The sequence below is a fragment of the Salvelinus fontinalis genome, chromosome 6, assembly GCF_029448725.1.
Source record: "Salvelinus fontinalis isolate EN_2023a chromosome 6, ASM2944872v1, whole genome shotgun sequence".
Lineage (NCBI taxonomy): Eukaryota > Metazoa > Chordata > Actinopteri > Salmoniformes > Salmonidae > Salvelinus > Salvelinus fontinalis.
Window position 1 is genome coordinate 32,695,117 of NC_074670.1, and position 72,089 is coordinate 32,767,205.

A 72,089-nucleotide genomic window follows, 5' to 3' on the forward strand; every position below is an offset into this window, starting at 1 on the left:
AAAGCCACGGCCCTTGCAAAGCAAGGGGCAACACTACTTAAGTCTCAGAGCAAGTGACGTAACTGATTGAAATGCTACTAGCGCGCACCCGCTAACTAGCTAGCCATTTCACATCCGTTACACTCACCCCCCTTTCAACCTCCTCCTTTTTCCGCAGCAACCAGTGATCCGGGTCAACAGCATCAATGTAACAGTATAACTTTAAACCGTCCCCTCGCCCCGACACGGGCGCGAACCAGGGACCCTCTGCACACATCGACAACAGTCACCCACGAAGCAGCGTTACCCATCGCTCCACAAAAGCCACGGCCCTTGCAAAGCAAGGGGCAACACTACTTAAGTCTCAGAGCAAGTGACGTAACTGATTGAAATGCTACTAGCGCGCACCCGCTAACTAGCTAGCCATTTCACATCCGTTACACTAGCAGGGTCTTGTAGATGACCTGGAGCCAATGGGTTTGGCGACGAGTGTGAAGCGAGGGCCAGCCAACGAGAGCGTACAGGTCGCAGTGGTGGGTAGTATATGGGGCTTTGGTGACAAAACGGATGGCACTGTGATAGACTGCATCCAATTTATTGAGTAGGGTTTTGGAGGCTATTTTGTAAATGACATCACCGAAGTCGAGGATTGGTAGGATGGTCAGTTTTACAAGGGTATGTTTGGCAGCATGAGTGAAGGATGCTTTGTTGCGGAATAGGAAGCCGATTCTAGATTTAACTTTGGATTGGAGATGCTTGATGTGAGTCTGGAAGGAGAGTTTACAGTCTAACCAGAGACCTAGGTATTTGTAGTTGTCCACATATTCTAAGTCAGAGCCGTCCAGAGTAGTGATGTTGGACAGGCGGGCAGGTGCAGGCAGCGATCGGTTGAAGAGCATGCATTTAGTTTTACTTGTATTTAAGAGCAATTGGAGGCCACGGAAGGAGAGTTGTATGGCATTGAAGCTCGCCTGGAGGGTTGTTAACACAGTTTAAACCTGTGGTTTACCGTTTATTGAAAAAGTATGATTTTAGCAAACAAAGAAAGTCACGCAACTACAGAGGACAAACTTAGGTACAAGGTGGGCGTTTCATAATATATATATTTTTAAGTATTGACCTTGAGCGAATCGATGTAGTCTCAACTACATTCCACAAAGCCTGGTCTCGGCTCCACTCAGTTGGTGAAATTCATCAGAAAATTTCTTCACCATGGATTGGAGTTTAGTCCGCTAATTTACCTAGCCAGCTAACTAGCAAATGTTTAAAGGGCTAAATTATCACACTAACGCGTTATAAAATTACATATGGTTAAACTTTAAGCTCTCCTGGTTGTGGAACAATGTCATTGTTGTATTTTACACACTACATCGTTACTCACGCCAATGTAAAACATGATCTCAGTAGTGTGCCATTATGAAGTTAAACTTTGGCTTTACTGCTAACTGACGTTCTTACGACTCACCGCCTGCAACAGGCAAGTTTCCCTGTTAGCATTGAAGTCAACACAAGCGCGCTCGTGCTTAAAGCATGCGCAGTGTAGTTTATTGAAATACTTTCTGTACTGTATTTTTCTGCCCTCTGCTGGTGATTTTGTAGGCTTTACACAGACGGTTTTCACTTTTTATTTGATTTATTTAACCTTTATTTAACCAGGTAGGCTAGTTGAGAACAAGTTCTCATTTGCAACTGCGACCTGGCCAAGATAAAGCAAAGCAGTTCGACACATACAACAACACAGAGTTACACATGGAATAAACAAACATACAATCAATAATACAGTAGAAAAATCGATATACAGCATGTGCAAATGAGGTAGGATAAGAGAGGTAAGGCAATAAATAGGCCATGGTGGTGAAGTAATTACAGTATAGCAATTAAACACTGGAATGGTAGGGTGTGCATAAGATGAATGTGCAAGTAGAGATACTGGGGTGCAAAGGAGCAAGATAAATAAATACATACAGTATGGGGATGAGGTAGATTGGATGGGCTATTTACAGATGAGCTATGTACAGGTGCAGTGGTCTGTGAGCTGCTCTGACAGCTGGTTCTTAAAGCTAGTGAGGGAGGTAAAGAGTCTCCAGCTTCAGAGATTTTTGCAGTACGTTCCAGTCATTGGCAGCAGAGAACTGGAAGGAGAGGCGGCCAAAGGAAGAATTGGCTTTGGGGGTGACCAGTGAGATATACCTGCTGGAGCACGTGCTACTTTATATTTTGATTGAATGTAGATTCATTCCACAGATGGAAAACAATACTGGAATTACTGGAATAACATTGATTGTACAATTTTACTATGAATCAAAGAGATACATCCATCGTGAATCCCCCCCCCCCCCAGTCAAAACAAAAATAAAACAGTCAAACTATACATTTCCAGCCAAAATAACTCCAGGTGAAAGGTCACAAAACAAACCTGTGCATTAGCAGAGATACTGTATACAATGACGAGACGCTCTTGTCTCCGCACTAACTGTCGCGAAGGCAGACGGTCTGCTTATCGGTCTCATTGTTGACCCTGTTTAAATTAAGTCCGGTCTGCTTATCGCTGTATTACTGCGGGGACAGATTTTGACGGGAATGGACCTCTCGCTTCGTTTCTTCCTCTCTGGCACTAGTCTACTTGGTCAGCTGACTGCAAAACATCTGACAAGGATAGAACCAGTCTCGACAGATTGACACCCTGGTTATCCAATTATTATTCGCATCCTATGTACATCGTCCAATTATATTCAGAGGTGGTTCAAGTGCAGGGTTTTCGGGGGAAAGGGAAACATAGGGGACCCGAAGATCTAAAGGATAAGGGAGAATATTACAACACACTCTGGATTTGCAAGTAACATTGGCATAATTGATGCATTTAAACTGTATTTTAAATTGTATCGGCGGTGTGGAAGGATCTATCGGTAAAAGCAGGACTGCGTAAAACTAATAGGGTGAGGGGGGATTGGGGAAGCGAGAGTTGTTGGGTCAAAATGTCGATTCAGTACGAAGTGGAACCGTTGGCAGACAGCTATGGGGTTGCGGACTCGTTTCCCAAAGATTTTGGCTATGGAGAAGAGGAGGCCGACATCGAGGATAGCCCGACTCCATCTGACAGCAAACCTAGAATTCTGTTAATGGGTTTGCGAAGAAGTGGCAAGTCGTCAATACAGAAGGTAGGAAGCGATGTCGGCGGACATGATTCAACTGTCTTTACATAACGCCTTATTTTAGTTCAATCAGCAACTATAGCTATCATCACCAGTTATTGAGATAGCTTGCTAACATTGCTACAACTTCTAAACATTCCTGAGGTTAATATAGTAACATGCATCCATTCTGAACGCCAGACTTTACTTATATGTGAAAGACCAGTTGTCATCCTGGTCTGAATAGCACGTTACTGCTACATGACATGCAAGTAAACACTTTAGTATAGCTAGCATCTACAGAGATGTTCTGGTTTAAAAACTCCGTGGTGTTGCATTCTTTCTTCTAGGCAGTGGTGTAAAGTACTTAAGTAAAACTAATTTGTTTCTAAATACGTTTTTTTTGTGGTATCTGTAGTTTACTATTTATATTCTGGAGAACTTTTACCTTACTACATTCCTAAAGAAAATAATGTACTTTTTACTCCATACATTTCCCCTGACACCCAGAAGTACTCGTTACATTTTGCATGGCTAGCAGGACAGGAAAATGGTCCAATTTAAAGGTACTTATCAAGAGAACATTCTTGGTCATCCCTATTGCCTCTGATCTGGCGGACTCACTAAACACACATTCTTCATTTGTAAATGTTGTCTGAGTGTTGGCGTGTGCCCCTGGCTATCCGTAAATTAAAAATTGGGGCCGTCTGGTTTGTTTAATATAGGGAATTTGAAATTATTTATACTTTTACTTATTTTAGCAATTACATTTACTTTTGATACGTAAGTATATTTAAAACCAAATACTTTTAGACTTTTACTCAAGTAGTATTTTACTGGGTGACTTTCACTTTTAACGTTACCTTTATAGAAAATTACTCAAGTATCTTTTACTTTTACTCAAGTATGAAAATTGTGTACTTGTTCCACCACTGTTTCTAGGGAGGTTCAGCCAACTATTTCAATTGATGTTAGCCAGTGAGCTAGCTAGTTGGTTCAGCTAACGAGTGCAAATAATATACAATTAATTCAAACGTATGTATGTAAAATAAACCTTTGCTAGGTTACTTGTTAATCATTTATCAGGTGAAAACATGTTTCTTGCTCGGCACTCGTGTGTGTGCGCGCGCGGTGTGATCACTTGTAAGGATTGGGCACGTGACTGTCTAAAATCTATTTTCTGGCGTTCCAAATCTTGTCAGACACTTGCAATCAGCATTATATTGCTAAACAACCTCACTCATGACAGCAGAGCTACAGCCACACGCCATATATTTTACAAGTCATATCATCACTTATATGGTTCAATAAGTATGCTCTTTCCAGGAAAATGCAATTTATTCTAGATGCACCATAAAACTTTACTCATTAGAATAAACATTTCCCATTCCTGTTTGTCAGTTTTAGATGTAGTTTTGTAGCAGACTTTTTGGCGTTCTTTTTAAGATGTTGGGGGCAATGCCTTCCCCCATTTGATACATGGAGGAAGAAATCATGTAACTTGAAATTAATCTGAAAGTATTTCTGCTTCACTAGTAGAAGATACAAGACTTACAACGGGTAATGTATTAAAGAGACTTTCTGGTACTTTTGCATACTTTTTAGCCAGTAGTTCTGAAAGTAGCCCACATGTGGTGGCAAATTGAGGTAAAACAGTAATTCTTCTCATATATTATGCATGTATGAACTACACATTGAAACATCCAGCCCAAGGCGAGAGGTTTTAAAATAAAATAAAATACTTCTAGTCTCCAAAGTACCAGAGCATGTCTTTTAAGGGCGCCAAACTATTTAGTTACATGGTTTATTTGTGTTCTTCTCATATATTTTCATTCATAGGCAATGGTTGTGCAGAGCTATACTGTTGTTGAAGGCCCATCTAAATCCATGACCCTAAATACTAAGCCGCAGAGTACGTTCTTCCCTTAATAAGCCTCTTGTTAGTTCCAAAACATGTGATTTGGCTTTTTCCTCTGGTAGTAGTGACCCCAGTTACTACAAACTCTCAAAATGGAGTCTCTCTTTGGTATTTTGAGAAGGAAGCAGTAGGTGTGATCATTTTGTCTTAACAGCACTATGTCTAATTTCCTGTTTCAGGTGGTATTCCACAAAATGTCTCCTAACGAGACGTTGTTCCTGGAGAGCACCAACAAGATCTACAAGGACGACATCTCCAGTAGCTCGTTTGTCAACTTCCAGATCTGGGACTTCCCGGGTCAAGTGGACTTCTTCGACCCCACCTTTGACTACGAGATGATCTTCAGAGGCACGGGTGCTTTGATATTCGTCATTGACGCACAGGTGAAAAGATTGAGTGGAAAAGTGTATTAAAAACACAATGGTTGACTGACTTACTGACACCATAATTGATAAATGCCTGATCTCAGAGATAGAGATAGAAGAAAGGGAAAAAGCCCTTCAGACCACAGCATTTTAACAGAATACTCATGTCATGGGTAATGTCTGAACCTGTTCTATGGTCTTTAAATTAAATGTATTCAAACTGACTAAACTGTATAGTTTATACATTTAATTTGTGTTTATAGAGAAGTGGATGATATAAGTGTGGGCCAGACTACTTCTACTCTGCAGCACAGGATAAGCTTCTCATGTTGAAACGTTAAATGACCCAACGCTTCAAAGACAATTGATTGTCACAGACGTTTTCCGAAGACAGTGCACATTGTTATCCTAACTGCTGGAACAAAGTGATCTTAACCATGATCTAAATCAAAGCTAATTTAATCACGGAGGCCACCGTTTATCTCAATTTAATGATCACATTGAAAGGAGTTACCAGTGTCACTACGTTTTCTATTTTTCTGGTTTGTGTTTAGTAGAGCAGGCAAAGAAAAATGGTTTCAAACATTTTAATGGAATACGAAATTGAGCGTTTCTCATTGGACGTGTCCAGGTAGTCCCTTCCTGTTTCACGCCATTTTCTTCTGTTTTGTGCCTAATGAACTAGGGGTGTGAACTTTAAAATGTTTAAATGAAATTGGCATCTTTAACGTTAACACGGAACCCAAACCCGGCTGCGCGCGTGCGCTATCGTGCATACATTTATTTTGTCCCCCTACACCAAACGTGATCACGACAACCAGGTTAAAATATCAAAACAAACTCTGAACCAATGTCATTAATTTGGGGACAGGTCGAAAAGCATTAAACATGTATGGCAATTTAGCTAGTTAGCTTGCACTTGCTAGCTAATTTGTCCTTTTTAGCTAGCTTGCTGTTGCTAGCTAATTTGTCCTGGGATATAAACTTTGAGTTGTTAATTTACCTGATATGCACAAGGTCCTCTACTCCGACAATTAATCCACTCATAAAACGGCCAACCGAATCGTTTCTAGTCATCTCTCCTCCTTCCAGCCTTTTTCATCTTTGAACTTATATAGTGATCGGCATCTACACTTTCATAGCATTACCACGACCACCGGCAAAACAGTTTGTCTTTCAATCACCCACGTGGGTATTACCAATGAGGAGATGGCACGTGGGTAGCTGCGTCTATAAACCAATGAGGAGATGGGAGAGGCAGGACTTTCAGCGCGATCTGTGTCAAATAGAAATGAGTTCTATTTTAGCCCTTGGCATGGCAGACGCTCATTGGCGCAATAATTGAATAACATGGATTTCAAAATGTATTTCGCGATGCTCGTGCACGTGACATGTCCGGTCTGGTCAGCATGTAAGAAAAATCCCTAACCGGAAATCAATGTGTTTTTTTTTTTTTTTTTACTTAGATGCACAAAGTAACAGGATAGTAGGCCAGTTTCTGCAACAACTAGGAGGGTTGAAACGCGATGATCAACTTCTCTGCTGTTTTGGTGCCCTTGCTACCTCGCTGTGAACAGCGTGATGCGAACCTGTGCACATGTGCATATACTGTGTGTGACTGTGAGAGCGAACTGGTGCATCTGGCTCAATATCATAGCCTTTTCATTGATGATAGGCCCTGCTTTACTGAATTTGTGAGACATTGCGAGATACAGCATTCCATTGTGAGAGATCGGTCAAGTGCTCAGTTCTGTCTGTCTGGTGGCCGACCTGCCTATATTGTGCCCTTCTCTCCGTCCCTCTCTAGCACGCTATGAAAGATGGAAGTGTTTGTATTTTCGGAAGTACGGCATCTAATCAGCTTCCTCCGTTCCTAAAACATGAATCTTAGGAGTGGATTCGTAGCTGAATCGAATCTTGACACTCAGAAATGGGAGTCGACACTGGGAGTTGACGTGGAAGGAATCAAGGAATAAATTATTTTAGAATCAACTATCCACCACTACGTCATCACATTAACAGTTCTTAAAAAAGGCAAGGGACAGCAATGAAGTCCTGTATGGCAACACTTTGAGAAGGAAATGCAAACTTTGCATGGTGGAATTGAGGTACAGTTTAAATTGCATTAATGGACCACCCCAAAAATTTTTTTTTTTTGCAGTTTAAACATTAATAAAAATTGTCCATTTGTCACATTCCTATAACCCGCAACAGGACACAGTGTCCACATTGCTGGTGTTTTTTCTCAACCTTAATAAGGTTGTTAATCCACCCTAAACCACTGTTATTTAATAGGAATTGGTCTTAAATAACTATGTTTTGTGAACAAATGTTTCATTTTGTCATTTATAAGGTTGGTAGCAATGTGAAAATTGTTGTGCAAATCTGTTGCAGCTCTAGTCAACTACAAAACCCACAATGCAATACTCTCTCTGGGCAGGCTGGCTAGCTTGCTGGCTAGCTAGCAAACATAGCTACACATAATAATACCAAAGTCAATATCAGCATGTGAAGTAGCTAGCTGTAAAATTGCCTAAAACAGCACTATCAATTTAGGTGTCTCTCACAGTTCGCCTCTCCACAAAGTGAGTACAGAGTACGTTGCTATAGCAATATCGGCCCTTTCCCACGTTTCCAACAGACACACAGGGCGCATTGCAATATAGTAGTTGAAGGGGAAACTGAGTTGAATAAATTTGATTCACTGTTTAGATTGAGAAAATCTTAAGCGAAAAACAGTATATACTTTGTCATGATGATTTTTAAATGGATGTATGTGTTCTAGACAAGTATGCCCATACCATCTATTGGCTGATTTGGTGATCTTTAGTGCAGGTAGGCCTAATTGTTATAATAGCGTTATGAAATGTCATAATGTGTTATCCCATATCTCCAGTGACGAGAACCATGTAGCTATGACGCGTTCCTACAAGATATCCTGATTTCAGACGGACCACTTAGAAGTTAAATCACGAGGGAAATTGTTATTTTACTCACTGATAGAACATATGCTATCACCAAATTGACAGGAGTTTCATGATTTTTCTTTCTGTGGGTGGATTATCCCGTTAATGTTGTCAATTATCTTTGAGGTATAACTAGGTTGTGACTACTTAATGTGTCCTAGGTGTTGTATGTCCAACAAACCTACTGTATCCTTTTGCCAGTTTATTAAGATTTTTCCAGCTGAGTTAAATTTAGGAAGTGTTTGTACAAGCCACTGTACTGAGGCAGAGTGGCACTCCATATCTCACTAGTGTTCAGTATCTCTCAGTGCAGATGCAGAATTCGCAGGGAAATAAATTGGCCAGCTTGCTCAACACATCCAATGTTGTCACTCATTTTTGCAGTGGGACTTTGAGATTTTGCAATCTGAAGTATTATGATGGTTATGTTGAAATCTTCAATTGCTTTAATCCAAAAAGTATCCTAATTCCGCCAGGAATTCTGGCTAACTCTCCCCACCACTGGGATTGTAGCAAGTAGAATATATGGGCATAGGGAATTGCATTATGCATGTTGGATAGTATGGATGTGGAAATGTGCATGCAGGCAGCAAAATGCATGTAGTCTACTTTTTAGGCACACTTGTACACTATTTTTGTTTTAAGCCACCTTTTCTATGTCTCTCGGTCTGTCTGTCTCTGTTTGTGCGCGTGTTCTTCTTTCTGCCCAGGATGACTATGTGGAGGCATTGGGCAGACTCCACCTCACCGTGTCGCGGGCCTACAGGGTCAACCCTGAGATTAACTTTGAGGTGTTCATCCACAAAGTGGACGGCCTCTCCGACGACCACAAGATCGAGACCCAGAGGGACATCCACCAGAGAGCCAACGACGACCTGGCAGACGCCAGCTTAGAGAAGCTTCACCTCAGGTAGATCCACAGACACTCGCCCTCAAAGGGATAGTTCAGAAAATCTAACCATCCCTTTAATCCTCTCCTTTTGAGTTTACAGTATGCCAAGGGAAAAGCATTGAAAGCCTACAGAAAGAGCAGCTACATTAAACTAATTAGCCTTCTCAGCTTATTACCTTGCTTTTGTTGGTTAGTATTCTATTGTAGGCCTAATTCTCTTTTTCTGCTCTTCAACCCAGCAATGACCTCATGGGAGTTCAGTTGCTGTGCATTTGACTAAAATGTTAGCAGTTTTAGCATTAGTCAGCCATCTTTATTTCACAACATAAGCTAGTCATCTGTGCTGCCAAGTAATTTCTTGTGGCCTCTTGTCACTTTGATTATTTTCTAAATAGCATGATTGGTTTTGGAATATGGCTGAAATCTGAGTGAATCAGATCACACCTGCGATTCCACTGATGTTGATACAGTGAAAATAGATTCAGGTAGTTTTGTGTTAGTGTTGTTAGCCTAGCTGTTATAACTCTCTCACTTTGCATAAGGAATGTTGTCCAGTTTATTTAGGCTTGTAAGATTGGGTTCCCAGAAATGGCTTGCCTTACACAACACATGGATGAAAATATTTGCCGCGGTGTGGGGCAAAACACGTGCCTTGTTTTGGTCCAACATTTGACTGTGAGTGGGGTAGTAACACATTCATGACAAGCACACTTGTCAGTGTGTGGTCCTGGATCATAGGGTTTGCTTGTATATTTCCAGCGCATGGTTGTCATACTCCGAGCATTACTGTCAGATTCCACCCCGGCCTCTTAATGAACAAACACCACAGCAAGTGTGCATGGTGCAAACTGTCTATGTTAAAGGATCAGTAGGATTATATGTAGCCTATATTTCATGTACCGTTATGCTTATACTGCCTTCAATGTTTGCTATTTTCTCTTTTGAAATTGAAACTATAGCGTCAAATTTGAATTCTGCTGAAACGGTTGTTTTCGATGGGGATATCATCACATGCCCTGATGATAATTTCCCAGATATTGGCCTAGGTCCTTTATACATTAATGATACTGAGCCTAGAGAGTCGTTTTATGAAAAGACAAACCGGTTCAAACACGCTCTGCAGATTTTCAGTACTAGGTTTTTCAATCGGCTGTGTGCTTTTCCTTTCTTGAGATGTCGGCCTATTTTATGAAAGGTGAGGTTGCTGTTGGTGCACGCCAGACAGTTGGATCAAGGGTGGATTTATAGTGAAGCTGGGAGGAGGGCTGTCATGAGTTGAGTTGAGTTGAGTTGTGTTCTGTTTTCTGCACTGCGAAGACATCTCTGTGCGAAGTCTTTGGATCTGTTGGTTAGAGCTGCGGTCTCTAAAGTTTCCCAATTTTCTATTTGGAACAATGAAGTTACCATCACTACTGTTATTTATAGAATTCTTTAAATTGTTCCGCTACCTTAATGCTTTTGTAATACGTTGCTAATATTTTCAATTCTACAGTTGGACTGTCCCAAAATGTAGCATCATGGTCATTATTAAGTGATAGCTTATCTTTGTGTGTGTTTAAAGCTGAGAAATGCTTTCAGTTTCTAATGTTCCCTACTGTTTTGTGATAGGATCCAGTCTCGCTTTGTGTTTTTACTTGAACTACAGCGCACGAGGAACTAAGTTGTCAAATCAGTCCTAACCTGTGCAAACCTATAGCTAACTCCCTTTTCGTTTCTATATCTTTCAGTTTCTATTTGACAAGTATCTATGACCACTCAATATTCGAGGCCTTCAGTAAAGTGGTCCAGAAGCTTATCCCACAGCTGCCAACACTGGAAAACCTTCTAAACATCTTTATATCCGTAAGTACCAAACTCCCTCTTGATTTAGTTCTCGCTGTTTGATTTGAAGTTTTTTTGCTTTTCTTTCATTTGTTTTACCTGGGTTGTGTTCATTAGTGTACACCATAACAAAAATTAATTTCAACAGAAAACGGAAAGTGATGTTTCTCATTGGACGAGTTCAGCTAGTCCCTCCCTGCTAGTTGGCTGTACCTGCACCAAAACTCCAGTATTTTTCATAGCTTGTTCTCCATCTTCTTTTTAAATAGGGAGACAAATGTTTTCAGCACTTTTATTTCTATGTCTGATCAAAACTTGTTTCCTCATGGCTCCCTCTTGTCCCTCTGCAGCAATATGTGTGGAACATCGAATCACAATAAAATCCCATTGTTGAATCGCAGTACATATAGAATCGTGAGAATTGCAATACATATCGTATCGGCACTAAAGTATTGTGATAATATTGTATCATGAGTAGGGCTGTTGTGGTGATCGTATTACCGCCACACCGGCAGTCATGAGTCCTGACCACAGTCAAATTCCACGTGACCGTTGAGTCACGGTAATCTCCTCTTATGCACTGTGGACATGCATTGGTACGTAGTATCCAACTGGCTAACGACGATCAGGTCCTATTGGCCTGGTACTCCGGGCTCTGTTGACCCTCTAACCACTCTGATATCAATGCAAATGCCATCGGAAATCACATCAAACACTTTTCATCAAAACAGTATCATGCTTTTAAAACGCACCTCACTGTAATTGATCAATTTTGAAGGAAGAAGTTCAACAGCAGGTTGAAACTGAGTGGAAAACATGGTCATTGTAGATGTTGTTCAAAGCCTTAACACCATGAAATGGACAGCGCTTTCCACGGTGACGATTAATTCAAAGCACCCACACTATATATGAACCCGAAAACCCCCATAAATAACATGTTTGCCGCTATACAATACATAGCCTACCGCATATTATGCACTGCAAAAAACATCAAGAGAAAAAACAAAACAAATTTAAGATGTCTTTGGTACATAATTGGTATAGCCTATACTCTAGTAATCACCGTTGAGTGTGGGCTGTATTATTATGCATACTGGATGGACTGGTTATCTTATGCTGCGCTCCAAACTGCTGTTGAGTCTGGGAGAGAACATATAGGTCTAGGCTATGCTGTTGGTTCGTTGATTATGCAGGGCGGCTTACAGAGTTCGCCTACAATTTATAGTGCATTTGTATAGCCTAGTAATAGGGAATTGTTTTTATATTTTCCAAATCAATAGGCTGACACTACCTTAAGGTACAGAATATCTCACCACTGTGCGTTTCCATCTCCTCCCCTCTCTCTCCTTCATTCCTTTCTCCAGGTGCAGAGAGAGAGTGACTGTCAGCTTAATGAAATATGTTTTGAAAACATCATACTATCGATGTTCCCGAACAGATTTCACTTGGGTTTCCCAAATGAAGCACTGGGTAGCTGCAGTAACAAGGTTGGAGAGCCCATGGCATACAGAGGCTGCATGCTCCTCCAACAGTGGTTGATGCGGTGTGTAATAACCAGAGTAGCCTACCCGGCATCATTTAAAAAACAAACTGGCGGGAAAGCGGCCTCCGTTCGTTATTCTCCTGTTCCTGCCCATTTGATAATGGGACATCATGCAGCTCATATATACATTTTGATTTCTAAGGTTTGTATACATTCAGAACTAAAGTTGCCGAATAACGGAATCTAGCATATAAGACCTGTTCCAAATGATCACTTCTTTACACTCACCATAGCCACTTAATATGCGTACTCACTTTTCTGTTTCATTCAGCTAAGTTCAATTATGTTCTTTTTAGTATTAAATTAAATAATGGCTGGGGACTTATAAGCATATCTTGTCTGCTAAATGAACAAGCCTACTGCCTATGGCATGGCACATAGCCAGATAACATACAGTAGGCCAACTCACATTCTGTTCTTCTGAAATACATTTTCTTCATATCGTAATGTTTCTTTAGACCTGCCTAAAATAAATAATGGATGTATTGTGAGGGTGTATATTCAATAGATTTATTAGACTTTTTAAAATGTAGATATTCCGAAGGCGCTCATCAGCGGCTTGTATGTGTGGAGGCCTGGAGATGCTAAACGGGTTTCTGTTAATTAACGATCAATTACCGTGAGACCGGACGTCTTTTGCATGACAATAACCGTCTGACAAAATTTCATGGACGCCACAGCCCTAACCCCTATTCCCCTCATCTCCCTTTTCCCCTTGTGCTATCCTCAGAACTCCGGCATAGAGAAGGCCTTTCTGTTTGACGTGGTCAGTAAGATCTACATCGCCACAGACAGCAGTCCGGTGGACATGCAGTCTTATGAGCTGTGTTGTGACATGATCGACGTGGTTATAGATGTCTCCTGCATCTATGGGTAAGTCCCCTAGAAGTGAATTCAGTTATGTCAGATATGTATAGTTTACAGCTGTGTGCGTGCGTGTGTTTGTGGTCATTTTTGTGACAACACTTTACTCCAAGCCGAATAGTATAAAATCATACTTTTACTCCTTGTTATAAGCGTGTATGAGGCGTTTAATGTCTTATTATAAAGTTTGATATGTTAGGTCTCTGTATCGAACACATTTTCAATTTGAATAAGTTCCTTACGTTGACTGTTCTATTTTGTGTGTGTTATTCCAGTCTGAAGGAGGACGGCAGTGGTAGTGCCTACGACAAGGAGTCCATGGCCATCATCAAGCTGAACAACACCACAGTCCTCTACCTGAAAGAGGTCACCAAGTTCCTGGCGTTGGTCTGCATCCTCCGAGAGGAGAGCTTTGAGCGCAAAGGCAAGCCACCCACCCCATCACTTCCTCATTACTGCGTGAAGCAGTCTCTCGATCAAGTGCGACTTCACGCCCACAAGCGCAACATTCAGACAGATGTCAATGGAAGAGTGGCACAGTCTTATTTAAGGAAGTAATCTTGAGTCTCTTGAATTTCAAGCTTCACAGGCGGTAGCATGCATATAAGTGGTTTGTTTTTCTTTGCCACTGTTTTTGTAAATGTTCTTCACACAGGGCGTTATTGGTTTATCTTGTTAGGGTGATCCTTTATTCACGTCTTATTCTTTGTTTCCACCATACATGACTTATGGAGTAATCGACTGAGTGATGTTCAAAGTCTGTAAGATCACAGAAGTGAAAATATATTCATACCCTTCTCTCATTGACACGTATCTCTCCCCAGGCTTGATAGACTACAACTTCCACTGTTTCCGGAAGGCCATCCACGAGGTGTTTGAGGTGGGCGTTTCCACACCGTGGACGGGCTCCCAAGCGGCCGGCACGCCCTGCAACAAGGCTGTGACACTCAACGGCACACCCCGGAGCACTGTCTAAACACACATAGGCAGACGGCGAGAGGATAGGAATGGACAAAAAGAAAGATGGGGAGGGATCGTGCGGAAAAGACTAATGGATTGGGGTTTTCAGTAAACCAATCATAACTCTCGCACCCAGATCCTAAAAATCACAGGAAGAGGACTATCACAGGAAGAGGACTAGAGGTAAAAATTCAAATGAAGAGTCAGGGCTGAACCCGAAGCTCAGAGGCCAAGGAGGACTGCGAGCTTACAAAGCTAGGATGGAAGGGAAACTAAGTGCAGAGATACTAGGAACATTCGTACATTTCGTGTGAATGCAAGGCATTGTTTTCCGCTGTTCGGCACTCTTTGCCACGAGTAAAAACAGTCCAACAGGACTGGTATACGTAAGCAAAAGCCTATTTGGCATTTGGGAACTTTCAGTGAGATAGGCCTCACGTGCTGCAAGTCCCAAGAGACCTGAGGAAGCTTGGTAATATCGTTATCTGTTTTAGCTGCTGGTTCATCCATGTGAAGAAGTACTTAAAAAAAAAAAATGTAAACGTTGATGTAACCCTCGATAAGGATAAGAAACTGCGAAGGCTGTAACGGGGATAAGTATAGTTGTGTAACCCTGTGCAGACGTCTGGGTCGAAATGCTTGGTGTTTATCCAAAACGCACATGGTAACACTTTCTCAAGGCCTTATTTAGATAGAAAGCTTGCAACAGGCAAACTCAATCGCTACTCACTCGCCTGTATGCTGCCCAAGACTTTGCTTCTGGTTTCATTCATTCTGAAGAAAACAGGGTTCCTCAGACTGCAAAAGGGATTGTAGTGTCCACTTTTTCTTCTGTTGTGTGTGTCTGGAAAAGAGGATAGTTGGTGATTTATGGATTCATGACTGCCCCATGTTGATTTGCCAGTGCCGGCCCTATGCTCAAAGTTGCTGTAGTGTCATACTGTATAATGCTATGCCATGTAGGAAAACTGAGCTAAAAAATAAACCTGTTACCAGCGGTTTGATCAGTGATGCTTATAGATTCTGAAACAACATTATAGATTCTAACTACAATTTGTTGCAGTTGGAAATCTGATTCATTAGAATCTTGCACAGACAAAACATTCTAAATATAGTCTTCTGGAAATAACCCATTGCATTGGCTTATTCTCTTCGTTTGGCTATGAAAGAATGTATGCAGTACAAGCACATTCTAGATATATCTATCTCCCTTATGCATAAAGTACTCAGTTTAGCCATATTTTCTGACACTCAATCGTAATACTGCCCCGCATGGATGCTTGCCATAGACCAAATGCTACTAACAGCCAATCAACTATGCCAATCTTCAACTAATGTGTGCAACTCATACATTTATGACATCACAGGTTCTTTGAGCATGACCCTTCTCTTTACTGAAGCAGGTGGAGTCCGATGCCATTAGGAATGAGCTAATCTGGTCCCAGATCTGTTTGTGCTGTCTTGCCAAGGCGTGACAATGAATAAAAGAGTTGGCAAGACGGCACAAACAGATCGCGGACCAGCCTAACTAGGAAAGGTCTCTGATGGGACCTATACATTCTGGTTGTGTGGCATCAATCGACATATCATTTAATGATGGTTATGATCATGAGAAACAGAATGGTGGCAATGAAACGCCGGTCACCACTTCAAACCCTGCCTTGCGTGACTAGTTGTTTCATTCACTCATCCCCCGTCCCCCATCGCATAGGGGCGGCAGGTAGCCTAGTGGTTAGAGCGTTGGACTAGTAACAGAAAGGTTGCAAGATCGAATCCACGAGCTGACGAGGTAAAAATCTGTTGTTCTTCCCCTGAACAAGGCAGTTAACCCACTGTTCCTAGGCCGTCATTGAAAATAAGAATTTCTTCTTATTTGACATGCCTAGTTAAATAAAGGTCAAATTAAACTTTTATTTAATTTTTTTTTACCGTGCCATCTGGCGCAGATAGGACAGCAACCACGGCTTTCCACTTCTGGCACTTCTTTGGAAATCTTCTCCACTGTGCTTTAGCTCTGCTGATGTTGTTCAGCATTTCGGTGTCTATTAGGTTTGTCTCAGAGCCACAAGGAGTTGGGCCATTGCTTGTCTCTCTTGAGGAGGTTGGCGTTTACTGCATTAGGCCAACAGATGTGTTCTTCGCAGACAAGTTGTGTGTAAGGTGAATCGTTTGTTCAGGTCCAGTTCAGTCACTTTCCAGCACTCTGTAGCACACAGCACAACACTGGTGGATTTAGAAGTTGGTCTTTGTGCTGTTATCTATCATCTTGACTTACAAACTTGTTGGAACTTTGTGAAGGTTTCACTTTAGCCGAGGGTTCTGCTCAAGGACTTTGTCAGTTTTATCACAGCAATCCACACAAAAAAACAAACGCAGCATGAAACCGATATGAAAACCCATTCCAAGCATGTATGCAATAATGTGTCGTCAAGCTAAATTATTCTCACCATAACATTGCTCATTGTATTTCACTGTGGGTAAGGGAGACCAGGTCTAACAATGAAAATGAATCCTGGGAAAAAATGACCAAATTGCATTATTCTGCCCTGATTGCAAGAAAGGTGTTTTTTTTGCCTGTGTTTGTTTTGTTCATTTGATTTTTGCAAATAGTAGACATTTGGGACTATAGTAAATCCACTGTTGTCAGTTCTGCCAAAGGTTTTATCATTCACCTGAAATAAACACTTGCACATCAAAAGCAAATGTTTCTGGTTTTACTTGATGTTTTAGGACATTAGGTATTTGGCAGACTAGGGCACAATGATGTATCGTATGAAATCTGGTATCTGGCACAGTATCATAGGCTCATGTGCTGGCTTGCCAAATCTGCAGGCTCTTTTGACACACCTGGAAATGAACACTAGATGGTGGCAAATGACTGTTCTCATTTTTTCATTGTGTATTGCTATTCAGTTTGCCAAACTACCTGAATAATTTCACTATGCATTTCAGTGATGACTACATTGGCCATGATAGACTCGATGCAAATGTTTTTAACCTTAGCCACAACCACAGGGATCGAACCAGAAACACTTGGAGGTCAGATATCCAGGCAGAGATGACTGAGAGCGGTCTCAACTGGTTTACTGTGAAAGAACTTGCTCCGAACCGAGAGAGATGGAGAACAATGGCCTGCGTCAATGGCCTGTGCTGAAGGTAAAGTATACAAATCCGACAACCACGTTTTTCAAAAAAACAACATAACTTGACTAAAAACATCTGTATTTGATGTATATATTTTCCATTTATAATAACAGGCTAAATACATTGGCCTATATTTTCAACAATGCTATTATTTGAAAACTTAGCCCAAAAAATGGCAAATTTTGTTGAGTTTGCTGTGGTTCAACATTGTGTGGTCTTTTAAAAAAAAAAAAAAATGTACCAAACCATAAACCCCCACTGGTTTACTGTGCAAAATATCAGTTGAATGGCTCCGCTATGAAAGTGCCTTGCCAGTTAAAATAATCCTCACAGCCACTGATAACCCATTATGTGCAGAGGTAGGCAAGGCAACTAAACACCACTTCCCCACAATTTAGATGCAATAAAACACTGACAGCTTTTTTTATCCACTTCATTAAGCCTCTAATTTCTTATAAAAATCCTGCATTAATCTTGACGACGGCTTCCCCGCGGTTCTTTAAACTCTACTCCAACCTTCCCGTGTTGGTTTGATGGCTCCTCGAATAGGCTCTAATTTAAGATAAATAATGCATTCCCACTGTAGCAACCATGCCAAGGAATCTACAAAATGACTGTGACATACTAAAGTCATAAATGAACAATCAAAGTATAAGGTCTCTCAAACCCTACATCCCAAACCGAGTACACCATTCTGCCACCTCTGGTCTCTTGGCCATCTCACCCCTACGGAAGGGCAGCTCCTGCTCAGCCCAGTCAGTGCTCTTTTCTGTCCTGGCACCCCAATGGTGGAACCAGCTTTTCCCTTAAGGTAGGACAGCAGAGTCCCTGCCCATCTTCCCGAAAACATCTGAAACCCTCCGTCTTCAACGCGTGTCCGAAATAATCCCACAGTGCCCCCTGACTTTGCTGATAGTAGGTACATTTTTCCTCAATACATTAGCTATGACTGAGGTATGTGGTTGTCCCACCTAGCTATTTTAAGATGAATGCATTAACCCTAAGTCACTCTGGATAAGAGGGTCTGCTAAATGACTATAATGGTAAATGTCTCAAATTGTAGACAAATCCCATTCTCTGATAGGTCGCCTGCCAGCCTAATGTTATGTGAATACTAAACGTATTGCTCTGCAGTTTTAAGATGTTTTTATTTTTTTCACAAGTTGAAATAGGTTTGACCTTTTTAGGTATGGTGCGAATAAGGACTTGAGGTCCTGGCTTACTATGCTAAAGTTGAAGTCAATGTTTTTGGGCTCTACTGCCAACATTGGCCATAGACCTAAAGTCATTGTGATGTGATGATGGTACACTATATACAGTGCATTCAGAAAGTATTCAGACCCCTTGATGTTTTCCACATTTTATACCAAAATGGATGATTTTTTCTCCCCTCATCAATCTACAGACAATACCCCACAATGACAAAGCAAAAACAGGTTTTTAGAAATTGTAGCAAATGTATTACAAATAAAACAACTTATATCACATTTACATAGTATTCAGATCCTTTACTCAGTACTTTGTTGAAGTGCCTTTGGAAACAATTACAGCCTCGAGTCTTCTTGGGTATGACGCTACAAGCTTGGCACACCTGTATTTGGGGAGTTTCTCCCATTCTTCTCTGCAGATCCTCTCAAGGTCAGTCAGGTTGGATAGCATCGCTGCACAGCTATTTTCAGGTCTCCAGATATGTTCGATTAGGTTCAAGCCGGGCTCTGGCTGGGCCACTCAAGGACATTCAGAGACTTGTACTGAAGCCACTGCTATGTTGTCTTGGCTGTGTGCTTAAGGTCGTTGTCCTGTTGGAAGGTGAACCTTCACCCCAGTCTGAGGTCCTGGGGCAGATTTTCATCAAGGATCTCTCTGTACTTTTCTGTTCCTTTTACCCCTCAATCCTGACTGGTCTCCCAGTCCCTGCCGCTGAAAAACATCCCCACAGCATGATGCTGCCACCACAATCCTCCACTGTAGGGATGGTGCCAGGTTTCCTCCAAACTTGGCATTCAGGCCAAAGACTTTAATCTTGGTTCCATCAGACCAGAGCATCTTATTTCTCATGGTCTGAGATTCCTTTCGGTGCCTTTTGTCAAACTCCAAGTGGGCTGTTGTGCCATTTACTGAGGAGTGGCTTCCGTCTAGCCACTCTACCATAAAGGTCTGATTGGTGGAGTGCTGCAGAGATGGTTGTTCTTCTGGAAGTTTCTCCCATCTCCACAGAGGAACTCTGGCTCTCTGTCAGAGTTACTAACAGCTTCTTGGTCACCTCCCTTAATTTTTTTTATTTATTTCACCTTTATTTAACCAGGTAGGCTAGTTGAGAACAAGTTCTCATTTACAACTGCGACCTGGCCAAGATAAAGCAAAGCAGTTCGACACATACAACAATACAGAGTTACACATGGACTAAACAAACATACAGTCTATATACAGTGTGTGCAAATGAGGTAAGGCAATAAATAGGCCATGGTGGTGAAATAATTACAATATACCAATTAAACACTGGAGTGATAGATGTGCAGAAGATGAATGTGCAAGTTGAGATACTGGGGTGCAAAGGAGCAAATAAATAAATAAATACAGTATGGGATGAGGTAGTTGGATGGGCTATTTACAGATGGGCTATGTACAGGTGCAGTGATCTGTGAGTTGCTCCGACAGCTGGTGCTTAAAGCTAGTGAGGGAGATATGAGTCTCCAGCGTCAGTGGTTTTTGCAGTTCTTTCCGGTCATTGGCAGCAGAGAACTGGAAGGAAAGGCGACCAAAGGAAGAATTGGCTTTGGGGGTGACCATTGAGATATACCTGCTGGAGCGCGTGCTACGGGTGGGTGCTGCTATGGTGACCAGTGAGCTGAGATAAGGTGGGGCTTTACCTAGCAGGGTCTTGTAGATGACCTGGAGCCAGTGGGTTTGGCGATGAGTATGAAGCGAGGGCCAGCCAGCGAGAGCGTACAGGTCGCAGTGGTGGGTAGTATATGGGGCTTTGGTGACAAAACGGATGGCACTGTGATAGACTGCATCCAATTTGTTGAGTAGAGTGTTGGAGACTATTTTGTAAATGACATCGCCGAAGTTGAGGATCGGTAGGATAGTCAGTTTTACGAGGGTATGTTTGGCAGCATGAGTGAAGGATGCTTTGTTGCAAAATAGGAAGCCGATTCTAGATTTAATTTTGGATTGGAGATGTTCAATGTGAGTCTGGAAGGAGAGTGTGCAGTCTAGCCAGACACCAAGGTATTTGTAGTTGTCCACATATTCTAGTCAGAACCGTCCAGAGTAGTGACGCTAGATGGGCGGTCAGGTGCGGCAGCGATCGGTTGAGGAGCATGCATTTAGTTTTACTTGCATTTAAGAGCAGTTGGAGGCCACAGAAGGAGAGTTGTAATGGCATTGAAGCTCGTCTGGAGGTTTGTTAACACAGTGTCCAAAGAAGGGCCAGAAGTATACAGAATGGTGTCACCTGCGTAGAGGTGGATCAGAGATTCACCAGCAGCAAGAGCGACATCATTGATGTATACAGAGAAGAGAGTCGGCCCGAGAATTGAACCCTGTGGCACCCCCATAGAGAACTGTTTGGCCAGGTGGACAGCTCTAGGAAGAGTTTTGGTGGTTCCAAACTTCTTCCATTTAAAAATTATGGAGGCCACTGTGTTCTTGGGGACCTTCAATGCTGCAGAAATGTTTTGGTACCCTTCCCCAGATCTGTGCCTCAACAAAATCCTGTCTCATAGCTCTACGGACAATTCCTTCAACATCATGGCTTGGTTTTTGATCTGACATGCACTGTCTACTGTGGGACCTTATATAGACAGGTGTGTGTGCTTTCCCAAATCATGTCCAATCAATTTAATTTACCACAGGTTGACTCCAATCAAATAGTAGAAACATCTCAAGGATGATCAATGGAAACAGGATGCACCTGAGCTCAATTTGAAGTCTCATAGCAAAAATTCTGAATACTTATGTAAATATGGTATTTCTGTTATTTATTTATTTTATAAATTTGCTAAACATTCTAAAAACCTTTTTTCGCTTTGTCATCATGGTGTGTTGTGTGTAGATTGAGGATTTAAAAAAAAATCAATTTTAGAATAAGGCTGTAACGTAACAATGTGGAAAGTCAAGGGGTCTGAATACTTTCCGAATGCACTGTAAGTACATAGGCCTATGTTGACACCAGCTAAGCCCTCCAGTCTGTAAGCAAAACCAAATATAGTAATGAAAGGCACAGCAACAGATCTTTATTATGACAAACCTTTACTGTCCAACATAATGTGGATTATATTAAAGTCAATCACATTTAAAAACTTTTCAGGCAGACTGACATGACTGCCATACACATTGACACGTTTCATACTCCAGAATCCCTGTAGCACTTCCTTTCGGTCTCTGGATGGCACTAGTGTCTACGTTTTGAATCTTCCTGAGTCACTAATATTCTGTCCTCACCCACACTCTTTCTCACAGTGGTGGGCAACACGCAAATCAAATGTTAACATCGCAGACTTGCACAATGAGAGAGGGGGAGAGCAGCTTGATGTACAGCTGTAATTTGGCACTATAGCAGCTCCTGAAATTGCCTTGCTTTATCAAAACCGACGCTTGTCTTCTCCTCGCCATCTAATAAGAAAACTCACCCAATAATGAAATTAAACCAGCAGAACATACTTTTGCCTGTCTGTGATGTCACACTCTCGGCTCCATTACGTTGCGAGCGCATGCACGTCTAGTTGAACCTTTATTTTATTTGCGTGCGCAGTCATTATAGCGACGAGACAGTCAGTGAAACCCTTAATAAAGCTCTAACTCCCGTCAACTATCTTTTTGATCTGTGTGTTAGTATTAGACGTGATGAGGAGGAAATGAAGTCGACTCGGGTAGGCATGTTGGAATTTGTGACAAATGTGAAGGTGGTTAATTGATTTCTTTCTATTTGTCAGGCAATACATCATCACCGTGTGTACTGTCGTACTTTCACGCAAATTAGGATTAATTCATTAGGATTGTATGGTTTTCAAATCAAGAGTCACTTTTTGTATTAGATCAGCCTTATATCAGAGTAATTACGATTCAATAACATTATGTAACAAATTAGTAAGTATATGGAATAACATTTGTACTCATTTGAAAGTAGAAGTTGGCTTGGTACACGATTCCTCTGTCTCCTATATAGATACCCTGAAATGATGCCACTGCAACTGTGTTGTCATGTTCAATAGCCTTGAAACATGTGTCTCAGTGAGGGGGCAGGAGCACCTATATCTGGGCCCTGACTGTCAAACCCCCTTGCCTTATTTCCTCTCCCCTCCCACCCTCTGACCCTGCACTGGAGGGGGGAGAAGAGGGGGGAGAAGGGGGGAGAAGAGGAGAGACGGAGAGAAAGAAAGAGGGAGGTAGAGGCAGCCGTCTCCTGTATTTCCGTGGCTGGTCGGCCACTAGACCATGTAGTGCAGGGCCAGTCAGACAACAGCCAGCTAATGGGCAGTAGCAGAGCAGCCACAGTGACAAAAGGAGCAGTGACAGATGCCATTATCTCAGCCTCATGCAGATACAACTGGATGCAGACACAGGCCTGGAGACAGACAGACAGGCAGCCCTGTGTGTGTGTGGAGGGGGTAAAGTGGTGTGCGTTTGTGTGTGTGGAGGGTGTGTGGAGGGGATATGGGATTGTGTGTGTGTGTGTGTGTGTGCAAAGTTAATGAAACACGCTAGAGAAGCACTGGATTATCAGTGGGACTAGACTTGCCTGTTCCCACTGGTCTGAGCACCTCCATACTCCTCCAAGTGTGTGTGTGACTGACTGTGAGTGTGTGCTTGAGTATGCATGACCAGTGTAGTTACTGCTAGACATTTGGATCACTCACCCAGTTCTCGCTCAGTATTCAGAAGGATCATGAAAACCATATTGCATGCTGTCCGCGTTTCATCTGGTGTTGGGTTTATAACATATGCAGTTTCCACTTCACCAAGGATGTTCTGGTCATTTGGAGAACCAAAATGGGTCCGTACGGGGGGGAATGTGGCAGCATATTTAACAGGCTTGGCAGAGGGAGAGAGTCGTTAGGCAGCGTTTTTTGGGGTGTAACAAATTTGTGCTAGCTCTGCTCAGTGTGGTGTGGTGACATGGGACAGTGATATAGACTGTGGAGATGGATGTTGACAGGGGAATGTCAGCCCTCCAGCCATTTTCTAGACTGAGACTGAACACTGGGTTGGAGTTTCCGGACCTTAGCCAGAGAGAGGGAAAGATGGAGGGAGGGCGGGAGGGCGAGAAAGGGAAAGAGGGGGAGAGAGCGACAGACACAGTCAGTGATGGAGGAGTGAAGGTCTCTCTGCAGTGATACATTTCCTCCCATCGTCTTTGAATCTCCACAGGTGAATGATAAATCCAGTTAGTTGTGAGGAAACAGATCTTCGCTTGAGGACTCTCATTACGGTTACTTCACTATTTCAGCCTCAACCACCACCGAGGCTTACACACACACACACACACACACACACACACACACACACACACACACACACACACACACACACAGCCTCTACCCCCCCCCCCCCCCCCCCCCCCCCCCCCCCGCTGAGTGTCTGACACCGTTGCTGCCAGACTAATCAGGGCACTACTGTACCCCCTCCAGCCCTGCGTTCTAAACTCTCTCTCTGTCTCTCTTTTTAATCAGTGTGACTGGAAGCAGACCTTTGGTGTGACGTCATGCCTTGCCTAGATGACAATGATCGGCATCATTGGAGATGTACGTGTCTGTGTGTTTTTGTGTTTCATTAAAGGAGGACAAACAGGATCACGTCAGACTTACGCACCTGCTTTCTATTGTGGAACCTTCTGTTGGGAATACTGGTGACTAAAGCCAAGGTGAAAAATGAGGGGCAACTCTATGTTCTCCCTCTCTCTCACACACACACACACAAAAATACAGAAAAAACATGTTCAAACCCCGATTTTAAGAAGACAATATCTATTAAAGGATTCGGTGCAGTCATGGTGAGGCCTTTTTCTAAGAGAGGCCAGTATGGGATCATATGAGACATAGGAGTCTTATGCTGCTGGGTCTTCTCAGGAAGAGGAGCGCATTACGGGGAGACAGCAATGAGAACCATGGAGTCCTGACACACACACGCACTAGCGCACACACACACACACTTGTGCATGTAGAAGTGTGTGTGTGCACAGACACACACACCCTTCTATGGCACTGTGAAGCAGCAGCATGGACATCCAGCAGAGCGATGTCCTGATGCTGTGTGAAGTGCAGTCTCTCCATGGTAACTACTGGAGCCGTCTATTCAAATGGCACTGCAAGACACCACCCCCACTACGTTCTATACTTAGTCTCTGTCCCTGGGACTCTGCTTTCTCTATTTTGTTCTAAAGCTAACTCTCGTGTTGTACTGACGAGCTTCTTATAGTCTGGTAGTGTACTTAGTATTCTCCTCGGAAGTGATCTGTCTTCTTTATTCTTCTTTATTTAAGCGAGCGAGAGAGAGTGTGTATGTGTGTGTGTGTGTGTGTGTGTGTGTGTGTGTTTGCCCCTTAGAGCCTTCCAGGGGCAACACACTGAGAGAGTGCAAGTGAGAAGTGAGTGTGACGGATTGCATCCTGCCGCCGAGCGTGTGTATGCGTGCACAAGAAAACGAGAGCAGCTACATGTAACCAGCCATGGGACAGAGGATTAGAGGAAGATGACTGTAGAGGAATGGAGCGGGATGTGACAGTGGATGGAGATGTGCTGATACGTAACACAGTAGAGTACACGAGTAGAGAGGTGGGAGAGCGACCAATCGGAAGCAAGGCTGAGAGAGGAGGTTTAAGGCAGGAGTTGAAGGCACGCAGAGGTGGACACAGACAATAGCCCAGCCTGCATACATTGCATCCAATGGTCCAGTCTCAGCCTCTAGCTCCTGCTCCTTATACAGTATCTGGGGCCAGGCAAGCAACACACAGGAACACATTAACACAAGATCCACATGCTAATGGTATGGCCCTGCAATTTGTGCAGCGCATTGGAGTATAGGCCCTTTGAACTGTACACTCACTTGTACTCGATGCACACACGCATGCACAAACCCCGACACGCACGCACGCACGCACGCACGCACGGACGGACACACACACACACACAGATGGATTCACATGTGTGCACACTTGGACACAGAAACAGAAACAGTGGGAGATGGGTATTTTGCAGCTTGGATCCACACCAGTGGTTTCCCTCACTGCAGTATTGTTATTTAAATGTGGGAGAGCGATCAGCGAGCATTAATGGCACCCTCAACACTGCAGAGGCAATTCTCCTCCAGTTCCCTACTCTCCTTTCTCTCACACATGGCTCGTGGGCACACCTTGAGGGGCATATGAATACCAAATATCACCGGCATCCACAATACAACACATTTCCCAGTTTTTCTGCACATTTTGGCATTGTAGTCAGCAATACTCCAGTTTGCGGTTTTGTAACAGCAAATGGTGTATTTGTCATCACTGCACGTTAGTAATACTTTGGGCATGGCGGTAGAACACATGCATACAGGTAGTATTGTGTCGCTGTATTTGGGCTTGTTGTTGTTAGAAATAGATGGGTTTTAGGTTGTTTTCAAAGCTCTGTGTTTTGATGAAACTTTAGTGTCAGGCCTGCCCCGACCTTGTCTGTCTTTCAGAGTTTGACGTTCCTGAAGCCCTCGTGATGTTTACTCTGTCACAGACAATCAGACCCCGGCCCTAACACCTGTGGTGATGGGATCATTTTAGCTGCGTAGAAGAAATCTCCAACTCAACAGTAAATAGAATGAGACTGGACAAGCACCCCTGGCAATCGCCCCTTAGTCCTTACCTGTTTAAGATTTTTGTTGTTGTAAAACAACTAGGACCATTGGCACAAAATTCAACACATTCTTCCCCTTTTCTAGTTCTCAGGTGTGTCCTCATGCTTTATTTTAAGAAGTAATTTTTTTCATCCCTAAATTAGATATTTAATGTTTTTTTATGTTTTGATATTTGATATAGTATAGAGGCTTCCTGATGTTAGTGGTCAAGCAATTAATAACATGTCTTGTGGGCTCAGTATTGGAACACATAATATTCTCTATATTCAAGTCAAAAATTTGAACAAAACGGTTGAATGTTGACAGATGTAAGAACGACAAGTTAAACCGCAACGAGGACAGATAATGGGGGACATTTATTGCATATGCCGAAGTGCTGTGTAATTGGTGAGCAATTTACATATGTTTTGTCCCACAATTAGCTAGACAATGAAATTCTCTGTCACATTTTCATTTTAAACAAGAGAATGAAAGCACATACAATTCATGTCAGTTAATAAAGAAGACATGTTAAATAGACAAGGGGCACAATGTGCACATTTTAAACAGTCCTCACCTTCTTCGGACAGACTGACTTTTTATTTAGCACAAAATATTTCCTTACAATTTAAGATTGATAAATGTAACAAAATTTGCAGAGCAACCTTTTTCTTCTTTAATATTCAATTGAAATTGAATTCATGTATTACTTTGCAGATTTATGTAAATGGCATAGAGAACATGGCAAATGTGGGGCATGTTCACTAAACTCAGTCCACCACCTTAAGTTGGGAGCATGGCTGACTCATGGGGCTACGTGTGTGCTAACACATGCCATTTCTATGTGTTTGAGTGTCCATTTTTATGTGTGTGTGTGTGTGTGTGTGCGCGCGCACACGCACACGTGTCTTTTTCTGTGTATTTGAGTGGACTTTGTGTGTGTGGGGGTGCAAGCCTGTACACACACACACACACCACAGTAGGTGTTGTCAGAAATGATCCCATTTTCATTACTCACCAGTTCAAATGAGGTGAGGCCCTGCCTTGCAGCAGTGATAAATGCATTACCCCAATAAACCCTGTCTCCACAGAGGTGCTGAGTAGGGAGACGCACACAAACACTATTGTTACGGAGAGAGAGGATCAGATGAGAAAAGAAGAGGAATGACAACGAAGAAGTGATGAAGAGGGAGAACGAGGAGGAGGAGGGGACACAAAGGACAGACAGCGAAGGAGGAATTAAAAGGAGATGTGAAAGAAAAGTAACAGATGTCAGAGAGAGGAGAGAGAGGAAAGAGAATGGACCGGGAAGGACAGACACGAGAGGAAAAGAGACAGACAGACGCCGAGGAGGGAGGGAGGGAGGAAGTGAAAGATCGAGGGAGGGTGGGAGGAAGGGAGGGGGTGAGAGACAGAAGGTTAGGGGTAGCGGAGGGCTAATGCAGGATTTGTGGCACTGGGTGTGTGCAGGGAGGGATGTAGGGAGAGCTCAGGGATCACTGATGTCCAGCTAGCCTCTGCCTCTGCCCCTCATTAGAACAGGGCCATGTCCCCGTCCCGAATAGTAATCCAGGGAGGAAGTGGAGATGGCGAGAGGGCAGGAGGAGAAGTGTATGTGTGTGTGGATAAATGGATGTGTATGCTTGCATACATGCACAAGTGTGTGTGTGTGCGTGCGTACCTCTGAATGTGTGTATGTGTGTCTTTGCTAACTGTGGATAGGCCTTTCGCCCGGCCTGGCCACCACCTCCAGTAATGAGGTGAGAAGAAACAGATTCAAACCTTTAGAGGAAGTGGACCAGTGTTGCGTCAGTTAAACACACAAGGTCACAATCCTTCATTACCATCCATCAAATGACATCAGAGCGCCAAAGCCACACGCGTGCAAATTGACACGGGCGGCGAGTTCATCAAAGTCAAATCAAAACCTGAACCAACGTAACGGCCAGGACTTTTCAACATAACGGCCAGGACTTTTCAACATAACGGCCAGGACTTTTCAACATAACGGCCAGGTCTTCCCTCCTCTTTTTGCACTCCGTAAGGAACAATGATGTGGGGGTGGGGGGTGCAGGAGGGTGGTGGGGGGAGGGCATGCAGCATACAATTAAAAGGCGGAGCAGCGAGTCAAGGGGACTGACCCGGGTGGAGAAAGTGTTGTGTGTGTGCGCCACATAATGAAAGGTTGAACTTTGCAGTTGCCGGGGTGGCATACCAAATCAACTTGCCACTGGGAGAGGCAAGTAGAGAGGGGGGAGAGGGACATGGCTAGTGAGAGGGGAGGGAGAGCGGGACCGAGCGAGACAGACAGAGGGCGGGAGAGAGGGACTGAGTGCGAGTGGGAGGGAGAGGTGCCGAGAACAAGCAATGGGGAGAGAGGGACTGAGCAGGAGGAGGGAGGGAGAGGGAGCCGGAGCGCGTCGTAGCCACAGGGGCTGAGTGACAGAAATTAATAATTAGTGACAATGATTGACAGCGCTCCCTCCATCTGCGGCTCTCCGCTGCCTCGCAGGCGCTCGCCTCCGCCGGCGACCGGCGGGCACAATGAGTTCCAGAGGGATTCTGGGAGAAGCACATGATTGACAACTGCCGTCCTGGAGAGACGGGGACAGGGAGCGTGGAGGGGCGGTGAGTAAGGGGGGCGGAGGAGGAGGGGGAGGATAGAGGGGGCAGGGAGACAGAGTTAGGAGGGAGGGGATGGGGTGCTTTGGGAGAGGGAGTCAGAGATGGTCCCCACACCACAATCCCTCCACCACACCACGACCCCTACACCACACCACGATCCCCACACCACGATCCCTCCACCACAATAGTATTATGCAAAACAAACAAATTTACTGCGGAGAGGGGGAAATAAACAGAAGAAAATGAGAAGTGTTCCAGCCCTGGCTTCTGCTGTAAGGGGACATTTGTTTGCTTTGCTTCTAAATAGCCATCAGCTGTGAATTTGTCAGCCTTCTCTCCTCTGTCACCCCTTCTCTCCTCTGTCACCCCTTCTCTCCTCTGTCACCCCTTCTCTCGTCTGTCACCCCTTCTCTCCTCTGTCACCCCTTCTCTCCTCTGTCACCCCTTCTCTCCTCTGTCACCCCTTCTCTCCTCTGTCACCCCTTCTCTCCTCTGTCACCCCTTCTCTCCTCTGTCACCCCTTCTCTCCTCTGTCACCCCTTCTCATTCGGTCTCGTTCCCTTCTTCAACCTGAACTGATGTGCAGCTCTCCCAGCTGTCTGTCTTTCACTGTCAAATCTGACACCATATTGCCGCAAACAAAAGTGATGTGATGATACATAGCCTAACTTTTTGGTACAACAATAGAATTTCACTTTTACCCAACACTATCAAGTTGTAGGCCTGAACAAAGGTGAAGTTCGCCCAATATCCCCATGTATTTTTTGATCAGGACATTGCCCCCCCCCCCCCCCCCCCCAAATCTCATCTCCATCTCTTTGTCTCTCACTCTCTCTCTGCCCAGCGAGCGGACAGACACATTTATCCCATGCCAGGCCAGCTTTAGCCCTCTTTGACATGGTTCTGGCTAATATGCTCCAGCACAGCAAGGCGCTCTCCAAGGCTTACAGCTACAACACTGTAACAAAGTACTGCTATATACCTCAGGGGCACAGGGAAGAATGTGCAGAGCAAAGGAAAATCCAGTGGGGAAATGGTTCATATCACAAGACATTATTGACCCCCCCCCCCCAAAACAGCTTTGTTTTTCAGCATTTCTTCTGTGGTCGGCTGGGGGTTTCCTAAGTCATACCCTGGAAGTGAGTGCAGTAAGTTGTCTCATTTTTCAGGGTAGTCCACTATTATTTCACAAATTGTTATGTTGAAACGGATATGGAAAGATTCTTTGGGGGACTCAGATGTTGTAAGACAGAGCACTGACTGTTTGATAAGGTAGTGCATGTTTTTGAAAGGAGCCAAGGAGGAGAATCTTGTTGTTTTTGTGGTGTACCTCAATGTGTGTGTGTGTGTGTGTGTGTTTTCAGAAGTGCCACAGGATAGTCTGACCAGTCACACACCTGGCAGGCTGTTTCTAGTTGATTTGTACTGGAAGGTAGTGGGGGGGGGATAGAAGAGGTTAATATAGCATTATTGGCCATCTCCTTCCGCCCTTATATACCCTTAAGGGTCTCTCAGCCCTCCCACCTCACCAGCTGAGCCATACAACTTTGTTTCTTTCCTTTTTCCTGGACTAACTAACACACACACACACACACACACACACACACACACACACACACACACACACACACACACACACACACACACACACACACACACACACACACACACACACACACACACACACACACACACACACACACACACACACACAAACAACTCCCTCCCCCACACACACACACACACACACCAGTTAACAGACATGGGGGCACACGTGTAGTTGTAGACTTGACAGCTGGTTACTGCAGGGCCCGGCAGGTGTGGTGTGTGTGGCCCCAGAGGGCCCCTGACTCATAGGCAGAGAGGTGTGTTCTGGGTCCTGGGCTGACTAGCCTGGAGTTTACTTCACCTCCACTACACTGATTGATTGGAACAGGCCTGGACACACAGGCTCCCATCGCCTTTGGACATCCAACCCAGCTTTTCCTACCGCCAACCCTCCAACATTATGTATTCATCTATTTCTCTCTCTCTCTCGCTCTGCCTCCCTCTGTCACGTTCTTCTTGTTTTTTTGTTCTTTCAGACCATCCCAACTCTCCAACTTAGAAAGTTGACTGCGTTCGTATAGGTGATTCACAGAAGAGCTTGGGTAAGAAGTTGAATCATTGTGGAGTATGAATGAAATAGTACAATAGGCCCTTTGCTCCACTAGTAGCTAAAAGGAACAGGTCACGTATGAGAGCCGGGTGTTCAGTGTACAGTATTTTCATTCTGGTAATTGGTAATGGAATGACATAATGATATATTTTAGTCTGGGTCAGGAACTGTGTTAGAGAAATGCTCTGTACGAGATCAGATAAAAACATCCCTCTTTTCACTGATTAATTTATGAATACTAAGTGATTGATGTACAGACGAGAGGATGACCGTGATGAGGTTCTTACCCTGACACTCTCTCCATATACCTCTCTATTTATTTCCTTCTCTTTCTCTCGCTGTATCCATCCCTCTCTTTCTCTCTTCTTCTCCCTCTCCTTATCTCTCTCCCCTTCTCTTTCTTTCTCTCTGTCTCCCTCTTTCTCTCTCTCACTCTCTTTCTCTGTTTCCTTCTCTTTCTCTGTCTCCCCCCTCTCTCTGTCTCTGTCTCCCCTCTCTCTCTTTCTCTGTCTCCCTGTCTGACTCCCTCTCTTTCTCCCTGTCTTCCTTTTTTTCTCTCCACCTCTCTCTCTCTATCTCTGTCTCCCTCTGTCTTTCTCTCTGTCCCCCCCCCCCCCCCCCTGTCTCTCTGTCTCCCTCTCACCGCCACCGGAACAAGCCTGTTCTTGGTCAGTGTCAGCTGACGGTCAGAGTCTGAGCTCGGTGCGGTCTTGAAAGGCGCCGCGCCACACACACCTGGCCCGCCGGCTGCCTCTTTGGTCGGCGTCACCTTTTGTCAGCGCCATGTTAATGAAGCTTACGCACACACTGGGGCGCCTTTTAATGAGCGCGGCATTTGATCGCAATAGACAGCCGACCCTGGCTTTGGCCGCTTTGTCTTATTTCTGGACACCACCGTTGTATGTGTGTTCTGAGGAGGCTAGGATGAGTAGGAGCGAGGGGGGCAGATCAGCTGATAAGAGATTGTTTATTGAAAAAAGGGGTGTTTGTCATCTATTTTTTCTTTCTCTTTTTTTCCTTTTTTGTACCCAAGTCAGACGTGCCTCGTGGCTCTCCCTTTTCAAGCAGCGAGATGAAAGAGGCCCCCGCGTGTGGCTTCCAACAAAAGTGCCAGCGATCACAAACAAACCTTCAAATGAAACACATCAAAGCCGCTGCCACAATTGTTAGCCTCTCGTATCCGAGGAAAATTGGCTCATTAAGGGCAAAAAAATGACATTGTTTACATTAGCCGGGGCCCTGATTAGATCCCGCCATGTTTGTTGTGTTGTCCGCCTTCGCACCGCTGCCGCTTACCAACAGACCACTTCAGCCCCAACGCCACACAATCACTCCTTTGAAGGCTTTCTTCATTTCTCTGGCAAAAAAAAAAGTGGGACGAGAAACTCGCAAACACACACAGATGGACATGATACCTGGGGCTTTTTCCCTCTCCTCCCCCTCCTCGTTTCTCTCTCTCTCTTTAGAACTAATTAGGTTGCCTGTGGAAATAGAGCCGATTGGAGAGGACAGTTGGGTCCGTGATGAGACTGTTTGTGGCGTAATTGTGCTGATAAAGAGCAGGTTGTTGTTGGAGAAAAAAGAAAATAAATGCTTGACAATGAAAGGGACCCGGGCTCTTTTAGTGCCTTCGGGGCTCAGCTCCATCTCTTCAATGAAAAAACACCTTTTGTGGTCTTTTGAGCCTTTTGTAAGCGGAGATGAGTTCTAATCGTCGCGTCCCGTGTTTTTGGACAGGCCGACCATGCGCTGTGTCATGAATTTGTTGCTGTGTAAGAGCCCTTCTGCTGTCATTCATCTCCCACTGAAGCTCTCTCTCTCTCTCTCTTTTCTCTTCAAGCCTTTCTCCAGCCTGGATCATTCCCACTTATGGGTACACATGGCGGATAGAGCACAACTGGGATCATTGAAGATCTATAATCAAATTCAATCTTTAAACGCAGATTCATGATCCATTATGAGTTACTTTACACTGAACAAAAGTTACCAGGGGAAAGTATTTGGAACGGAAAATTCAGGAGGTGTAATTGATATGTTGCACAATTAAAACTGCAAGAGCAACTAACAGTTTACCTATGCTTTTTTATTCGTTGCGTCGCTAGCATCGTTGCATCGCTAACGACAGCCAGTGACCCTGACCGTGCCCTCCGCTGGCCCTCAACTCTCCTCATTCCCCGGGCTGCCTCCGAGAGAGAGCCCTCTTTCCCCACACACTGATGACCTCTCCCAAACATAATAATAACCACTGAGAGATGGCCACTGGCCCCTCGGCCCCCAAACACCCAGCCCTCCGGTCAGGGCCCCACATTATTTAGACCGTTTCCTCCTGAACTCTGACTCCCTATTTACATATCTTCAGTTTTTTTCTCACTCTTTCTCACTCTTTCTCTCTTTTTTTCTCTTATCGTCTTTCAGTCTCTTCCTTTCCTTCCTCTTACTCTCTCTGTTTCTGTCTTTGTTTCTTTCTCATTCCTTCCCTTCTCTTTATCTCTCTCTTTTTATTTTGCATTGTGGCAGTCAAGTCCTAAAAACTACTAATTACCATTTAGAATAGTATGGAATCTGTTCGGGAGGGGGTCCGGAGTTTGCCCAGTTGCCTATAGAATGGTTGAGTTGTTTGGTTTGTTTGGAGCGGAATCTGAATTTCCTTGACTTTTGACCGCCTCGGTCTCCAGGGGGGAGCTGGGAGCGAAATAAGGGCACGCAATGAGTTACATTTGCCATTTAAGGACCTATATGGAAAATAAAAATTGGTAGCAGCAGGAAGGAGAGGGAGGAGAGACGACATTGGCGTTCTGGGGCAGCCGCCATTTGAATTCATGAGGTTGTGTTGTGTGTCTCTGCCCACACTTCTCGATTGGAATATAAAGTTGTCTTTACTGTTTTCCTCTTTTGTTTCTCCTCTCAGAGTAGGGCATCACACGCTTAGATAATTAGCTGAATTCGAATTAGTTGAATTTAAGTGGTGTAAAAAAAAATATGTTCTTGTATATTGTATTGCATACATGTCGTGAAATATATAGTGGACAAATATAGTAAAATACACTGAGTGTACAAAACATTATGAACATAGCTTTCATCTAGTCAGGCTATGCTCCTTTTAAAGATCACTTTCACAGTCAAAATGCAAGACGAGGTCTACCGCTTAGATAAAAAAAAAAAAAAAAAACATGATTTAAAAATGTTGTGTAGGGATGAGGTTTGTGCAGTAGGCCTGATACATTTTCACAGCATATTGGCGATATTCTTGGCCCACCAATATTGTGCGTCTAGAAACATATCACAAAACAGATCAGTTCGTGTAGCACTTGAGGCACAGCTGAGCATAAATTGAAATAATTAGCATTTTATTTTACTGGACTGATGGTGCCTGCATCTGATTGTCATGGTGTTTAAGAAACCTGAGAATGCGGAAAAAAACGAGGTCAAATCATGATATCCGTGATCTTCGGGTCGGAGCTCTACAAAGATGCCAGAGTTTACGACTTGGAATTCCAACTTTGATTTCCCGAATAACTGTCGTTTTTTTCTCCCTGAGTTCCCAGTTGTCTTGAACGCACTGAAGTCAGAGAATTCCAAGTTCCCAGTTGTTTTTGAACACAGCATTAGTCTGAGCGGAGGGAGGGAGAGCGCAGCAGAGGGTCCGCCTCTCACGGTCCCTGCTTTTCTCCAGTGAGACTGACCAGAGAGAGGGGACACCGTCCTCCGCCTGATGGCCAAACTCCAGTCGCACCACATCCTCATATTAAAATAGACGAGCTGCTGATAATAAAACGCAGGCCTATTGATACACTTGGCTCCTCATTCATTTCAGCTGCAGCGTGAGTGGATGTAGGGAGAAGTAAAGTTTCTGTTTTTAAAACCGTGTTGATTGGGATCTCCCGAGTGGTACAGCGGGCTAAGGCACTGCATCGCAGTGCTAGAGGCGTTTACTACAGACCCGGGTTCATTCTCAGGCTGTGCCACAAACGGCCGTGGACGGGAGTCCCGTAGGACGACGCACAATTGGCCCAGAGTCGTCCGGGTTAGGGGAGGGTTTTGCCGGGGGGGATTTACTTGGCTCATCGCACCCTAGCCGTGACTCGTGGCGGGCCGGGTGCCTGTAGGCTGACCCCGGTTGCCAGTTGAGCGGTGTTTCCTCCGACACATTGGTGCGGCTGGCGGGTGTTAAGGATCGCGGTTAGGCGGGTCATGTTTCAGAGGATGCATGACTCCACCTCCGCCTCGCCCGTTGGGAAGGTGCAGCGATGAGACAAGATCGAAATTGAGGAGAAAAAGGGGGGTAATAAAAAACTGTTGACAGTGCTGGAGAAAAAATTAAACACACACACAAAAAAAGAGCGTAAAGCCTTTATCGTTGGCTTTTCCGCAGAAATGTTTGGTGATCGAATAGGAATACCTTTAAGATCGACCAGTTTGGTGACCACTGGTGTAGATGAAGGGAATGAGACCGGTTCAAGAAGGATTTTTAAGCCTTGAGACAATTGAGACATGGATTGTGTGTGTGCCATTCAGAGGGTGAATGGGCAAGACAAACAATTTAAGTGCCTTTGAATGGGGTATGGTAGTAGGTGCCAGGTACACCGGTTTGAGTTTTTCATACTCAACAGTTTCCAGTGTGTATCAAGAATGGTCCACCACATCCAGCCAACTTGACACAACTGTGGGAGCATTGGAGTCTACATGGCCCAGCATCCCAGTGGAACGTTTTTGACTCATTGCATAGTCCATGCTCTGACGAATTGAGGCTGTTCTGAGGGAAAAGGGGGGGTTGGGGGGCGGGGTTCAATGTTAGGAAGGTGCTCTTAACGTTTTGTACACTGTGTATAGAGATACAGTAATCACAATTCAATGTAACACAGTCTTCATCATTTATAACGACAGCAACACATTTATTGAGCCCTTAGTGCAGACATTATCCTAGGATGGAACCACCACTACTCAGGCAAACCACAGCAGTATAAATCTATGATGAGAAAGACCGGGAGAGATTCTCTCGCTTTCTCTGACAGCCACATCAGAATGATGTCACGTACCCGTATAGCTCCCTGTCTCTCTGCTACGCCTCTATATCTCCATGTAGGAACAACAGTGAGAGGAGGGAGGGGCTGGTGCTGAGAGTAGACGAGGGGGAGACGGGGGGGGGCAGGCCCAGTGGGGGACTACATTAGGAGGGTTTGTGTCCTGCTCGTGGGACAGGGGTCCGGTCTGTGACCTTGCGGATAATAACTGTCACAGAGGTCAGCGCTTCAGGTTCACGTCCCCGGGCTGCTCTTAGGAAGGACCGGGAAGAGAATAAAACCCCATCACTTCCTCTCTTTGTCTCCATCATCCCATCTTCCTCTGAGTGCTCTCCACCGCTCATGTCGCCACTATCAGTTTAAATAGTGCATTATGCAAAGCGGAGATGATTTAGCTGGGGGGTATGATAGGGAGAATTACTTGGGGGCGAGAGAAAAAGAAAGAGGGGATTTTTTTTGTAGAATGTAAGGGGAGTGGGTGAGAGGTTTTGGAAGGGTGGAGGAGTTTGGGGTGTAGAGGAGGGTTAATATAACTGACATGGGAGTCCTTCATTCTATCTAAGCTAGCCTCTAAGACAGGTAAGTCACTTAGTGGATCGGCTCACTGAGATGGGCTGTTGAGAGTATCTTCACTTTGGTGTCTCTCTCAATATGAGCCGGAGGCGATACAGGGCCTAGAGGTCCCACTTTACCATGCAGAGGGGCCACCGGAGAACCACCGCAATAAAGATGACTTAGGCAGGTGCGATATGGCCGGAGGGGAATTTGTGAAAAACCGATTTGGGGAATGAAATTGAAACTCAAGAATTATGATTTTCTTAAAATCAAAAACCCCAGGTTGACTTAGGAGAGTCATCCATATAAGATCTATGGTTATATCATCTAGTTAAATTCATTTGGTTTGACCTGACTCAAAGAAAAAGGTTATTGCGGAATAAGATTTGGGGAGGTTGTGGTTCCCGATGTGCCACTACTGATACTGTGGCTGAACAAAATATTTCCAGAGTATTTTTGTTTTCCAATTTATGCCACAATGCTCTCTAAAACAATCAACTTCTCAAAATATGCAGCCAAAACCACCAAAGCAGCGTTCACGGTTAGCTTCTATAGTATTTTGAGACATGCTAATAGTGCTTTACAGTCAAAATATGAAAATGTGAATCTCTTTGTTTGTCTCATATCTCAGTCACGTGGCTAATGATATGCACAAGTTCATTTGGCATGCTTTGTTCTGTTTATTTATCTCTCCAACCTTACTGGAGCGACGACGCAATGTGACTGTTTAAAGCGTCAGATTGCGATTGTTTGAAAGGCGGCCATTTTGTCCGTCAAAGTGGCCATTGATTAGCCCAAGGTATCCCCCTGGGGTGAGTTAAATGGTTTCTGTGTATCACTATTACGGAGGTTAACAATAATTTTTTTCACTGAAATGAAGGGCATTGACCCTAATATGGGGCTACGTAGCTCCCATAATAAGATGATAATTGGCCAGTGATGATGATCCTGCCCCTCCCCCTACCACCAAACTGTCAGTTAACAGTAATAGATTACCTATGCATTGCTTACTTTTATCATTCCCAAAATGAGCCAGAGAGAGAGAGAGGGTGTGTGTGTGTGTGTGTCGAGGGAGTGGGGCTAGGATAAGACTTGAAATGACAATACTTCAAATAATCTCCTCTCTCTGTCTCTATCCTGACATTTTCTTCCGCACACTGCCCCTCTTCTTCACGTGCATGCTTCACTGATGACTGTCGTAATTGCGTGTGCACAAGCACGATTTCCCCCGAGGGGTCCCAAATTAAAAGAAGTCATCCCATCCCTCCCTCCCTCCAGCACCCTCACTCCCACTCCCTGCTCCAGGGACCGCATGCTTATTTGAATGGAACTTTATATTTTTCTCTCTTCTTTGCTAAGCTTCGTGTCACTAATGAATAAATAAACACAAGCGTGCAGTGGATTGACTTTCACGCCTGGGTGCTCCGGCTTTGATGAGATCTCCTCTTCTTATAGATAAGCTGGAGAGGAGAGGACGGTCATCTTTAGTCCTGCCCCACTGCTCTAGCTCACTTAATGTAGATAGAGGAGATGTCGAGTGCTGCAGTCTATAGAACCAGTCTCTCATATGTCTCTGCTGCTTTCTCGGACCTGCTATTGTTTGACAAATAGATTTGATAAAATAAAATGTGTGTACTGTAAATAAATGAAGGTGAAACAAAAAATATGACATTCTGAGGCTGGTTTTCCTTCTAGCGTGTTCAAATTCTGATAGAGGAAGTCACTTTCTAGTGGTCTCTCAGTTGTTCCTTTTGAGGATATAAGGCAGCAACTTTTAAAGGCCAGCTCTGTGATACTTGCAGCAGCTTTTGATAATTGAAATGAATGATATATACCCATTGATAATTGAAGAATATCACTTATGAATACATAATGAGCTGAGTTCAACTGTCTAACCCTGTCTATGATTTACAATGTAGCATGACTGATAATATAGTCTTTGCTACTAGCTTTAGAAGTAGAAAGGTAGCCGTGTGCCTGTGCCTAAGAGCCAAGAGCGCTAACCGCGCGCTGTGCTGAGCTGAACGGGGCACAGGGATTGTGGCACTAATTAGCCCATAATGGCATCATAAATTATGGTCAAATAAAGGCCGGTCGTCGGGCAGACGTTTTAATGAAAAGTTGTAATGGGTCACCCACAGACGCCTGAGGGGGGCTAGAGGTCCTCACTCATGCCATGGCCATTCATCACCTAGCCTCTCGCAACAGTTACTGGTACTGTGCTAATGTGTTATCCAGCAAACCAGAGAACCATGGCATAAACAACACTGGTATAGAGATACAGCAGCCTAGTGCTAGCCAGTGTGGCCATGGATACTGGACAGCAGACCTGTCGTTTGAGTGAGGGGTGTGTTGGTGCCCCTGGGTTCTGTCGTTTAATGTTAGATTTAACAATGTTCCATCCTCCTCGATCTTAATATGACCAATATTGTTAGGGTGCTGTAAGGGTGCTGTAATTGATGTTTAATGAATGTCTTGTTGGTTTGAAATCCCTTAAACACAATGTGGAGCATCCAAAATTAGACTGGTCCCACATCTGTTTGTGCTGTCTTGCCATTTGTTGTGCTTGACAATGACCATAGGAGTTAGCAGGATCGCACAAACAGATCTGGAGCCAGGTTATACAAATGCCAAATGTCTGGAGTTTGTTGTTTGCAAATACCAAATGCTTATACACGACCAGACATGTCATCCTTGGACATGTGATGCAATGATGGCCATGACTTTTCACTGACTTCACTTTCCTTCTGAGAAATCCTTGACTAACCGAGTGTCAATGTCTTGAAAGAGTGGTGAGATGAAATAGTTTTGGGACTTATTGATGTTTTTTTTTGTCCCCCCCATACACGACTCGATGGGCTCTAGCCGATCCTGCCAGAGTGAGAAGAATCATTAACGAGGCTGCTGTGATTTACGTCCTCTGTAGATGGGCCACCCAAATGATCTGCCTTGCCATCGCGCTCATCAATCACCCACAACCAGAGGGCACTGCAGGCACACAGAGTGGGGCGCCGCATGGTGCGTGGGGTGGCACTGAAATGCACCGAGAGGGGTGGGTGGGGGGTGTGTGTGTGTGTGTGTGGGGGGGGGGGGGGTATAAATATGTGTGTGTGTGTGGATTAATGTGTATGTGTGAGTGTGTATATGCATGTGTGAGTGTGTATATGCATGTGTACGTGTGTATCTGTGTGTGTGTGTACGCACAATCTGCATGTGTGTGAGTGGGGGGGGCTAATGACAAATGGCTGCTTTTACACACCGGAGAGGGATGAGTGATTTTACTGACCATTGGCTGAGCAGAGTGTTGTGGTTGGCAGCCTTCCACACAGTGTAGTACACTCTGAGTGGGTTGACAGCCACTCCAAACCTCAGTAGGACAGCATAATGCACACGGGTTGGATTCCATCGCACTATTGCGTCACAAAATAATCTATTCAAGCCAACAACACACAGGGAAATGGATCAGAGCTACCTCGGTTCCGTTGACCTTATCCTAACCTCCTATCTCATCCAAATTCAATTGAAAGACCATACAGGAAATATTGGAATATACATACAGGCCTATTCATCTGAGATACACTATACATACAAAAGTAGGTGTACACACCTTCAAATGAGTGGATACGGCTATTTCAGCCACACCTGTTGCTGACAGTTGTATAAAATCAAGCACACAGCCATGCAATCTCCGAAGACAAACATTGGCAGTAGAATGGCCTTACTGAAGAGCTCAGTGACTTTCAATGTGGCACCGTTATAGGATGCCACCTTTCCAACAAGGCAGTTCGTCAAATGTCTGCCCTGCTAGCGCTGTCCCGGTCAACTTTAAGTGCTGTTATTGTGAAGCGGAAACATCTAGGAGCAACCAGTGAAGTGGTAGGCCACACAAGCTTACAGAACAGGACTGCCGAGTGCTGAAGCGCAAAGTGTCCTCCATTGCAACACTCCAAACTGCCTCTGGAAGCAACGTCAGCACAAGAACTGTTTGTTGGGAGCTTCATGAAATGGGTTTCCATGGCCGAGCAGCCGCACACAAGCCTAAGATCACCATGAGCCATGCCAAGCGTCGGCTGGAGTGCTGTAAAGCTCGCAGTCATTGGACTCTGGTGCAGTGGAAACGCGTTCTCTGGAGTGATGAATCCCGCTTCACCATCTGGCAGTCTGATGGACGAATCTGGGTTTGGCGGATGCCAGGAGAACTCTGCCTGCCCGAATACATAGTGGCAACTGTAAAGTTTGGTGGAGGAGGAACAATGGTCTGGAGCTGTTTTTCATGGTTCGGGCTAGGCCCCTTAGTTCCAGTGAAGGGATATCTTAACGCCACAGCATATAATGACATTATAGATAATTCTATGCTTCCAACGTTGTGGCAACAGTTTGGGGAAGGCCCTTTCCTGTTTCAGCATGACAATGCCCCATGCAACAAAGTGAGGTCCATACAGAAATGGTTTGTCGAAATCGGTGTGGAAGAATTTGACTGGCCTGCACAGAGCCCTGGCCTCAACCCGATCGAACACCTTTGGGATGAATTGGAATGCCGACTGCAAGCCAGGCCTAATCGCCCAACATCAGTGCCCGACCTCGCTAATGTTCTTCTGGCTGAATTGACACAAGTCCCTGCAGCAATGTTCCAACATCTAGTGGAAAGCCTTCCCAGAGGAGTGGAGGCTGTTATAGCGTGGAGGCTGGTGTTTCTTTGCACCTTTAATATGTTATATCAACAAGCTCTCACAATCTCACTGTACAATTTGATGTTTTTTTGTTATTTTCTCCAAACATTGAATTTCAAAGTTACTCCAAACGTCAAATTTCAAAGTGTTTTGACAGCCTGGGTTGCTCCCCCTAATCGGCATCGTTCTGTTTATCCAAATGTCAAATTTCGAAGTTAAGGGTTAAAACATTTAGCCATTCATCAGGCGTTCATTCCGAATGGTTAAATTAAGGGTACAATTCTGGGATAGGGTTAAAACAATTAAAACAAAAACCTTTAAAACTGAGTGTCCACCACTGGGCTGAAACATTCAACCTTCTGATCCGGAGTCATAGGATTAGTCATGGGATTACTCTCTAGCAAAACCCAAGGCTACTAAGTAGGCCCAACTTGATGGTAATAGCGCTCACTGTTGCCCCTAGTGGCCGGTTTTGAAGGCATTACCTGACATCCTCAGGACATAGACAGACGTCCAATTTCGAAGTAAATCTTCAGCAATCCACCTGGTCATATACAATATGAGATACATTTTATATACCAAATTAAAGAGCCTACACCTGACACAGCCTACTGAGCAGACCTGACTAACCATAGAATCCTTTCTTCTCTTCTCTGTAGCACTGTTGGTTTAGCAACTTGAAATATCACCTATTGGGGGAGACGAGGGAGAAAAGGGAGGGGGGGGGGGGTGCAGAATTAGCCTGGTTGTATAAGCAATTATTGGGGCAGGGTATGTTGCTAAGCACCATAATATGTATCTAGAGGCGGGATTATTCAATTAAGGTGGCGGCTGGCAGTGCGCGGGGAACAGAGCACCGGTGACAGCGGCGGTGTCTTCTCCTTATGAAACAACCTATTTAAGCTAAATCAACTCCCACTTAAGAGCGGTGGTAATAAGGGCTGGTGTGACACTCGCCAGCCCGCAGGGGCCCATCCGTCATGCCGTAATACGGAATCAGAATGAGGGATAACACCTTGCTAGGCCGCTACTCTCCTCGGTCCAAGCCGAGGTGTTGCTACACACACAGAGACGCACACATAGTGAAACAAAAATGAACACATACACACACACTAACATGTTTTGTTCTTCTATCCTCGTGGGGACCCAGAATTAATTTCCATAAAAAAATCATATTTTCCATTACCATAACCCTAACCTTGACCTTAATCTGTAACCCTAACCTAAACCATAAACTAATTCCTAACCCTAAACCTAACTTCTTATCCTAACCCTAATTCTATACCTAAATGTAACCCTAATTGTAAACCTAAACTTAAAATAGTATTTGTCCTCATGGGGACATGGGAAATGTCACCACGAGGGAGAATTTTCCTTTATTTACTATCATTGTGGGGACTTTTGGGGATTTTAGGTCCCCTCAAGGATAGAAGAACCAACCCACAAAGCCGGACAGACGGACGGACAGACCATATGAATTGTACATTCAGAGAATAGCTGGTTTCTGTATTACAGTTCTACCAAGTATTCATACCACTGACAGACTTTTATAAAAGGTGATTTGACTGCAACTAAATCAATTGTAATTTGGATTTTGTATACGCTCATACCTAGTAATAACCAGTTATAACCAGTGTAGCCACGTGTGCACATTTGTTGCATATTCCTTGCTAATTAGTGAGTTATTTGCACAATTATAGTAAACTGGCTTCATATGGTCACGGACGGACAGACAGACAGACAGACAGACAGAAAGCTTTACACGCTCATTATCCTATGCCTCTTCCTTGCCCACACCTACCTACCTATATACCCAACAAGCTCTCACTGTCTCACTGAATAATTAGAAGTATTTTTGACACTCTGGGTTGACTCATTTCTGCTCAGGATCATAGCGTTTCTCCATACATCAAATTTTGATGTTGCTCCAAACGTAAAATCTAGAAGGTTGAGGTTTTGGATAGATAGGTTAAAACATAAAGTTCAGGCACTCATTCCAAATGGTTAAGGTAAAGATTAAGGCTTGGGGTAGGGTTAAAACATGTGTCCACCACTGGGATTGAACACGCAACTGTCTGGTCCAGTGTCATGGGATTATGGTGGGCCAGCGGTGGTTGGGGATTACACCCATCTTGATGGTTATAGAGCTCACTGTTGCCCCTAGTGGCAGGTTTTGAAAGCATTCCCCGATGTCCTCAGGACATGGATAGACGTCCAATTGCGAAGTCACTCTTGAATTTTCTGCCTGATCTACCGCCCACCTCTGCATATGAACAGGGAAATTGTGGCTGGACGCAGTTGCATGCGTATGCTTGAGATTGAGAGGGGCGGCAGGTAGCCTGTTGGCGTTGGGCCAATAACCGAAAGGTTGCTAGATTGAATCCCCGAGCTGACAAGGTAAAAATCTGTCGTTCTGCCCCTGAGCAAGGCAGTTAACCCACTGTTCCTAGGCCGTCATTGTAAATAAGAATTTCTTCTTAACTGACTTGCCTAGTTAAGTAAAGGTTAAATGAAACAGTGTGACGTGTTTGGGTGTGTGAGGTGTATCTGTCTCTCTCTCTGTGTGTGGGTGTGTGTGTGTGTGTGTGTTTGTGTCTCTCTCTGTAATGTCTGAAACTCCTTAACGCAGAAGACCAACTATTGTATCTGATTTATCACTCCTACGGGGTCCTGTATCCACAGTCTTTACCCTAGTAATCTAATATAGCTTATGTTTACTAAGATGAACACACTCTTCCAACCTCCACAACAAAAAGAAACAAACAAGTAAAGTGATCCAGTTAATGTTGAACAATTTTTATTGTACATGAACAGATAAATGAACATATAAAAACAGAAACAACAAAACATCTAATGCTAAAATGCTAAAATGAGTGGCACGCCTGGAATGTTTGCCAGTTCTCTCTCTCTCTCTCTCTCTCTCGCTCTCTCGTGTGTGTGTGTGCTCGGCAATGACTTCCACTGTGGCAGGGCTCCTTTAAGGCTGCCCCCCCCTCCAGTCTCCCCTAACTATGCATTATTCATTCAAATCAAATGAGGGAACAACAGTAGCAGGAGACATGGTGCATGCTTCCCCCAAAACTCCCTGAGGTGCCCCAGTCTGGTAACCCCCAGCCCCATGGCAGATATTTAAGGGTGGACAGAGACAGAAGAGGGCCTCCTCCCAGCCCCACCTTTCTGCGTTTGTTAGCACTCAGAGTCTTTTTTTGAAGTGGCACGTCCATGGTGACCTCTGTTGTTGGGGGGGGGGGGGGGGGGGGGGGGATCGGTTATTATTTCAGTAGCATTGCCATGCTATCAAAAGTTTTATGTGCATTTTAGAAAATGTATGTGATTGTAAAGTTAGCAAGGTCCAAACTGTGGATTCTTAGGCAATAAATCAGAAGTCTGTCCTTTGACCTTTTTCAAGCAGGCAACCTGTGTGTGTTGTTATTATTGGGAATACTGTCTTGAGTACTGTGAGTTACTGTACACCATACACATCAGTATTATCTCTTTCATATGTGTACAGTCCTCTCTGTCCTACCCTTCTCCCTCCTTTGGTAAATGAGTATGATCTTAGTGGCCCCAGAGGAGCAGAGGAGGTTTCACACCGTCTCTGATGCTGCTCTAATATTTGCTTGAGCACAGGAGGTGGCTGATGGAGTTCCCTGACTCCATTACACTAGTATACTGATTTCTGCTCTGCATTAGAAAAGTAGGATACCGAGATGAGAGATAAAATGTACACTACATCATCAAAAGTATGTGGATACCTGCTCGTCGAACATCTCATCCAAAATCATTGGTATTAATATGGAGTTGGTCCCCCCTTTGCTGCTATAACAGCTTCCAGTCAGCGTTCCAATTCATCCCAAAGGTGTTCGATGGGGTTGAGGACAGGGCTCTGTGCAGGCCAGTCACGTTCTTCCACACTGATCTCGACACCATTTCTGTATAGACCTCGCTTTGTACTCTGGGGCATTGTCATGCTGAAACAGGAAAGGGCCTTCCCCAAACTTTTGCCACAAAGTTGGAAGCACAGAATTGTCTAGAAAGGCATTGTATGCTGTAGCATGAATATTTCCCTTCACGGGAACTAAGAGGCCTAGCACGAACCATGAAAAACAGCCCCAGACCATTGGCGCTATGCATTGGAGCAGGTATTGTTCTCGTGGCATCCGTCAAACCCAGATTCGTCAGTTGGACTGCCAGATGGTGAAGCGTGATTCATCACTCCAGAGAACGCGTTTCCACTGCACCAGAGTCCAATAGTGGCGAGCTTTACACCACTCCAGCCGACGCTTGGCATTGCGCATGGTGATCTTAGGCTTGTGTGCGGCTGCTCGGCCATGGAAACCCATTTCATTATGCTCCTGACGAACAGTTCTTGTGCTGACGTTGCTTCACCATACAGTTTGGAACTCTGGAGTGAGTGTTGCAACTCAGCGGTTCTGTTCTATGAGCTTGTATGGTCTACCACTTCGCGGCTGAGCCGTTGTTGCTCCTAGACGTATCCACTTCACAATAACAGTACTTACAGTTAACCGGGGAAGCTCTAGCAAGGCAGAAATGTGACAAACTGACTTCTTGGAAAGGTGGCATTCTATGACGGTGCCACATTAAAAGTCACTAAGTTCTTTAGTAAGGCCATTCCACTGCCAATGTTTGTCTTTGGAGATTCCATGGCTGTGTGCTCGATTTTATACACGTCAGCAACCGATGTGGCTGAAGTAGCCGAATCCACTAATTTGAAGAGGTGTCCACATACTTTTGTGTATATATGAGTATGTAATGGCATGCATCCATACAGTGCTCTCCCTTTTGAGCAATTCTGTTTTCTGAAGAACAGGCCCACCAGGGATCTTAAGGACCTCACAGTTTATTGCACAGAACTTCATTACCGGGTCTTTCTTCATGGCCAATCCTGTTTCATGGTACAGTTGAAGTCGGAAGTTTACATACACCTTTGCCAAATACATTTAAACTCAGTTTTTCACAATTCCTGACATTTAATCCTTGTAAAAATTCCCTGTCTTAGGTCAGTTAGGATGTCTTAGTCAGACCCAGGAGTGTGAAGGTGAACGGAAAGGCACTGGAGCAATGAATCACCTTTGCTGTCTCTGCCTGGCCAGTTCCCCTCTCTCCACTGGGATTTTCTGCCTCTAACCCTATTACAGGGGCTGAGTCACTAGCTTACTGGTGCTCCTTCATGCCGTCCATAGGAGGGGTGTGTCACTTGAGTGGGTTCAGTTACTGACATGATCTTCCTGTTCGGGTTGGCGTCCCCTCTTGTGGTGTGCCATGGGGGAGATCTTCATGGGCTATACTCAGCCTTGTCTCAGGATGGTAAGTTGGTGGTTGAAGATATCCCTCTAGTGGTGTGGGGGCTGTGCTTTGGCAAAGTGGGTGGGGTTATATTCTGCCTGTTTGGCCCTCCTGTCTCAGCCTCCAGTATTTATGCTGCAGTAGTTTATGTGTCGGGGGGCTAGGGTCAGTCTGTTATCTGGAGTATTTCTCCTGTCTTATACAGTGTCATGTGTGAATTTAAGTATGCTCTCTTTCTTTTTCTCTATTTCTTTCTTGGAGGACCTGAGCCCTAGGACCATGCCTCAGGACTACCTGGCCTGATGACTCCTTGCTGTTCCCAGTCCACCTGGTCGTGCTGCTGCTACAGTTTCAACTGTTCTGCCTTCGGCTATGGAACCCTGACCTGTTCACCGGACGTGCTACCTGTCCCAGACCTGCTGCTTGCAACTCTCTAGAGACAGCAGGAGCGGTAGAGACACTCTGAATGATCGGCTATGAAAAGCCAACTGACATTTACTCCTGAGGCGCTGACCTGTTGCACCCTCGACAACCACTGTGATTATTATTATTTGACCCTGCTGGTCATCTATGAACATTTGAACATCTTGTCCATGTTCTGTTATAATCTCCACCCGGCACAGCCAGAAGAGGACTGGCCACCCCTCATAGCCTGGTTCCTCTCTAGGTTTCTTCCTAGGTTCTGGCCTTTCTAGGGAGTTTTTCCTAGCCACCGTGCTTCTACACCTGTATTGCTTGCTGTTTGGGGTTTTAGGCTGGGTTTCCGTACAGCACTTTGTGACATCAGCTGATATAAATACATTTGATTGATTGATTGATCTTTGTCCCCATGTGTAGTTGCAAACCGTAGTCTGGGTTTTTTATGGCAGTTTTGGAGCAGTGGCTTCTTCCTTGCTGAGGGGCCTTTCAGGTTATGTCGATATAGGACTCGTTTTACTGTGAATATAGATACTTTTGTACCTGTTTCCTCCAGCATCTGCACAAGGTCCTTTGCTGTTGTTCTGGGATTGATTTGCATTTTTCGCACCAAAGCACATTCATCTCTTGGAGACAGAACGCGTCTCCTTCCTGAGTGGCATGATGGCTGCGTGGTCCCATGATGTTTATACTTGTTGTTTGTACTATTGTTTGTACAGATGAATGTGGTACCATCAGGCGTTTGGAAATTGCTCCCAAGGATGAACCAGACTTGTGGAGGTCTACAATTTTTTTTCTGAGATCTTGGCTGATTTATTTTGATTTTCCCATGATGTCAAGCAAAGAGGCACTGAGTTTGAAGGTAGGCCTTGAAATACATCCACAAGTACACCTCCAATCGACTCAAATTATGTCAATTAGCCTATCAGAAGCTTCTAAAGCCATGACATCATTTTCTGGAATTTTCCAAGCTGTTTAAAGGCACAGTCAACTTAGTGTATGTAAACTTCTGACCCACTGGAATTGTGATACTGTGAAGTATAAGTGAAATAAAGTCTGTAAACAATTGTTGGAAAAATGACTTGTGTCATGCACAAAGTAGATGTCCTAACCAACATGCCACAACTACAGTTTGTTAACAAGAAATGTGTTGAGTGGTTGAAAAACGGGTTTTAATGACTCCAACCTAAGTGTATGTAAACTTCCGACTTCAACTGTATATGCATTTATAATTTGAAATCTGACTGATGTAACCCACAAGGTTCTGTGGTACCCTGAGATAGGCTGTAGACTCTGTCCCGGTCACTCCCTAGCCACACTCATAGTCACTTCCTGGTTTTGAGGAAGAGGGAAGCCATTTTTAGAGGGAAGCCATGTTGTGGTCAGAAATGTTTGTTAACTAGAAAACTGTTTATAGTCTAAAAGTCTAGTTCTCTCACACCATACATGTGAGAGCTTTCTCAAAGACGTGTAAGGAATATTGCTTTGATTTTTAAAATACATTTACTTTGTGGACTATTGACTTCCAATAAGTGTGGACGGCTGTTACTAAGGCCTACTTACATATTTGGGGTTTTTCTCTATGGTTTATTTTTCTTTGGATTATTACACAGACGTACAACTGAACAGGTTAGATCAATCCTTATTATATTTTTTTGCTGCTTGAATATTTAGATTTTTGCAAATTTTCTATTTTTTTTGTTGGATTTGGGATTTTTTTTCTATTAGTGGCATTGCTAACTGACCGTTATACTGATATAAAACATTCCGTGTTTGATTGTTCAGTAGCACGTGGTTCTGGTTAAGACGCAGTATATTATGTCCACATAGATTTTTAAAAATTTGTTAGAAGTTATGGACTGAATTGATCACTTATGAGTCGTTCAACTGGGCACTCCAATGGCCTGAGTTGCCATTTTCAGAGACTCATCGGTTATTCAATAAAAAATTATCCCGAAGCATCCCTTTCAAAAATAACCAACCTTATCAGAAAGACTCCTCTACTTCTCATATCCCTCCCAGGCAATAAATATGCCATGATGGTTTTATTATTGTACTCATTATTTGGGTGGTGGGAGTCTCATCAGCAACCTCTAATCTGGAGCTAATGGCTCTGACCCACCCGGGACACAGGTGGTCGCCAGAACCGCCCTGATTGGGTCCATTTATTAGGCCAGTCAGAGACTGTGTCGGCCCGACTTGTCATTACGTTCTGGAGATCCATGGTTTCATTCCATGGCCAATGAGGGGCTAATATGTGGATATTAGCCCGCTCCTCTCACGTCTCCCAATAGCCAAAGCTCTGTTCTCTTCTAATGGGTCAATTAGGCTAGGTTAATTCTGAATGGGACCCCCTGCAAATCACTGATTATCACCTACCCTCAAACCACAACTCCCCTCCGACCAGCGACTGCCATCCGTCTATTTATTATTCATCGCAATCAAGAGTGGTGGCTGGTGAAAGTTGCTTTTCTCTCCCTCTCCACCTCCCTCTATCCCTCGCCTCTCCTCCTCTCTTTTATTCACCTCTCCTCTTGGAAGAATTGCTTTTATTGAGTAGCGGCAGGCAAACACTCCCCACTCCTGGATGCCAAGCTTTCAGCAGCCAGCCCTCCCTCCCTATAGCCCTCCCCTTGTGGAAAATGAGGCAATTCTCTCATTGTAATAATGCGCCTCTGTCATCTACCCATTATCGGCATGATAAAAGATGAAATATTCACAGAGGCTGGCCTCCTAACCTGATCTGGGCTTGATATTGGGGCTTTGGAAAATGAGTTTTATCAGCTTTAATATACTCCTTGGCAGACTGACCCTTGAAATTAAACATTATTACAGAGCGGATATTTAAAAAACCGGGGCCACAAATTACATCAAAATGAAAATATTAAGGAACATTACGAATATATCAAGTGGCGCTCGGTGGCTTGCCGGCTTGGCGGGTCCATACCCCCCCCCCCCCCTTCTCTGCCTGCCACCATTGAGGAGCATTGCCGGTCGGGGCGGCGGTGGCGGCGGCGTTGTAAGTGTCACCGCGGCAACGGCGGGGCTGGGGAAATAATAACAATGCAGCCTGTCCCACCGTCATGTGTCTGCATAAACTAATTATCCTCCCGGCACTTCTCATCGCAAAGCTTTATTAGGAGAGCACAGCACTGGCGGAAGTGTCGCATTCCGAGTCAGAGTGCTTGTGTGTGTGTGCACGAGAGTGTGTGTGTGTGTTTAAGAGTGCTGGTTTGTTTCAGAGTGGGAGTGCTTTTATGTGTGTGTACGTTTGTGTGTGGATGAGGTTGTGTGTGTGTGTGTGTGTGTGTGTGTTTAAGAGTGGGAGAGCATTCATGTGTGGGAGTGTATTGGTATGTCTGTGTGTGGGTGGGTGTGTGTAGGATGGGTGGAATTGCCAGGCTTTTCCTGCCTGCTTCTCCTGTCTAGTGGCTACAGGTTCACTACATGTTTCACTGCAACACAATGGTCATTAGATAGATAATTGAAGCCAGTAGGCAGTCAGTCTCTCTCGCTCTCAGTAATCACTTTAATAGTGAAGCCCAAATCCCAAAAATGGAGAGTAAACGGATCCAGTTCCCTGAAGTGTGTGGTGATTTGTCACTTTGTGATCGGGGATATGAGAAATGCAATAAAAAGCGGAGGAGATGTGATTTGAATAGATTTCAGAGGAAGTCACTCCTCAGGGGACCAGGATGAGTAAGCAGCCTCCCCGAGGACCGAATTAAAACTTTACTTTTGGTCACGGCACTCTCCCCACAGTGCTGTCGCTTATCGCCTGTGTGTGTGTTATCGCCTCTGTGTGTGTGTGTGTGCGCATGTGTTATTGCCTCTGTATGTTTGTATGTATGTGTGTATGTCCTGCGTGAATGGAAACCCAACCGCTGCCCCTCACCCTGAGGTTACACAGCAAAGCTCTCCTCCGGTCTCACATGAGTATTCACAGCAGCACTTCTCTCGCTCTCTCTCTCTCTCTTTCAATCTCTCTCTCTCTTTCAATCTATCTATCTCCCTCTCTCATTCTCTCTCAAAACCCAGTGCTGGGGCTTTGCATACTGAGGCGTTATGTGTGTGTGCTCCCCACACTCAATTCCCCCCAGAAACGAGAAACCGGGTAGACTCCAGTCCATGCACATGCATTTTTACTCCTGGGTGGCTAATACGCTCAGCCAAAGTCATACAGCTGCATACACACCCCAAGATACATTTATGCTATTTAGTATTACGTTACCTATGTGTTGTGTAAATGTTGCTGGGAAATTCTGAGGGTTAAGATGTTTCTGTGACAGAGATCGAAGGTCATTGGGCATCTTTTCAGAGACATTTGATATTACATTGCCTATATGTTGTGTACATGTTTTGTAAACGTTGCTTGGAGGTTGAATCGTCATCATGAGGTGTTAAGGCATTTAGACATATCTGTGACAGAGACAGAATGATCAGCCCAAGGAGAGAATGACTAGGGGGAAATGACTTCCTCCCTCCGTTCCCTCTATCTTTCTCTCTCGCTCTCAATTCAATGGGGCTTTATTGGCAAGGGAAACATATGTTTACATTGCCAAAGCAAACGTGAGATGAAACAAATGTAACATCATTCACAAAGGAGACTATTAGAAATCAACAGTAAACATTGCACTCAATAAGGTTTCAAAAATACAAAAGACATTTCAAGTGTTATTTTATCAGTGTTTTAACAATGTGAACATTGTTGTAGTAAGAAAAGTGAGGAAAGATAAATCAACAGATACGTATTGGTGGTATTTCCAATGTTGTTTGTGCTCCACTGGTTGCCCTATTCTCATGGCAATGTCCCACCAATCTTGCTGCTGTGATTGCAATTCATCAATGTTAGATTTGTTTTCAAAATCTTTGAGTCTGTGTGATCTGTGGGAAATATGTTTCTCTAATGTGGTCTGTCACACCCTGATCTGTTTCACCTGTGTTTGTGCTTGTCTCCACCCCCCTCCAGGTGTCGTCAATCTTCCCCATTATCCCCAGTGTATTTATACCTGTGTTCTCTGTTTGCCTGTTGCCAGTTAGTTTTATCTTGTGAAACCTACCAGCGGTTTTCCCCTTGCTCCTGTCTGTTCTAGTTCCTGTTTTCTATTTTTTCCCGGTTTTGACCTTTCTGCCTGCCCTGACCCTGAGCCTGCCTGCCGTTCTGTAACTTGCCACACCACACTGGATTATTGACACCTGCCTGCTCTGACCCTGAGACTGCCTGCCGTTCTGGACCTTTTCAACCATATCTGGATTACTGACCTCTGCCTGCCCTGTTGTTTTGCCTGCCCCTGTACTACTAATACACTTTTGTTACTTCGACACTGTCTGCATCTGGGTCATACCTGAAACGTGATATGGTCATACATTTGGCAGGAGGTTAGGAAGTGCAGCTCAGTTTCCACTAAAGTTGAATGGTGGGAAACCGGTTACCGGGATTTACAGCCTAAAACCACTCTCTTTTCCCAGGACAAATAACTGTGAGAAATTATTTATATGAGCAGCATGGCATGAAATGGAACTGTTAAATTATATGCAATGCACTGAATAGCCCTATATCGATGTCCTAGCCTACCTCTTTCAGGTAATACATTCAATGCAGTATTAGCCTTATATTTAGCTAATTAATGATGGTTTATGCATAATAAGCTTCTATGTCTCTTGTGCAATATGCAAGCTCCTGTATTCTCCTGGCCTCTGTGGGCTTTTTGTGTTTGTGAACAGAGCCTCAGAATCAGCTGACTGAGGGGACTCTTCTCTAGGTTCATCTCTCTGTAGGTGATGCCTTTGTGGTGGAATTTGTGGGCATCACATCCTTTTAGGTGGTTGTAGAATTTAACAGCTCTTGCATGGATTTTGATAACTAGTGTGTATAGTCCTAATTCTGCTCTGCATGCGTTATTTGGGGTTTTGTGTTGTACACAAGTATATTTTGGCTGAATTCTACATGCAGAGTCTCAATTATAGTAATGGCGCTGGATGGGATGGCTGCTGTTTTATGGGCTCCTAACCAACTGTGCTATTTTGTTTGTTTTTTCGCATTGTTTGTAACGTATTATGTACATAAAGTTGCTGCTACCATCTCTTATGACCAAAAAGAGCTTCTGGACCTCAGAACAGCAATTACTCACCTCAAACTGGACAAAGATTTTTTTCTTTAATGAGTGTGACGCGAAGGATATACTCCTTTCCGGAGAACAGGTCCAAATTCCCGTCATTCGCGTAAAGAATATGTAGAGATACCGAGGGATATGGTTGGGATGCCTTGTTAGGATTCATTAGCGAGTGAGCAAATCGCCACTACCATCGGTTCTATTGGCCAATGTGCAATCACTGGAAAACAAGCTTGATGGTCTATGGTCGAAACTATCCTACCAACGGGACATTAAAAACTGAACGTCGACACGGCTGTTTTTTCTGTGTATCGCCAGGACAGAGTAGCTACGTCTGGAAAGACGAGGGGCGGAGGTGTGTGTCCATTTGTCAATAACTGCTGGTGTGCGATGTTTAATTTTAAAGAAGTCTCGAGGTATTGCTCACCTGAGGTAGAGTACCTCATGATAAGCTGTAGACCACACTACCTACCAAGAGAGTTCTCATCTATATTATTAGTAGCCGTCTATATACCACCACAAACCGATGCTGGCACTAAGACTGCACTCAACAAGCTGTATAAGGCCATAAGCAAACAAGAAAATGCTCATCCAGAAGCGGCGCTCCTAGTGACCGGGCACTTTAATGCAGGCAAACTTAAACTCGTTTTACCTCATTTCTACATGCAACCAGAGGCTAAAATAATTATAGACCACCTTTACTCCACACACAGAGATGCATACAAAGCTCTCCCTCGCCCTCCATTTGGCAAATCTGACAATAACTCTATCTTCCTGATTCCTGCTTACAAGCAAAAACTAAAGCAGGAAGTACCAGTGACTCGTTCAATACAGAAGTTGTTCGATGACGTGGTTGCCACGCCACAGGACTGTTTTGCTAGCACAGACTGGAATATGTTCTGGGATTCATCCAATGGCATTGAGGAGTATACCACCTCCGTCACCGGATTCATCAATAAGTGCATTGAGGACGTCGTCCCCACAATGACCGTGCGTACATATCCCAACCAGAAACCATGGACTACAGGCAAAATGCGCACCGAACTAAAGGCTAGAGCTGCCGCTTTCAAGGAGAGTGACACTAATCCGGACGCTTATGAGAAATCCCGCTATGGGATCCCGCTAAACCCAGCCACGAGCTGCTCAGTGATGCTAGCCTACCAGACGAGCTACAGTTGAAGTCGGAAGTTTACATTCACTTAGGTTGGAGTCATTAAAACAAATTTTTCAACCACTCCACAAATGTCTTGTTCACACACTACAGTTTTGGCAAGTCGGTTAGGACATCTACTTTGTGCACGACACAAGTAATTTTTCCAACAATTGTTTATAGACAGATTATTTCACTTAGAATTCACTGTATTACAATTCCAGTGGGTCAGAAGTTTACATACACTAAGTTGACTGTGCCTTTAAACAGCTTGGAAAATTCCAGAAAATTATGTCATGGCTAATTGACATCATTTGAATCAATTGGTGTCACGTTCGTCGTTTAGATGAAGAGAAGACGACCAAGGCGCAGCGTGATAAGAATACATTCTTCTATTTATTTAACGAAACGAAGAACACTTAAACAAAATATGCAAAACAACAAACAAATGTGAAGCTATATATTAAAGAAGTGCAGACACAGGCAACTTACATATAGACAATAACCCACGAAATACCCAACGGAATATGGCTGCCTAAATATGGTTCCCAATCAGAGACAATGATAAACAGCTGCCTCTAATTGAGAACCAATCTAGGCAACCATAGACATACAAACACCTAGACTAGTAAACACCCCATAAACATACAAAACCCCTAGACAAGACAAAAACATACATCCCCCATGTCACACCCTGACCTAACCAAAATAATAAAGAAAACAAAGATAACTAAGGTCAGGGCGTGACAATTGGAGGTGAACCTGTGGATGTATTTCAAGGCCTACCTTCAAACGCAGTGCCTCTTTACTTGACATCATGAGAAAATCGAAGGAAATCAATCCACAAGTCTGGTTCATCTGTACAAACAATACCACGCAAGTATAAACACCATAGGACTACGCAGCCGTCATACCGCTCAGGAAGGAGATTTGTACTGTCTCCTAGAGATGAACGTACTTTGGTGCGAAAGGTGCAAATCAATCCCAGAACAACGACAAAGGACCTTGTGAAGATGCTGGAGGAAACAGGTACAAAAGTATCTATATCCACAGTAAAAGGAGTCCTATTTCAACATAACCCGAAAGGCCGCTCAGCAAGGAAGAAGCCACTGATCCAAAACCCAGACTACGGTTTGCAACTGCACATTGGAGAAATGTCTTCTGGTTTGATGAAACCAAAATAGAACTGTTTGGCCATAATGACCATTGTTATGTTTGGAGGAAAAAGGGGGAAGATAGCAAGCTGAAGAACACCATCCCAACTGAGAAGCACAGGGGTGGCAGCATCATGTTGTGGGGGTGCGTTGCTGCAGGAGGGAATGGTGCAGTTCACAAAATAGATGGCATCACAATTATGTGGATATTATGTGGATATATTGAAGCAACATCTCAAGACATCAGTCAGAAAGTTAAAGCTTGGTCACAAATGGTAAACACCCCATAAACATATGTCATAGGTCTTCCAAATGGACAATGACCCCAAGCATACTTCCAAAGTTGTGGCAAAATGGCTTAAGGCCAACAAAGTCAAGGTATTGGAGTGGCCATCACAAAGTCCTGACCTCAATCCCATAGAAAATTTGTGGGCAGAGCTGAAAAAGCGTGTGCGAGCAAGGAGGCCTACAAACCTGATTTAGTTACACCAGGTCTGTCAGGAGGAATGGGTCAAAATTCACCGAACTTATTGTGGGAAGCTTGTGGAAGTCTACCCAAAACGTTTGACCCATATTCAACAATTTAAAGGCAATGCTATCAAATACTAATTGAGTGTATGTACACTTCTGACCCAGTGGGAATGTGATGAAAGAAATCAAAGCTGAAATAAATCATTGTCTCTACTATTATTCTGACATTTCACATTTTTAAAATAAAGTGGTGATCCTAACTGATCTAAGACAGGGAATTTTTACTAGGATTAAATGTCAGGAATTGTTAAAACCTGAGTTTAAATGTATTTGGCAAAGGTGTATGTAAACATCCGACTTCAACTGTAAATGCCTTTTATGCTTGCTTCGAGGCAAGCAACACTGAAGCATGCATGAGAGCACCAGCTGTTCCAGACGACTGTGTGATCACGCTCTCCGTAGCTGATGTGAGCAAGACCTTTAAACAGGTCAACATTCACAAGGCCACGGGACCAGACCGTTAACCAGGGCGTGTACTCAAAGCATGCGCTGACCAACTGGCAAGTGTCTTCACTAACATTTTCAACCTCTCCCTGACAAAGTCTGTAATACCTACATGTTCCAAGCAGACCACCATAGTCCCTGTGCCCAAGAATGCGACGTTAAACTACCTAAATGACTACCGCCCCGTAGCACTCACGTCGGTAGCCATGAAGTGCTTTAAAAGGCTGGTCATGGCTCACATCAACACCATCATCGCGAAAACCCTCTACCCATTCCATTTGCATACCGCTGTGAGAGAAAAATTACGCATTTACCTGATTTATTTGATATGAATGGTTAACAAGTATTATTTAACTAATAATAAGACATTTCTGTCCTTGTGTCTGTGTTTTTATGGTCTCCACTCTAGTTCCCTGCAGCTAATCTTGGTGTATGGTCACCAGAGATGGCTTGAGCTGACAAATGAGTTAAAGAGACTGCACCACATAGATACGAATGTGTTTTACTAGGGATAGCTTAGGAGTAGAACAATCCTTCATTGTCTCAAAATCATCCGTTACATCTGGGAAACTAAGCCAGGGTGGGGTTAAGACAACAGCCCCATGCAGATAACGACAGAATGAACCCAGAGTGGCGTATGATGCCCCGATATGCATGGGAGGGGTGGAACCAACCATGACTAAGCATTTTTAGTGTCAGCTATATATAGTACTCTGCATTTGTGTAAAGGTTATATTATGCAGTCCAACACTCAAGGGTGTGGGGTTGATCAGCCTCGTTATTGCAATAATTAATCGATATTGAATAAAGATAATTGTTTGAATAAATGGCAAAGTCTCTCTCAATTGATTAGAATTTTCCATGACAACGCCCCAACAGATCCACAGCAATCTCAATCGCACTCCATGAGGCCATTTCCCACCTAGACAAAAGGAACACCTATGTGAGAATGCTTTTCTTTGACTACAGCTCAGCATTCAACACCATAGTGCCCACAAAGCTCATCACTAAGCTAAAAACCCTGAGACTAAACACCTCCCTCTGCAACTGGATCCTGAACTTCCTGACGGGCCGCCCCCAGGTGGTAAGAGTAGGCAACAACACATCTGCCATGCTGATCCTCAACACCGGTTCCCCTCAGGGGTGCATGCTTAGTCCCCTTCTTTACTCCCTGTTAAACCCACGACTGCGTGGCCAAGCACGACTCCAACACCATCATTAAGTTTGTTGATAACACAACAGTGGTAGGCCTGATCCCCGACATCGATGAGACAGCCTATAGGGAGGAGGTCAAAGTTCTGTCAGTGTGGTGCCAGTCCAACAACTTCTCCCTCAATGTGAGCAAGACAAAGGAGATGATCGCCGAAAAGGACTCCATTTACATCGACACGGCTGAAATGGAGCAGGTCGAGAGTTCCAAGTTCCTTGGTGTCCACATCACCCACAAACTATCATGGTCCGAACACACCAAGACAGTCATGAAGAGGGCACAACAACACCTTTTCCCCCTCAGGAGACTGAAACGATTTGGCATGGGTCCCCAGATCTTCAAAAAGTTATACAGCTGCAGCATCGAGAGCATCCTGACCGGTTGCATCACCGCCTGGTATGGCAACTGCTCAGTATCTGACCGTAAGGCGCTACAGAGGGTGAGTCTACAGTACTACTGCCATAAGGTGAGCTATTGATGTACCCACAGTCAGAGTCCCGTCGAAGCCTACCATTGACTAAGTACAGACCCAGCGTGCGACAGAGCTGCAGGAGTTGTGACCAATTTTTGTTGGTTGTTTTGTCATAGTTGTATTCAGGTGGGCATATTGGGGGGGAGGGAATGCTGTCACCTCAAGGTAGGTGTTTGTCCACTTGTGTGCTAAGAGTGTCAGGTTCTGGTTAATCTTCCCCTCCAGCGTGCAGAAGCTGTCGTTATTAAAGTATGGGGATTCTATTGGGGGTGTATAGGTAGCACACATGATACCATTCTTCTCTGTTCCCTATTCATTTCTAACCAGATGTAAAATGCTCCTGTTTTGATTCATTTAATAGAGTGGATTAGGTCTGATCTACCCCAAATGAGCATACCCATTGAGTCCCTTCCCTGTTTTGCGCCTGGTAGTTTGGTGGATGGGATTACCAGCTCTCTGTAACCCCGAGGGCAACCAGTGTGTCCATCCCCTCTATACCAGGTTTCTTGGAGAATAACAATGTCTGTGTTCCTGCTCTTTAGGCCAAAGGCAGATGACCTTAGACCTTGAATATTCCAGCATGAAATGGTAAAAGCTTTGTTTTCTCACTCACTCTCTCTCACTCTCTCTCACTCTGCCACTTGATTCACTGTGCTGATATGCACAGTATGTCTGATGTGTGGAGGGTCAAACACACAAACGTAAGGCAGTACACATGGATAAAGGTCCGGGGTGGTAGGGTCAGTGCAGCGAGGTTAGACAGGCAGTATGTATCTGAGCACCACAGTGGTAGGATTATGTGGTGTCTCATTGCTCCTGTGGGTTTTACAGATCACCATCTTGTCACTGTTGAGATAGACATGTCACGTCCACAAAGGTCAACATCGTATTGGTTTCTCAATTTTAAGTTGTTGCAAGAGACCATGTTCTGTGAAACATTTTTGGGAGCAGTGGAGGGCTACAAAGAGGAGATTCGAGTCAATGAGGCAATGGTGGGAGGTTGGGAAGGCCCACAGACATGTGTTTTGTCAACAGTATACTTCTCTGTCTACTATTATGATGAAAGAAACTGTCAGAGCACTTGAGCAGGATATAAACTCTATTAAACTGAAACTGCTCGCTCGGAATGACCCTTGTCTCGACAGAACTTTACAGGATAAAAGACGTAAACCGAGGTTATTCTTACATGAGACGGTGAAGGGGGCCTTGGTAAGGTCTCGTTTTGCTACTCTCAGGGACATGGATGCTCCTAGCCCTTTCTTTTTTAAATCTAGAGCGGTCGGTATCTCAGCGCAAACAAATGGTTTGCCTTCGTCTCCCTGATGGGAGGGTGACCACGGACAATATTGAGATGCCCCAAAATGCAGTGGATTTTTCTTTTCTGCCCTCTACATGGAGGACTGTGACACTGTGTGCACTGCACAGTTGCTTCAAGGACTTCCTAAATTGGCCCGAGCCAATTGTCACATGCGCCGAATACTACCTTACAGTGAAATACTCACTTACAAGACCTTAACCAACAATGCAGTTTTAAACCGCAGCAGTAAAATAACAATAGTGAGGCTATATACAGGGGGTACCGGTACAGAGTCAATGTGCTGGGGCATCGGTTAGTCGAGGTAATCGAGGTAATATACAGAATACAGGTAGAGCTATTAAAGTGACTTATGCATAGATAATAACAGAGAGTAGTAGAAGAGGGGAGGGGGCAATGAAAATAGTCTGGGTAGCCATTTGATTAGATGTTCAGGAGTCTTATGGCTTGGGGGTAGAAGCTGTTTAGAAGCCTCTTGGATCTAGACTTGGCGCTCCGGTACCGCTTGCCGTGCAGTAGCAGAGAGAACAGTCTATGACTAGAGAGGCTGGAGTCTTTGACAATTTCTAGGACCTTCCTCTGACACTGCCTGGTATAGAGGTCCGGAATGGCAGGAAGCTTAACCCCAGTGGTGTACTGGGCCGTAAGCACTACCCTCTGTAGTGCCTTGCGGTCGGAGGCTGAGCAGTTGCCATACCATGCGGTGATGAAACCAGCCAGGATGCTCTCGATGGTGCAGCTGTAGAACCTTTTGAGGATCTGAGGACCCATGCCAAATCTTTTCAGTCTCCTGAGGGGGAATAGGTTTTGTCGTGCCCTTTTCACAACTGTCATGGTGTTCTTGGACCATGTTAGTTTGTTGGTGATGTGGACACCAAGGAACTTGAAGCTCTCAACCCCGTCGATGAGAATGGGAGCATGCTCAGTCCTCCTTTTCCTCTAATTGATTTGATTTGATTTAGTCCACAATCATCTCCTTAGTCTTGATCACATTGAGTGAGAGGTTGTTGTCCTGGCACCACACGGCCAGGTGTCTGTGATGGAGATTGGTTTGCATTGAAACATGTTGGTACATGTATGTTTCATTGTTACTTGCCTCGAGGCAAGCATAGAAGTCATTTAGTTCGTCTGGTAGGCTTGAGTCACTGGGCAGCTCTAAATCCCTCTCGTCCGACTCATTAAAGAAAAGTTCGTCGTCCAATCCAAGGTGAGTAATCGCTGTTCTGACGTTCAGCAGCAACATTATGCACAAAATAAGTCACAGTCTGTCCTGCAAGTTTGACACGCGTTCTTAATATCCCAGAAGGCCAGCGCACCACCAGGTTTGTGGCTGGTCGAAGAATCACTTCTTCTATAATCCCATTTTACAGTCACAAACATTTCCTTCAGCCGGCCTGCATTTAAGCTTGACGGGTGCAGGATGCACCAAGCCGTGGCACATGATGTAGAGCATGAGCAGATCTGTGGAGGAACTGGGAGAGAGCGCGGGGATCCGATCATCTCGCCTGTGGAAGCAGGTGGTAACAGAGTGTCCAGTAACACACACACTGACCAGTGGAAGGAGGGCCAAGAGTACGTAGTCGTTACTCTGAATGTCACCACTGCTGCTACGGGGGCAGTGCACGAGGGTAAAGGGGCTGCTCCTGTATTTCACGGCTGTGGGAAGAGAAGTGATGTACACGATATATGTGAAGGTGTAGCGTGCGTCCTCCCTGGAAGGGGTGAGATCAACGAGGTGGGCTGATTTGTTTGGATCAGGCGCTTCCACGAAAGGCTGCTGGCGGTCTCCATGTAAACTGCCGATTGATTAACGGACAGCTGACCTCCAATGGAGGATAATACGTGGGGCGATAGCCACCTACACTCATCTGATGCACCTGGATCCTAGCATTGGGGAGGGGGTGTCCGTTCTGTGTCTGAGTTGCTAGCTCATCTTCTTGTGCAATGTCCCAGACTGGTGGGGCTGTTTACATTGGTAACCATCTGGTTTTCTGCCTTGGGGGAGGTTTAATCTACCTACCTGTTTGTTTTTGGACCAAAGTATAGTTTTAGGCTCAGGGGAGTGGTAGTCCTACTCAACTTCGTATCAGGAGCAGCCAAGCTGGCTATCTGGAAGACCAGGAAACATTGCATACAGGGACAGGGGTCTGTGGATGTGGTGGGCATGCTCAGGGGGATGTTGGCTATTACAGTCTGGTGGGGAACCTTAGGCTCTTCGTTGGGACATAGGGTCTTCAAGGGCTGTTGTGCTCTGTCAATGAGGAGGGGGATTTGGAGTTGTGTATTTAAGTCTTCTTTACGTTGTTTTCTCTCACGGGCTGGTACTTTTTGGAGCATGACACCTGAGGGCTGGATGGTGATGTGATGCACTGTGGTGTGGGGTCTTGACCCAATAAAGGGGATTTAAAAATTCTCTGTCTCTCTCTCTCAATCTGTCTCTCTCAATCTGTCTCTCTCTTTCTCAATCTTTCTTTCTCTCTGTCTGTCTCTCTCTCAAAACCGATTGCCTGGGCTTTGCATACTGAGGCTGTATGTGTGTGTGCCCCAAACTCAATTTCCCCCAGAAACGAGAAACCATGCACATGCATTTTTATTTCTGGGTGGGGATCCGCTCAGCCAGAGTCATGCAGCTGCATAGTCACCCCAAGATACATTTAGGCTATTTAGTATTGCATTATCTATGTGTTGTGTAAATGTTGTATAAATGTTGCAGGGAAATTAAATGATCATCATGAGGGTTACGATGTATTTGTGACAGAGACAGAAGAGCATTAAGCATCCTTCCAGACACATAGCCTATCAAATGGCGTGTCCAGTCCATCTTGTGCCGCCTGAACGCATCGTGGTGTTAATGATCAGCCCAAGGAGAGAATGACTATCAGATAAGCTCAGGCAGAGGAATAAAACGAGGGAGAGGGGAAGGAAAAAAGAGGAAGGCAAAAGAAGAAGAGAAGGAATTGACACCACAGGGGTTTGTTGCCAGAAGGGGAAAAATCCCTCCCTCCCTCCCTCCCTCCCTCCCTCCCTCCCTCCCTCCCCCATCTCTCTCACTCCCCCATCTCTCGCTTTCCCCTCGCTCTCTCGCTTTCCCCTCGCTCTCTCTCTCTCTCTCTCTCTCTCTCTCTCTCTCTCTCTCTCTCTCTCTCTCTCTCTCTCTCTCTCTCTCTCTCTCTCTCTCTCTCTCTCTCTCTCTCTCTCTCTCTCTCTCTCTCTCTCTCTCTCTCTCTCTCTCTCTCTCTCTCTCTCTCATTCATTATGCTGATATATACATATTATTTGCTTCCTGAGTGAGCACCTCCCACCCTCTTTCGCAAATGCTTGCTCGCTCGCACACACACACACACACACACACACACAGAAGTCCCCCCCCCCCTCGCACACACACGTATAGCGCAAGGTGGTGGTGCCATAAATATAGCAAACGACAGAGCCTAGCAGCTGAGCAAGGTCAGCCGTGGCCCCTGAAGACAGCGCCGTGGGCGCTGCAGTGGGCTCTTGTTAGGCTTGCACACAGAGAGCTCATTAGGAGGGTCCCTTGAGGCCCCCTAGACACATACACGCGCACATATAAACACACAGAACTACATACTGTATATACTGATCAGTCTGTTTACCAGTAATTACAAAGTTCTATGTTGAGCCTGGAGACCAGGGAACACTGGATCTGTTTAGACTTGGTTCTATGTGATCTGCCCAGCCAGACCTGCCTCCACTTCTACCACAAACCCTTTCAGTCCTCAGCTTAAATGCTCAATCAGGTTAAAAGGTGTGTGTGTTTTATGTTTGTTTGTGTGTATGCATATTATAGTATATGTGTGGGTGTGTGTGTGTGTTACAGTGGGAGTAACAGTGTTAATGTCTGCCTGTGTGTGTTACAGTGTAACTGTCTATCTCTCTGTGTGTACAGCAGGGGATCTGATCCTATCTCCAATGGGTCTGCAGCATTAAAGGGGATGTACATCATACGTCCTGCATAGTGTCCTTGGGTAAGCCTTTTCTTTCACACAAAACCTCTATTTGTGGTGTATGTTCCATAAATGCTGTCAGCATATTATTTAAATCACTAGAAAAATAAGAAAATGTTTGGAAAATCAAACTAAAACAGTATCTACAAGCAAAACCAGTCAAGATTACCTTTTGTACAAGATAACTGCTGTCTTAAACTTTGTAGGTGGATGGCTGTCACTGTCCCTGGCCTGAGCATGTACTCTCCCTGGCCTGAGCATGTACTCTCCCTGGCCTGAGCATGTACTCTCCCTGGCCTGAGCATGTACTCTCCCTGACCTGAGCATGTAATCTCCCTGGCCTGAGCATGTACTCTCCCTGGCCTGAGTATGTACTGTCCCTGGCCTGAACATGTACTCTCCCTGGCCTGAGCATGTACTCTCCCTGGCCTGAGTATGTACTGTCCCTGGCCTGAACATGTACTCTCCCTGGCCTGAGCATGTACTGCCCCTGGCCTGAACATGTACTGTTCCTGGCTTGGCCTGAGCATGTACTCTCCCTGGCCTGAACATGTACTGTTCCTTGCTTGGCCTGAGCATGTACTCTCCCTGGCCTGAACATGTACTGTTCCTGGCTTGGCCTGAACATGTACTCTCCCTGGCCCGAGCATGTACTCTCCCTGGCCTGAACATGTACTGTTCCTGGCTTGGCCTGAGCATTCATCTGTGATCATATATTGTTTACATTGGTGCTCAACAATCCTGAAAGGTGTTACGTCGACACACAGACACAATGACACACACTCGCTGCTCAGTGTCAACGGGACGGTCTGGAGCTGTCTCTCTCTATCATTTACGTCCCCTGTTTAAAGGGACACAGAGACAGTGAGCGAGAGAAAGAGAGAGAGACAGACTCTGTGTACTTAACATCTTTACTGTAAAGCCCGCAATGTATACAGCATACTGTAGCAGTGGTTGACGTTTTAGACTTTTTGTATGTGTGTGTGTGTGTGTGTGTGTGTGTGTGTGTGTGTGTGTGTGTGTGTGTGTGTGTCTGTGTGTGTGTGTGTGTGTGTGTGTGTGTTTGGCTCATGCCCAGGACACGCCTGAGAGACTTTCTGAGTCCTGCCCTCCTCCCTGTCTTGCACCACACCAGCAGACACATGCTGTGGCAAAGAGGAGAACTAGCTTCATATACTGTAATCTCAGTTCTATTTCAGTCAATCGCAAGTGTTTGTCAGCGAATCTCAGCTGAGAATTATCTGCTGTGTCTGAGTGTCGTCACTTCAGTGATATAAAGCACCTTGAACTACTACACTTGCAAAATTACAGAAACGAAGTGTCCTTGTTTTTTAAATTTTTAATTATGAAGATCACTGCTCATGGAACAGAACGTGTTATAGAAAGTTTTTCTTACAAATAGAACATACAACTCAACTTAGACAAGGTTACTGTCAAAGCACTGGGAGCACACAGACTGCAATGACCAGTTCTCTCTCTCTCGTGTCGCCTGCAACTGCTGTCTACGGCACTGGGTGCACTGCAGGATACCAGGATGTTCCTCTCTCTGTGTCTTCAGCACCTCTCACCCCCTCTTCTCTGTCCACTCTGGTCAAATCACTAGACTATATAAATACAATACATTTCTTATTGTCCTCCGCCACCTCTATATACCTCCTCCACCCGCTCACCTCCTCCATTCCCCCCTCCACCCCTCCCTGTCCCCTTTGCCTCCTGCCCAGGCAGGGTGTCAGTCTGCCAGGCCCCAGGCCGTCAGACAGGCAGTGGGCTGTGACGGGCAGCTACTGCACCCCTTCCTCGCCCCTCTCCCCGCAGTCTGGCACCCACCGGGATCTCGTCCGGGGCCCAGCCTGCCAAAGTGACCTCCCCAGGCAGCACAAAAAATCCACCCCCGCCACCCCTCCGTCCCCACCTCAGTTTCTTTCCACCATCTTCAATCCAGTCCGATCCAAAACACCTGCTATTTCAACAAATCGAAATCTGTTTCATATGTTGAAATGTGACAATACTGTAGTGGAGACCCACTGCCTCCCCATCGTTACCAGGAGAACCAGGAAACAAGTATCATTCACTGGAAAGACCACCGTAACGACTCATTAAGTTATACAATTTCATAACCACTGACCAAACATTAAAACTGTTCGTCAGCAAGTCTGGTATAATTGTTTCTTCTAAGTTTTGCTTATTTAAAATAACCTTAACCTTTGACAAACGTACATTTTCCTGAACCTTCTGTTTTGACAATAGGTATCCAATATATTACATCAGAGGTATTATCCATTCATATTCCATTTACTATACTATCTATAGCTTGCTGGGTCAGTGAAGAACCTTAGATCTCCATAACATTAGAGACCATAAGATCAAGCTGCTCCAGCACATTTGAGAGTGTGCTAGTATTTCTTATAGTACCCCTGACTGTGTGTTATTTTGGGAGAATGCGTGAGCAATTTTTAGAATGACAGAGACCATCTCATGTGGCAAAAAGACAACAGCAGCCTCTCTCTCCTGTACCCAGGGTTCCAGTTCTAACTGGAGAGAGGAGAACCTCCCACTGCGTCCCAGAGAAGGTGGTGCAGCAGGGTGACACTATTAGGGTGAAGGGCTGTGTGTGTGTTTGTGTGTGTGTGTGTGTGTGTGTGTGTGTGTGTGTGTGTGTGTGTGTGTGTGTGTGTGTGTGTGTGTGTGTGTGTACTGCTATCCCCCCTCCACACACTGTGCCTTATGTGTTTATGTGTTTGTGTATGTGTGTTGCCTACATGCATGTGTGTACTGTATGTTTTTGTGTGTGTATGCAGTCTATAGTGTTATCCCCCGCTCATTGCCCCGCCCTACCTCAACCCCTGTGAGATCCGACAGGGTCAGGGAATATGGAGAGAGGAACACAGGGAGACCGCACTCCACAACTTGAAAAGAATTCTAATGAACCCACACAGTCGCACTGCCTATTCCCACGACAACAGGCCCCAAACAAATAGCTGCATTTGAAGTCCCCTCGTTTTATGACTTTGAAAGCGTGTGTGTGTGTGTGTGTGTGTGTGTGTGTGTGTGTGTGTGTGTGTGTGTGTGTGTGTGTGTGTGTGTGTGTATCTGGTGTGTGTGTGTGAGTGTGTGTGTGTGTCTGTTTTTGTTTGTAGTTTGATGTTAGTGCTTGTTTATGTGTTCATCTACTCTAGAAATGTGGATGAAATTGACATGGGACCTGATGGGCTTAATGTCTACGGTATAAACATGTCATTATCATCCCGTATGGCCAAACGTTTTTTTTTCTTCAAAATATTGTAAACAATATGTGTATGCACACAGGCTTGCAGATGTGTAGGCTACAAAAATATAACTCTAGTCTGTCCATTCTGTCCTATCATTTGTATGTTACCAAAGACCTGTTCCGTATGTCATGCCGATATCTGGGAGGGTGACCATGTGGGGACAGTGTACATTTCCCATTTACATTATAGTCATCTGGCATACGCTCTTATCCAGAGCCACTTACAATCAGTGCGTTCAACTGAGGTAGGTAAAACAATCCCATATCACAATCATTGCAAGTAAAACTTCCCAATAGCCGCTATCTGCACAATCGGTGCTAGTTAGAAAAGACAGTTGTGAGTGTGACTGCATTAAGACAAGTACAACTCTCTAAAGGATTAGTGGATACACACTATCTTACCCTGGGGTACGATGAAGAAATCTCCCTTTTCTCTCCCTCTTAGGGTAGACAAATCCCACTTACTGTAGCGTAAACTGAAAACTAAAAGGAGGAACTGTCTGAGACTTAAAGGCTGAGGCTCAATGGCCAGTTACCAGTTAGGTAGCTCCCTTCCTCCCTCCCTCCCTCCCTCCCTCCTTACATTAATATTAATATTTAATACCCCCCCCCCCCCTCTATTTCCCTCTCTTTGACTACCTCAGGATGCATGTACAACAGCTCACGTGAACCAACGTGTCTTTTATTTTTCAGTCCAGTGCCTCGGTTTCGACAGAGCGTGGCAGCATGAACGCCGGCTGGGCTTGTCTCGTTCATCTCAGATGGCGGTGGCGGGTGAGAGTGACACTCCACAGAAGCAGCATGAGTCTCTCTGTGTAAACAGTAAATAAATAACAAGAGCTCTGATACATTATTGACAGAATCACTTTAGGCAACGGCATGAGGCAGTACTTTTTGTTCTTGTATTCACCTGACTCCAGAGTATGCTCTCTATGTTTGAGTTACTGACACTGTAAGGGTGCCACGATACCATTTAATCGTTCGAAGTTATATTTTGTCAGACATTTATTTGTATTTTTTAAGATTTCTCGGAGCTCCTGTTTATTATTTACTGTTTACACAGAGAGACTCGTGCTGCTTCTGTGGAGTGTCACCTGAGTGTTTTATTTGCATAACTCAGATTATGGAGTTTATCTGAACAATGAAATTAATATTTTTAATATTCATATTTTTTGTTTAAAAATAGAGATGTGATTTTTTTGAATAGACTAGTTTAGTGTAAAAACACATGGTCTAACTGTGCATGAGCAGCCTCTTTCTTTGGAATAACTTTGAAATCAAATAACATCCTCTTGTGGGTTATTGTGGGAAAATAATTATATTCCTCACATTAAATCTCACTAATGTGTCACAGGAAGTCCTTATTTAATAATAACACAAATCCCTGAGGGTGTTAAACCAGATTTGGAGCACATATCTACGCAGAACAGATAGACTTGTATAAGAAAATGGAATTGCTTTAGTGCAACTTGGATATGAAACTGGTCTTATTTCTATCTAGGAATTCTACTGAAATGATGTCGTTCTACTGAACTGATTTATCTGAAATTATTTTATGAATCACAATGATTTCTACCTAAATGAATATTGTGTACTTACATATTCCAACTTCATCAAATATATTACACATGATTTTTTAAATCAAATTAAGTTAAAACGGTGCTGAAATACAATAAATGGGAAGAGGTGTTAATGAAATCAGATTCCGTATTTCTGGATAATTTGCAACTTAAGTCGTAGGTGACAACATTTACAAATCCTTTAATTAACATAAAAATGGAGAGGGAGATATGGAATTTTCAAGAAACACGATATCACCATATTTGGCTTGAGGGTTTGTACATTTAATCCATGGGGTCCTAATGGTGCAATACTGAAACGCATCTGTAGATGGCACTCAGAACCTAGCCTGTAGCAGCAGCATGTGGATTTACAGTCCATTGTCAGAAAATTACTTCATAGGTCAGACAGAGAGAGAACTCAAGAACATGTTTTACCGGCCCATGTATTACACTTCTATCATTTCAGATTTAGTGTCAGACAGACTATGGAATGAAGCTGACTGAGCTCTTCCTCGTCTTTAAGTAAGGTGCACCTGCTAGAGAAGACAGCTCGAATCAAAACAGATGAGCCAAAGCATGAAATATCACGGCGTAAAGAAAATATGACATTAGATTGTACAAATGAAAACAGGACAGAACATTTGTTTGAGTGGGACTGCCCTAAGAAAAGTGATTTTCACATTTCACTGCATTGACATATTCAAAGCCATAAAGCTTGTAGTTTAGAATACACTGATTCAACAACCAGAGTAGAGAAAAAAGAATTCAAGCAAAAAAAACAGAACATATCTAAAACTTTATAGTCGTTTGTTTTTCATCGAAACGGGAAGTGGAAAGTTGATCCTTTAGACTTCGGCATTCTGTCATTCTAAAAAGCTGGCGGTTCATATCATATTCACTACCTTTCTTCTACTTTACCTGACCAAGTTGTGCAGAAGGACACACATGGTAAACAAACCTCTGTGTTACGGTATGAATCTCAGAACCATGCAAAGCCTTCTGATGATCAGCCCTCTTTCACAGCTGCTCCTTTTGCCATTCTCAGCTGAGACAATAGTGGAGGAGAGGGAACAATGGCCTGCGACGGAGAGAGGGGAAAGGAGGGAGCTGGTGAAAGAGAGGCTAGGGCACACGGGACCGACAGCAGGAGAGAGGGAGAGCAGGGGAAGGTCATTAGGGTCAGTGATCACGGGTGTGTGAGTGTGTGTCTCTCTCACTCTCTCTCGACCCCCACACACACACACCCTGGGCAGACTGGGTCACGCCTGTTCCCTCACACTCGGCTGCTCCATTATTGACGGCCTGAACTGATACCCCAATAAGGGGGACAGAGGTGGGCCGGGGTGGTACCCCACTCCCACAGATGTCACTGAAACCAGGGATCCCAACCCTTCACCGCAAACTCCATCCCTCTCTCTCCCACACCGCCTCTGTTGACACACCAACTGCTGGTATTTTGCACACATGCACACGCACACACAATAGGCTCAGGCCTGAGCGCAAAAGACGAGGGGCCGTAGGGAGGGCGATACGACTCAAATCAATAAATGAGAAGTCATGCAAGTGGAACAGAATCATTACTCTTGGGGAGGCTTTACAGTGTGTGTCTATGTGTGAGAGTGTTCAACACCTGTTATCTTGTCTCCATATTGCTGTTGTCACTTTTTAAGCAATTGCCACCCCTCCCCGTTCTAGATTCCCTTCTAAAAGAGTGGTGATGTCATGAGTGCTTGACAGTGTGTTGTGCATATTGAATGTTTCTCCCAGAAATTCATGTACTTCCTCCAGACCCCACAACAAAACTACAAGTATAAAAGTATGCTTTCAAACATACACTGAGTGCACAAAGCATGAGGAACACCTTCCTAATGTTGAGTGGCACCCCCTTTTGCCATCAGAACAGCCTTAGTTCGCCGGGGCATGGCCTCTTCAATGTGTTGAAAGCGTTCCACAGGGATGCTGGCCCATGTTGATTCAAATGCTTCCCACAGTTGTGTTAAGTTGGCTGAATGTCCTTTGGGTGGTGGACCAGTCTTGAAACACACGTAAACGGTTGAGTATGAAAAATCCAGCAGCGTTGCAGTTCTTAACTGGTTGAAGTAGATGTAACAAGTGACGTCAGTAAGGGATCATAGCTATCACCTGGTCAGTATGTAATGGAAAGAGCCGGTGTTCCTAATGTTTTGTCCACTCAGTATATGGTGTTATGTATGAAGAAGAAAGAGTTATCCATGTGACAATTTACCTAATAACAGGACTATATTAGTGTAAAGTGTCCAACTCCGTCCTAATTTGAACACGCTAGCAGTACACACACTATTTAATCCTTACCGCAACCCCCCTTTTACCAGCACATCAATGACAATCTGTTTTTCATCTTTTCGATAAGGAGCGACATTAATAAAAAATGTATTTACAAGTCCCCCAAAATGAATAGAGCAATTATTATTAGACATGGTAATTCTAGAGATAATGATCAAAAGCCTAGTCCTTCTTCTTCTCTGCGCAGTCAGGCTTCTCGGGGGGGCTAAAGCATTGACAGGCCCTCTTTTATTATTTCATGGCCTGTTTAAAGATTTAGTGAGGCCTACAAATGACTACCTTTAATGACCAATTAACAGAAGTAAAGCTCTCGGAGCGACGCAAGACTCGGCCTAGCTCACGGACTTGCTAAAGTAAATAGGAGCTCGGCTTACAACGGTGAGGGAGGGCCATGTCTCGTTACCGGCTCACCGTTAAAACACGAACACACACACACACTTCGCTCCAGTGCTTATTAAAACCAGGAAGAGCAGCTCTACCTAAATAATGACAGACAGGGGGAGAGAGATGGAGGGACTGAAATACAGACAGAGACAGAAGAAACTACAGGAGGAGAAAGAGAGAGATAACGATAGAAAGAGTTAGAGCTCTCCACATGGTAGTTAAACATTTTTTTAATTTAAAAAAACAAAACTTTTACCCCTTTTTCGTGATATCCAATTGGTAGTTACAATCCCATCGCTGCAACTTCCCTACGGACTCGGGAGAGGCGAAGGTTAAGAGCCATGCGTCCTACGAAACACTACCCTGCCAAGCCGCGCTGCTTCTTGACACGCTGCTCGCTTAACCTGGAAGCCAGCTGCACCAATGTGTCTAAGGAAACACTGTCCAGCTGGCGTCCAGAGTCAGCATGTAGGCACCCGGCCCGCCACAAGGAGTCGCTAGAGTGCGATGGGACAAGGAAATCCCGTCCAGCCAAATCCTCCCCTAACCCAGACGACGCTGGGCCAATTGTGCGCCGCCTCATGGGTCTCCCTGTCAAGCCCGGCTGTGACACAGCCTGGGATCGATCCCGGGGCTGTAGTGGCGCCTCAAGCACTGCGATGCAGTGCCTTAGACTGCTGCGCCACTCGGGAGGCATACATGGTAGCTTTTAAATAAAATAAAAAAATGATATATATATATAAACCCTCTTGAAAGTCTCCTCTTTAAAGTTCATGTTGGCGAGTGTTGCTGGATGGTGCTGAAGTGAGTGTAAATAAGTTAAGTTTAGGTTATTAGCATTGCTCAATAATGTAGCTGCAGGGTAGGACGCTGCTACTCAAGGCCATGGGCTTTCCGAGCAGCTAATTTGGACCCATCTTGTGTGTGGGTTAGTACCCCAGCCCCCAGACGAGTAGCAAGCCTCTGAATCGAGCCAAAACGAATGAATTACACACGCACGCGCACACACACACACACTTAGATGGAAATATACATACACATGCATTAGTGAA

The 72,089-nt window shown here is 44.5% G+C and overlaps 1 protein-coding gene across 1 annotated transcript; it reads left to right on the forward strand.

The window, feature by feature from the left end:
• Positions 1-2,689: 2,689 nt before the first annotated feature.
• LOC129857703 (ras-related GTP-binding protein C-like) lies at positions 2,690-15,437 on the forward strand. The gene is made up of 7 exons (XM_055926204.1): positions 2,690-3,137; positions 5,208-5,411; positions 9,070-9,269; positions 10,979-11,093; positions 13,346-13,488; positions 13,755-13,903; positions 14,304-15,437. The coding sequence occupies exons 1-7, from the start codon at positions 2,955-2,957 to the stop codon at positions 14,453-14,455; spliced, it is 1,146 nt and encodes a 381-aa protein (XP_055782179.1). The 5' UTR covers positions 2,690-2,954; the 3' UTR covers positions 14,456-15,437.
• Positions 15,438-72,089: the final 56,652 nt, after the last annotated feature.

Excerpts from the sequence above, each read along its gene's own strand:
- LOC129857703 (XM_055926204.1), top strand. The coding sequence starts at position 2,955 with ATGTCGATTCAGTACGAAGTGGAACCGTTGGCAGACAGCTATGGGGTT. Across the intron at positions 9,270-10,978 it reads TTAGAGAAGCTTCACCTCAG|TTTCTATTTGACAAGTATCT; the intron begins GTAGATCCACAG and ends TATATCTTTCAG. Across the intron at positions 11,094-13,345 it reads TTCTAAACATCTTTATATCC|AACTCCGGCATAGAGAAGGC; the intron begins GTAAGTACCAAA and ends TGCTATCCTCAG.